Genomic DNA, 72089 nt, shown 5'->3' with positions numbered 1-72089 from the left:
TTGACAATCTTTACTCCACACAAGACTTGCAGTTGCCAAGGCTTGTTGGCTCCAATCCGGGTGCCGACACCATCGACAGCTGCAGACGTTGTATGAACCCTCCGAATCCAGCTGCTGGTCATCGTCAATCCCTCCTGGACCTCGTGAGCGAAGAGACAAAACACCATCATCGACCTGAAGAGACGCGACAGTTGTGGTCATCCATCTTGCTGGCCACCGGTCACTGGCAAGTGACTTTGAACTCTGTCCCCTCAATTTCTAGGTCTTCTGCAACTCCAATCCATCTTCGGATTCCAGCGGACACCTCTCCAGTCGTCACAAGCAGCAAGTCTTCAGTGATCTCCATTGAAAACAGCATCGCGACCCGACACCAAAGGACACCTATGCACCCGGCCTCCCTGGGTGAGGTAACGCGTGCACTCCGGTGCCCAAGTGTGTGTTGGCCCTCAAAATACTTACCCTGTAAGTTGCTTGCTTGTTGACTTTTGCGAAGTGCCCTAAAACTGTAAATTACAAACCGCGACATTTGCCATTGAAACGTATAGGAAACCCGCGTGTGTGTTTAGACACTGCATGCGTCTCCCGTGGGCTGATTACTTACCTGCTAACACTGCAGAAGTGAAGCCCCAGTGATTCCCAAGGCCCCTGGCCTCTTCATTTTGCAAATCGAGTTTGTTACACCATTTTTTTAGTATATGGTCTGGTACGCCCCTAGGGCTACAGCCATATTTGTGCTTAATTTATTGAGAACTGTTGATCTTTTGAATGTTTACCTGGCTCTAATCTCATAAAGAGATTAGTAGAGTACATTTAGAAATAAATACATATATATTTGATATATATACCTGTGTGGTGTCTTTTCATTTGGTAATTCAAGAGATTATAAGGTAAAACAAGCTGCTTTACATTCCTCAGAGACTTAGCCTAAAGGCTGCTCTCCACAGCTACCACTAGGATAGCTTTCTTTAAAAGGTTGTCTTAAACCTATCTACCAAGAGTCGAATTGGACTGGTGCAAGGTGGCCACTATAACTAGTGACCAGCATATGACAGGCCAACTTCTCACATATGTGAACACAATGTCAATCTGCATCTCCCCTTCACATTGCAGAGGGAGAATCAACACCTCCTGCAGGGCAAACCCAACAACACAGCACTGATGATGAAGAGGACCTCCCCAACATCTACACCGACGCACTCCAACAGCTACCCCTACGCTGGACTGGCGTACGCCGGCCCAGCCCACTCTGCTCACGCTTACAGAGGGGGACGACAAAGCTACATGTCAAAGGTCTTAGCCACTGCCTGAGGTGACATTGTTGCATCCACTGTCCACAGCACAGTGTAATGTGGTAGGGCCCGGGGCCATCATGCATATATAAAGACCGCACGGGCACACTTAGATAGATAGTGGAACTGGCTACGGGCACGTGCGCCGGGCCCCTTTTTATTACCAGGGTCACATGTCCAGTGACGCCTGTGCTGGATGGGTGTGGGGTGAGTGCAAGCCAGTCCTCAGGGAGTGGTTGGTGCTGGCAACAACTGGAACAGTGATCTTCGGATCACACACACAGAAGATTCAATCATAAAGGGTCCATGACTTGCAGTGCACTGAGGTAGGGAAAGCAGAACTGGAATCACACACAGAAGATTCAATAATATAAAGGGTCCATGACTTGCAGTGCACTGAGGTAGGGACAGCAGGACTGGAATCACACACAGAAGACTCCAACATAAAGGGTCCATGACTTGTGGTGCACTGAGTTTGGGGCACCAGAGATGTGCGTGCTCATGTGAAGTAATTGTTAATGTTCATGTCCCTTCGGGAGATTCTTGTGGCAGCTGCAGTGAGGTGTGGTACACCTGCCTCATCTTCATCATCATTGTCCCAGGTGTTCCCCACTGCCTGACGTGACATTGTTGCGTCAGCTGTCCACAGCACAAAACTCAATCATAAAGTCTTGTGGTGCACAGAGTCAGTGGCACCTGAAGAGCTCAGCATGTGCACATCCTGCGATGATGCATCGTCCGGGCGGGCCACACTGGAAGCACTGTCTGTTACCTACTGGCCTGCACCATAAATAAATCAAGACTGGATTCGAATTGTGAGCCCAGCTGACCGCAGTGTAGGCTAGAGGCAGTGGTCAGCAAGGGCCCACAGCCACGTGGCGTTGACTTGAGCTCCACAGAGTTAGTGGCACCTGATGAACTCAGCCTGTGTGCAGGCAGCGGTGATGTGTCGTCCGGGCGGGCCGCACTTGGAGCAATGTCTGTGGCCTACTTGACTCTGCCATAAAACAAATCAAGACTCAATTTGAATTGGGGGACCTGCTGACCACAGTGTAGGCCGAAGGCTGTAGTTGGAACACACATGACTCCACCGTGCTGTCCGGCTGAATGCGCTGGGGGCCTATGTCGCGGAGGCCAGCGATTGGCTGAGGATGCTGGTGGTCAAGGCGGAGGATTCGTGGCAGGGTGAGGTGCGCCGCCCAGACAGACGAGTTGGCCATACTGGAAGTGAACCACGCCCAGAGCCCCAGCCCATTTATTCATGCTCCTACGCAGGACTGACGTACGCCGGACCAGCCCACTCCGCTTAGGCTTACAGGGGGGGACGACAACGCTACATGACCGAGGTCTTCCCCACTGCCTGAGGTAACATGGTGGCGTCCACTGTCCGCAACACTACAAACACCAGCAGTATTTGTCCACATTTACATGTCTGTGCTCTGCATACGGAAGTCTGACCAGCACATTACCGCCACACTTGGCATTGTGTACATTGTTGTTCATGGGTGACTTGCCTCCTTGACACATACTTGGTTCCCACCTCTCCCCAAATTCTGCAATTGTGTGGCTGGTCAGCTGTCTGCACTGCCTGGGTGGTAATCCGGGGGTGGGGCCTGGGGGTGATGGAGGTGGGTGATGTGGCCCTCTTGGGTCTCCGAGCTGCATGATCAGTAGCTCCATGACATGTGTTGGTCTTCAGATGTGACTCTGGGCTGTGCTCCCTTTCATACTGCAGGTTGTCGTCTCGCTTAACACCAGTAAAAGGCAGGAGTTAGATCCCTGCTTATAACGCGCCTTATCGCCTGTTTTTGGTTCACATCGCAGATCTGGCTGATTGTTGTGAATGTCGCGCAGTGGTGTTTTCCTGTGTTTTTGCACGGGAACACCTACTCTGCATATCATTAGCGTTAGCTATCGCTCTCATCCGAGGCAATGTTTTTTGTGGCAGCTATTGCTGGAAATCTGGGGATATGGGCAGTTTGCACCAGCTTGGGAATAGTGCGACAAACCCATCGCCATCTTTGCGACGCTAAAGTGCAGATACATCAGCGATAAGTACTTGAGAATATGCCCCCATGTTTTTGCAGCTTTATGTCTAGTGCCTTTAGCAAGAGGTTAGCCACACTGCCTTCCCTGTAAGGTGGGCGAACCGTGTTGGGGAAATCAGGGGGAGGGAGGCATCCAAGACTGATGCTGCCACCACCTGTACGACCCACCCTCCTTTAAGCTTAGCTACTTCTATGATATATAAATGAGATTCTTGCAGTAAGACTATGTCTGACTTCTGGGAACTTTGGTAAGAAACTACCATTTTCCATCATATGTCGGTTGTAAAATCATTGACGACGAAAGATCAGCCTCTCGTTGAGTGCATCTTTGGTGAATTTTAGGGGGTTCGTTTTCACACTGTCTGTCTACATTCTGAAATTCTTGTTTGCCACAAGTGATGTGGCCGGATATCTCCAGCTGCGCTGGGTGTAACCCATGGGCAATGGTATATAGTTGGGAGGTCTTGCTATGCATACAAAGAGAAAGGGAAACGTGTTCAGGCGATCTAGCACAAGTCTGCGGGGAACTGCCTCGGTGTTTATATGGGTGAACAACCAACTGATCACACTGTGGGTCGCTCCCACTCCTAAATAGTAAATAATGAAGTGGGCAACTTGATTGTAGACTCTGGGCTTTGAGGGGGATCATGATTTATATCTGTTTCTTAAGAAGTGGCCTTCCTGTGATTTGCCTCTGAGGAGAGGATTCCTGGAGGACACAGAGGCTGGTGTACTAGATATTGCAGCGATAGAGTCTAACGTGTGGGACCATGATGATTCCTCACTTAGGAGAGGGGATGTTACCACTTCCATTTAAGTTTCCTCCAGTGTTTCCAATCGGTCTTCGGGTTCTTGTGGGTCATAGTATTCCCATGTTTTGACGAGTATCATAACTAGCATACTTACAGGATCAGGTATGCCATACTTGATTTTTATTTTTTGTTTTAGGTGCGCATCGTAGGAGAAGTCACCAGCAAAGTAGAATGTTCTCTGTTTATAGATATTGAGGCTGTGTTGCTCGACTTGTCTGAAGAGTCGTTTTGGCATGGTGTGGCATAATATATACATCATTACTGGGCAAGATCGGTCAGTAGAGATTAGTCACTTAATTCTCAATCAATTAGCTCTCTGGAGCTCTATGGCTAAGCCAAAGTCACTAGTCATAAGTTTAGGCAGGAAGGTGGTAGGTTGTCCCCCTCACAACTTCAGGCAAGCCATATAAGTGGTTGTTGTCCCTCCTACTTCTGTCCTCGGGGTTAGTGACCGTCTGTCATAACTTCCATATTTCAGACCCGAATAAGAAGCTTCTGAACCATTTTTTTTTAGTTCTGGTAGTCATGTTTAGGAGGTGTTTAATTGTAGCATGAAGCCAGAAATTTCAGATTGTATAACTTTCGATTCACATACAGTTTCAGCAGTGGCTTGCTACACTGAATGTATTGGGGTTTTAATTTCCTTAAGTTCATGCATTAGATTGTCTAAAATAATGGAGAAAATTATGTGATTTGAAGGCGTAGCGTGCGCATATTTTTATATCAAATATTAAAGTAAATTTATTTAATGTATTTACTATAAATGTAGAGAAAGACAGAAAAAATACTACATATCTATTAAATTAATATTCAGTTAAAACTTAATCAATTGAAATATATTAAATTAAATTACAATTACTTTTCCATAATTCAAATTGAAAAATCAATTCCCACCTGAAGAAGAAAATGTTTTTAATGTGCATTAATTATTATTAATATTGATGTGTAGAATTAATTACAATTAAAGCGTTGAAGAACCAGAACCTTTTGGGCCTGGCGGCGCAGGGTACGCCTTAATCTCCTGGGTTCTCCTGCTCAGCTACACAGAGACGCGGGACACTCTGTTAGGCGTTAGAAGATCAGATTTATTAGCTGCAGCTAGTACAGTTATCCCAGAAGTACACAAGGTAGGTTCTCAGGAGACTGCCACTTCACTCCGTGGCGCACAAACTTTTATACCATATAGGTAACATATACATTAACCAAATACACACCCAGAATATACAAGAAAAAGCCAATAAGAAACGTTGAAAAACAGGACAGAACCAATAGGAAAGGTTTGAAAACAAAGTGTCAGATGACTCGAAGAAACCTCTCCTCCAACTATGTTTGTCACCCCTCCCTCAAACTAATTCATTAACGGATTCGTAACTAACTTGCAGGTGGCGAGATACGTTTGTGTGTGTTGGAGGACAGTTGTGAAACGAGAGAATGCTAGCAGAGGACAGTGAAGGCCAGACGATAAGATAAAGTCAGAAAAGAATAGTGTGAACTAACAGATAGTTGAGACGGGGATTAGAAAAACCAGACAGGGATTAGTGTACTCGGCCAGTCCTAACACCAGTTTTGCAAATAGAGGCAGAAGGGTTATTCCAACACGAAGCTGCAGAAAAAGCAGAATAGACTTTTTTCGCCGTGCTGCCTGAGCGATGGCAACACAAAATGGCGGCGAAGCACAAAATGCCGGGTCGATACGATCATGATCAAAAATCGAAGTTCCTCAGACCCTCCTTTTGCCAGAACTCAGGCAAGATAGACTCATGTTAATCTGAGTCAATGTCGATAGCCATGAGGTCATCGAGCTGTTGCTGTAACATCATTCTTATGTTTTCTGTTCTTGGTGATTTGGGTTTAGGGATGCACATAGTAGCACAAAGGTCACAGATGGCGGGACCACAGTGCATACAAAGGCAACAAGAGAAAATAATGGTCAAAATTATTCCAAGGAATGTCAATGCTTTCCAACCCCATTTGGACAGTAGTCCCCAAAACCACCCTGAAAATGACCAATCTCCTTCGTCCTGATGAATCGACTCAGAGATTATATGCAACTTGGAGATAGCTTGGTATACTGTCGGAGCGTCATTAGGTATGAAAATACAGCAACTTGACCCGATCAATTTGCACACTCCACCACGATCTGCAAGAACAAAATCTAAGGCAACTCGATTTTGTAAGGTCATAAGACGGTCCGCCTGTAGTTCTGCCGTGATATTACTTAAGGCTCCTACAGTGATGTCTATTGTGGTCTCTACGACACGGACCAGTTGCCTTATATTTCTGCTGTTGGCCATTGGACCCCAAAAAGGAAGAAATCCTTTGAGGAAATCTCCTCCCTCTTGTCCTGCTGTGTCTTTCGAATCAATAATCCCTCTGCCATATCTGTTCCGATGATAGTTTGCAGAAGCGGTGTATGTAGGGGAAGAAGGAAAGCTATATAGCAGGTACCAGAAAAACCCGTTGGTAACCATGTGTAAGCTCTATTGTGGCAGATAAAATACGTGCCTTGAGATGGCACTAGAGGAGGCGAGTTCTGAGAGGAATAAACGTATGTGTGGGAACAGTTATTTCTTTGTATGGTGTCAGAAGAGCGATCATTTATCTGCAGACCGAAATTTCCCTGATGAGGAATCGTCCAAATTGATGGAGATTTTCTTTGTTTAACCTTATCACTAAGGCTAGTGACATAATGGGTGACGTTCCAGTTTATATACGCTTTCCTTTCATCAACGGAAATCTTACTATTTTCCATGATTTTAGCCATAGCTACCATTCCCTTTATCAATGAGCTATGACTAAAATCTGGACCACCAATATATGAACTAACGGATCGTTTGAACTTGCTTTGGTAGGCATTGGAGAAAATGACAAAATAAGCTTAAGCAGAACCCTCAGAAGAAAACGGGAGAACTAAATATGGCATTCCTTTCTCTGTGGTATGTGGCATAAGTCCACACACCCAACAATCAGTCGTATTGACCACTAGCTGGTGTTGATGTAATAACTGGACAAAGGAATTGTTATAATATTCAGTTCTTATAATGAGTTCATGTTGAGGAAGGGTATGAAATAGATGTGGAGAGACAGTAGAAGAAGACGAAGAGGAAGAAGGAGAGACAACTTTTTGCGGCAGAGCATAAATAATCCAACCTATAGACGCCAAAACAATACACAATAATATAATAACACATAAGGTTATATTAAAACGACTGTACATTAATTTACAGGATTCTTTCTTCATTTTATCCTTTCTCTCTCTTTTGCCTAGTGTAGTCTCCATCTTTCTAATGGATGCTCACGGCAATCTTCCTCGATCACTCAATTATGATTATCTGCCGTCCTATGACACTGCAAGTCCTGCAGGCCTATTGCCACTACTCAGGTCACAATCAAGACTCCTACCGTGACCCTGCAACCGGGACAGAATACTACACAAGAGAGAAAAAATCTTAAGTGTTCTTTGGTCTAGGTCTCAAATTATAATGTTCTTTGTTTGGTACAGTCTGGTCTTGGAACAATGTTCGTGGATTTGTTGTATCTAAGCGACGATGTGGTGTTATCGCTTCCTGCAGAATGTCGTCGCCCTCTTTCTCAGACAGTGTCCCATTCAGGCGTGCATCACTAAAAGGTACGAATCGTGGAACCTTCTCACTCTCAGAGTCACCAATACCCCTGCGCACCCATTGATCGTAGGGTAAAGGCAAAGGCACTTTCTTAAAATGCACGCCGTGAATCCAATTTTTCTTTCCTTCAACTTTGACTGCTGTTCTCGTGGTCAAAAGCACCAAACGAGGCTCCCTCCACCTGGGCTCCAAATTTCTCGTCCTTTGGAAATTCTTGGTGCAGACCCAGTCACCTGGTCGGATGGAATGACCTGGGTCTGAGGAAGCCTCTGGTAAAGCACTCTGAACCTGTTGATGGAGAACACGCAATTTAGTCGTAAGATCATGCAGGTAGTCAATCAACATTGGATATGGCTAGTCTGAGTATTTCTTAGGGCAAGGGACTCCCCATATATTAGCCGGGCGTCCAAAAACCACTTCGTAAGGGCTAAGTCCCAAATGAGAGTGTACTGCAGTTCTGGTGGACAGCAGAGCCAATGGTAAAGCATCGGGCCAATTGAGTCCTGTACTAGCCTGATCTTTTGCTAGTTTTAACTTTAATGTACCGTTGTAGCATTCTACTAAACCCGCTGACTGTGGATGATTTGCCGCATGGAACTTTTGCTTGATACCAAGACCCGCACAAACTTTTTGCATGACTTAGCCAACAAATTCGCTCCCATTGTCACTCCAGACAATATGCGGCGAACCAAACCTGGGGAAAAATTATTTTAGTAAAGCTTTAGCTGTGGATAAGGCTGTGTTTTCTTTTAAAGGGTATGCTTCTATCCATCTTGAAAAGGCGCATACTACCACCAGAACGTATTTAAGGTTGTTGCATCGCTCCATATGAATATAATCGATCTGCAACACCTCAAATGGATATGTTGGAGGAGCAAAGTGACCCGCTGGAGTTGGGGTTCCTTTTCCCGGATTGTACATTAAACAAACAATACAATGTTTCACTACATTGTCTGCACATTTTGGGAATCCTTCATTTTGCCACACTGGAGCCAGAAATTTGCATATACCTTTTGCACTTAAGTGGGCTGGATCATGCGCCATAGTAACCACTGGGAGTACATAGGCATCTGGTGACAGCCAACGTTGATGTTCAGATAATTCCACCCAACAACCCATTTCATCTAACATTCCCATGCTTTCTTTCCACCTACTTAATTCCTTCTCTGTAGCCTCTTCCTGAATTGATTTTACACTTTCTACTGTATTCTCATACATTCCTCTCTCTCTGACCCAATTCGCAGGACCCGCCACATACATTCGACTTGTAACATCTCTCGCTGTCTTTTTCGCTACTTCATCTGCAAATGCATTTCCTCGGCCAACATCATCTGTAATCTTTTTGTGTGCACTACACTTCACAATCGCTATTTGGGTGGGTAAGGCAAGTGATTCAAGAAGATCAGTCACTAACTGACCATGTTGTATTTTAGGGCCATGTGAAGTGAGGAATCCCCTTTCCTTCCAAAGACGCCCAAAGTTGAACGCTACACCAAAGGCATATTGGCTGTCGGTGTACACGTTCACTCTTTTCCCTTTTGACAATATACATGCTCTCGTTAAAGCTATCAGTTCTGCTGCTTGAGCTGAATTGTGTCTGATACGTGCTGTTTCCACAACTTTATGTAAAGTAGTTACAGCATAAGCTGAAACTGTATCTCCATTAGGCATTTTAAAGCAAGAACCATCTACCCATAGAGTTCCATCCGGATTCTCTACCGGTGTGTCTTTCAAATCAATTCTTCCTTTTGTCTCTTCCTCAGTACATAAGAAACAATCATGTTGCTCCTCAACACTTTTCTCATCTGGAATGGGCAACAGAGTAGCTGGATTTAGAGTATTACATTGTTTGATGTGTACGTGACTAGATAAAAGCGTCAGCTCGTATCCAGTTAGACGAGCACTCGTAAGATGCTGCGTTTTCGTTCTGTTTAGTAAGGTATCCACTGCATGAGGTACCATGACAATGAGAGTTTTATCCAACACCACTCCAGCAGATTGTCGAATAGAAATTGCTGCTGCTGCTGTCGCTTTGAGGCAACTGGGCAATGCTTTAGCTACTGGGTCTAACGTAGCCGAAAAATAGACACATGGCCGCTGTTTGTCCCCAAATTGCTGTGTTAAAACTGATAACGCACAACCTTCTCTCTCATGAACATAGAGCGTAAAAGGCTTACTGTAATCAGGAGTACCCAATACAGTAGCAGAACACAGAGCAGTACGTAAGTCAGAAAAACTCCTTTGGCACTCATCAGTCCAAGGAAGGGGCTGAGGCGTATCTTTCAAAGTGAGTGCCAACAAAGGCTTGGCCAACAGAGAGAAGTTAGGGATCCACTGCCTACAATAAGAGGTGATACCCAGAAAGGCACGTACCTCCCTTTGTGTGGATGGCACAGACATTTGCGTAATCGCCTGAATTTGTTCTGGTGTTAATCGTCGTCCCTCCTTTGATAGGAGATGACCCAAGTAGGTAACCTCTCGACGGACATATTGTAGTTTGGAAGGTGAAACCTTATGATTCAGATTAAACAAATGGCGTAACAATGCAACAGTGACATTTTTGCAAATATCTTCTGAATTAGCAGCGATCAACAAGTCATCCATATATTGGATAAGGGCAGCACCAGACGGCAAATGAAAAGTATCAAGATGACATTTTAAAGCTTGACTGTAAATGGAGGGACTTTCACAATAGCCCTGAGGTGCGCGCTTAAACCGGAAGCTTCGGCCTCCAGAAAGAAGCCAAAAATGTCCCTACTCTCTTCTGCAATGGGAATACTAAAGAAGGCATTCTTTAGATCGATAACAGAGAACCAAGTCGCTGTGGAAGGTATCATTGTCAACAGAGCAGTGATATCTGGAACAACAGGAAATTGTGGTACAACAATTTTGTTTACCTCCCGAAGATCAATTACGAAATGATATACAGGTGGCTGAGAAAGATCGGTGTGTTTTAGAACAGGAAGAATAGGACTATTGCATGTGTTACCTCTCATTTCTTCAACCACACCCTTCTGAATCAAATCATGAATGATTTCCAAAAGCGCTTTTTCACCTTCAGTGGAAATTCTATACTGCGGGATGCGCGGTAATTCAACATTGGGCTTGAGAGTGACAACATAAGGTGGAATTTCGAGACAGCCCACATCATTCGGACCCGTGGCCCAAAGCATTGCTGGAAGAGAAAGCAATTCAGGTGGAAACTGATCTTTGGACAAATACATTGGAGAAGTCAATTTCTGTCCTAAAGTAAGATGTACACCAGAAGGAGAACAATATATCGTAGCATGCATTCTTTTCAATAGGTCCAAACCCAACAGATTCTCACCGCAACCATTCGTCAAAAGAAGTGGAGCTTCCAAATCATAAGGGCCAATTGAAATAGGCAAAGGGCAAGAAACCGGATTGCGAACGGGGGCGCCAGAAAATCCTGCATATACATTCGTTAAGCCAGACAAAGGTGCCCCAGGGAGTTTAGAATGAATGATAGAACTTCTCATCGCCCCAGTATGTAGAAGAAATGGCTCTAAAACACCCATTGTAGTGACGTTAACATAAGGACCACTCTGGTCTACTGGAACCGACACAACTCCCTTACTTTGTCCACGGCTGTCCTAGTTGGCATGAAGACTTTCATTTCCGTTTTCATATAATGATCTTCATTGTAGTACTGAGCAGACTTAACATTTTGCTGATCAAAGTAGTTCATGGAATTGGGAGAAGGAAGGGCACGTTGTTCTTGAGTCAACACACCTCGACCTCTACCTCTGTTTGCTGACTGGAGGCCAGTACGACCTCGTGGAGCAGACAATGCTCCATTGCGCTGCAATAAAACCGGACAACTATTCTTAAAATGACATTCCTCTCTACAATAGGCACATTGATTAGGTCCTAACAAAGGTCGCGGAATGTATGGCTCAGGTTTTTGATACAACCTCTGAAACTGCGAAGGCTGTTGAAATTAAGGCTGAGCATGACGAGGAGGATAGGCTTGTTGCAAGAGAACCTTCGTTTTTAATTCTTTCGTCTTTTTCTCTTGCTTTTCTTTTTCTTCTTTATCTCTGTTTTCATAATATTGTGCAGTAGCCAATATTTGGGCAGAAGAAGAAACAGCCCATGAATTTTCAGAATCTTTCAATATGTGTGACAGCTCAGGAAGCAAATTAAATACGAATTTGTCCACAAATAATCGCTGTCCACCCTCTGTAGCCATATCTTGACCACTGTGATCGATAAATGTCTCCTCAAAACGAGTAAAGAAATCAGAGACACTCTCACCTTTCTTTTGTTTGCATGATGCTAGTTTATCCCAATTAACTCTCAATGCAAGCATCATCGTTTTCATTAATGTAATAATCCTACCAGGGAGTTCTGAAATCAAAGCATCAGGCTTTGCACCACCCACTTGGTCTCTATCTGTGGCAATTATAACATCCCAGTTAGCACCTAATTCCTGTGCGTGATTCTCCTTACGAATCTTAACCCATATTGTCTGTGGAACTACATTTCCCATCAACATATCGATATCGGCTAAATTCATGATGCAAGCTTCAACTATTTGTGATAATTCTTTATAATAACCCGCAGGGTTTTTACGAGGATCCGGTAGAGTCTGTTTAAGGGCCAAAACTTCAGATCTCTTCCAAGGGACATGTACCCATATACGCTGAAAATGAGCGGGAATAGCTGGATTAGCACCTGCTGCTGCAACCTCTTCCTTCCATACTGGAGGAACCTCTCTCATGGGATAATTTTTCAGTGTCAGTTTAACCGACGGATCAGAATCAAGGAAAGTCTGAGAGGATAATAAATTTCTAAAGGAAATAAGTGTCCTTACAGCATTTTCAACTTTAGGACCCACTACAAGTCCTTTACCAAAGTCAGCCTGAACATCTAACAGACCCTGAGGAACCGAATTTAAATTAACATCCTCCCAGTCTTTAATTAGAGTATCACACATTATATCAAAAATATATCTTTGTGTAGCTGCATTCCATTGTGAGAAGGTAGGCATAATATCGGGCACACTGTATTGGGGACGCTTTTTGATCCATCTATGTGCAAGAGATTCCAACCTCTCTCGTTCTTCCGAATCTGGGAACTGACTACGAGACTGTCTTCGAGCAAAAGCCGGAGACACATTTAAAGCTTCAAAGAAAGGAGATAGAATACTAGTGACAGTGTCCGTAAGTCGCTTACGCATGGACGGAGAATTGGATATGAGAATAGGAGACAAAGTATTAGGCGAACTGACAGGAGGAGAACCGATAATCGCAGGAGGAGCAGAAGGCAAAGGGGATCGAAGATCAGGAGATGAGGGTAAAGAAGTCGAAGTTAATGGTAAAACTTGCAAAGGCGGTAATGCTGGAGGAGGCACATGCGGAAAAGCCGGAACAGGCGGAGGTACCGCTGGCGGCTGAACAGGCTGTAACAATTGGGGTGCATTGGCATTTTGTGCATAGGGCGGAGGCAATCTCAATAAGTGAGACATTAGGGGATCTTCTTCTAAATCTTTCTTGTTTTCGGAAGGGGAAACTGGCAACACCGGATAGCATTTATCTATCGCCATACGATGCTGTCTCTCTGAAATCACAGTCGCATTATTAATTTCATCATCTTTAAATTGTTGGGCAGCCTGTATAATTGTCATACTCTGTGCTTTTCTATCTCGTTTTACTTGCTTAATTTCTTTCTGTTTGGCTTCCTTACGCCAAAGGCAGAAAGAGTCAAACATTGCCGGCCGGGCTTTTCTTTTGAAAAGAACTGCTTCTAAATTGTCTAGCACATCAGGCTCAAAGCTACCATTTTCTGGCCATTTTAGAACACCATCTTTCTTTGTGTATCGGGTCCATGCCTCGTTAAAGGCAATGGGGCCAATACCATGTTTCGAATAGAGCTCATATGTGGAAGTTCCAACCGAAGGAATCGGACAAGAGTCCTCAAGCCGGGAATCCCTATTACAACCAAAGCAACAAAATTTTCCAAACTTGGTCAGACCAGGCATCTCGTGATATCACCGGACTGTTCACAAACTTCAAGGGGGTAAAACTCAGTTAACGCAGCACAAATGCACTTACCCCTCGGCTTCGGCTATTGCAATAGTCGAATCTAAGGACCAAGAGGTACTAAGGAACAAAGGACAAAAATTGTGGGCACGACCCACAAAATACTTAACTAAGGACGTCTTCTTACCCCAACAGAGGCCCGTCTATCATCTCGCCTTACCATACATCACCAAAGGAAGGGCCAAGGTAGGGCGGCAGTCAGGGCAGCGGTCAACAGTAGCCGTCAGGAAGGAGTAACCGCGCTGCAAAAGACCTTCGGACCACTTTCGACATACAGGGGTCGCTTGACGTGGCTCTCGAATCCTCCGGAATTTTCTTGCGGGGTTCCTCACGACCTTCAGGCAGAACCGGTACCACTGAAACCGCCCCACGTTGGGCGCCAGTTGAAGAACCAGAACCTTTTGGGCCTGGCGTGTTAAGCTCCTCTTTGACTGCTCCAGTGCTGAAGCTATTGAATTATTGAGCCTGTTGCTTCGACGCTTTCAGATGTGCTTAGTCAATGGCATGGAGCAGATCAACGGCAAAGGCTGTGTTGTCAGTCCAAGTGTTGTGGATTGTAGCAAAGGAGGCTGGTCAAGGAGGAGTAAATGAATTCCTGGAAGTTACCATTATGAGGTGATGAGCTCCACAATAGGAAGTCTGGGGGGCTACAGTCTAAATGAGTTGTCCACTGTTTCGAAGGGATGTGGCCCGAGGCAGGGTGGGGTATGGCACGGACGAGACATGGTCAGCAGAGGTGAAACACCTGTCAGAGGGCGGAGCTAAGGCAGGAAGTTTCAAGGTGTCACTCGAGTTATATTGTTTCCCTGTTCAATTGCATCTGAACTTTGGAGGATGACTTTTGGCGAAATGCATCCACAGAAATGAAGACATATATTGGTGGGATTGTTAATTAGGGTGAGAAGAGTTTTATAGGGATTAATGGGTAAAAGGTTGGTACTGCATACACTAAAATTATTCTCATGTTCTTGTGTGACAAGGTCTGATTAGTAAATTCAACGTAAGTTTTATATGGAGAAATCAGAACAGAAGCATTCAGCGGAATATCGTGTGCAGATCATGTTTGCTGTATTTTGCATAAGTCAGTAAAAGTCTAACATATTACTATTTTTTGTTTTATATTGAGCTTCATCTTGCTTTTCTGCCAAACCTAGATACTGTACATAACATAACCAGCATTACTATTGCAATATTTTCTTGTCACACCTTAAACCACGTGTCCAAAGGCTGAGTGGTTTATAAATGTCGCCAGTACTCCGAGGTGGCAATACAGCAAATCTATATATGTCAGTAATGGAACATATTACAAGTCACCTGTTATGCATTCTTTAGTTTTGATGTTTTCTATGGGGTAATTAGCTGGCAAAAACCTGTTCTCTTAATGGGCACCGATTGGAATTAGAATGTTTAGGGTTTGTTTCCCTTTCATTAATAATACCTCTTATAAAATAATGGGCAACGGTGAAGGGTTTTGGATTTATGTGATTCTGTGGCTGCAGCGTTTACTCCGTAATTTATCACATTTAACACATATTTGCGGATTTCAACAGAACCTATTGTGTCTACCTCAAATGGATAAAAATAATATTTTCAGAGAATGTGCTACATAATTTGCCTTTTATTTCCGCTTAGTTTTGATAGCCATGACACATATTTTTGTTCTCCCTTGAGCCTAATTCTAGTAGCCCAGACAATGGTAAAGGTCTGATGCAGAGTGCTTTTTGAGTCTGTGATTATGATGATGAAACCCATATTTCAATGAAAACTATTAAATATTTCCCAAACTTCATGGTAAATATTGGCTTTATACCACTGAATTTTGCACAATTATTGCACACACACACTCACACATACATGACACCTTTCTTTCACAGCTGCATCACAGGAGGATTCATGGTAAAGTGTACCCCTGACAGCAAAGAGAAAAGACAATTTCTATTTAAGGGCAATTTTATTTCAATAAATACAAACTCCAATATATTAAATAAGTTAAATACTATGTGTAGGTCCCTAAAACTCAAAATCTTCTATCAGGGATCCTTGAAGCTCCTCTCGGTTGGGTGGCAGGCACCATCCAGTGAAGCCAATAGTTCTGGTTGCAACAATATGGGATGTCTGGATCTGACAGTATTCTGTCACACGAACCTGGTGAGAGGTCTGACAGGACCAGACATCCTAAGAGTAACAAAATAAATAGAATTTTTCAACAACATCGGTATCAGCTATAAATTAAAATTCCTTTAGGGCAGAGGGTAAAAAAATACATTTATGGTATAATGCGAGTATTTACCAGTGGATGTATTGTTATGTTATATTTTGCAGCTTAAATAGCTAAAACATGACGGACATCAAAGTATGATTGTGCGTCTATCATTTAAATAGATATGGAAATACACAGTTTTATAACTTCATTTACACGTAAAACACAAAATACATTTGGATAAATACAGATAGAATGTCCCAAAAATAAATACGGATAAATACAGATGGAAATGGTCAAAAAATAAATACCATAAAACCGGGAACCTTAAATATAATGTACAAGCAAAGAACACAAACAGAATGCAACAGTATATACATTAGATCTGTGCCCCTGCATCCTGAGGGGCGTGGAATCGAGGATCTGTCGCTGTACACATCACCAAGCGCTGACTTTCAGGTCCATGCCCTGTTGGAGTGTGAAGGGTAGAAAATATCTGCAAATCAATCAAACTGAAGCATCCTGACAAAAAAGTATTGTGAGCTGTCTGTAAGAATGTCCGACTCCACTGCCGTCTGTAAGTCTGTTCTGGCAATGTCTTCCCTTCAGCTCAGGCTCGACGCGGATATCCAGCCTCAGATTGTGATACTTCTATTTCTGGTTAATAAAGTGCAAATGGCAGCTGGCTCAGGTCTTGTGCGGATGCTTCTGTGGTCAGTAGACCAAGACTTGTCGTGGCAAATGGTAGCCTCACACCTGCAAGTTCTTCACCCTCTCGAATGTCTGCATGACGTGGCTGGTGGGGACGCAGCCCTCCCTCACGATGCTCAGGATCCCTGGAAAGGAAGAAGCACAACAGCATGAGATTGAGAGGGCTTAGAGAGTTCTGAGGTCTGTGAGCAGCAGAGGGAAGGGAAGAGACAAGCATAATGAGCACAGTAGGGATTGGCTCCTCAGCATCCAATGGGTGATGGAGTCCAGGAGGGAACCGCCCTCTCACATGGCATAAATTGACTGGAGAAAGGGTGGGGTCTGCGCCCTCAAGGAGACATTGAATGACTGGGGCAGGGTGGGATATCATGGAAACAACAAACTGCTAAAATACAGACTCAAAATCTTTCACTGCCAAAATATCTACCACAAACAACAATCCCCCTGAAAAAATGTCGACCCACAGTAAACTCACTATCAAGCACTTGGCCAATAAATTCAGACAGGAGATGGAATAGTAAGTTAACTCTGTATTTTAATAATTATGGAGTGAGTCTCACTGGAATTAGGAACTTTTATCTGGTCTAATGCTCTTTAAATAGACATTTGTGTATATTTGTGTATGGTCAATATTTTGTAAATTTGCATGTAAGAATCTGTGATTCTGAGGTCTCTATTTTCAGATGGGACTAGAGTAAGGACCTTCAGGCATTGGGTAACTTGGGCGGGTGGAATTGTCCCTGAGAAAAAACAATGGGTTTGGGAAAAAAATAAAAGATCCCGCCTTGGGGAATATTCTCTTACTGAAGGAGGTTCTGGGTCCATGTGCTAACTAAGTCTGAGTGAATTTGTAAGCACTATTACTAAATTTGATGAATTTGCAGTATGCAATTTGCAACATTTCTTCTTTATTAGAGATGGTTTTGAGCATAAAATGCCTCCGTAAGAGACATTTTTTGCTGATTAAGTCTTCTGCCAGTATCTAACATGACTTTTTAATGTGCGGTATATGCTACCATGAAAATTTCATGCAAGATAAAGGCGAACTGAATTTCACACCGTTCGCGTAATTTTAGCAAAATTTTGTGAAACAAATTATGCAAGATGGTACACCAATAGTGCAGACTAATGATAAAGAGAAATGCTTGTAAAGTTGAAAGTAGGGGTCAGGATTTGGCAGAGGTAAGAAACCTCTGGTGGCATCCCTGCAAACTGAACACGCGCTTGGAGTTTTCCTCAGGGGCTCAATAAAGTGCATCTCTTTGTTACGCATTCATCTTAGCCCCTTTAATGCTTCAGCTGTCCATTCATTCTGGGCTTTGTAAGTCTGTATGCCTTGGACACCAGGAATCCACTGGATCCGGACTGTTTTTTTCCCAAATCTCATGGCAGGTGGGAAGGGATGGGGGGTGCAGAGCCCCCTGTTCATATCCAAGGATGCAACTGATCTAGTTTGGGAATAGCAGGGGACAGAGATGAAACAGAAACAAGCATTGTTTAAGACCCACCTTCGTCTATTCTCAGACAGTTCACCACCGTTGAGCCCACCATCTCGTAGGAGTCCCCATCACACAGCACCCCCTCCAGCTTGTGCCGTAGACGCCTGAAACACAGAGCAGAAATACAAAATCACTCATTTAAAGAAATAATCGACAAAGGCTCAGGTGCTAGGGATTAAGGGAAAGCCGGAGGAAGGCAAACATCTACCTGACCTCAAGCTCAACTAGTCAAACACACCTGTGTTTAATGCACCCACATATAGGCTTATGCCAAGCATCTCAAATACCCTAAAACATATGCGTGAGATATCATCAACACCCTTTTCCCTTCTTTCACCTTTCAGTAGCACCATTCTAGTCATATGGTTAAAAAAGCCTAAACTCATTCAAAATAGCTCACCGTCCATCAATACTCCAACACTCTTCCATTCACCTTTCAGAATCTTCAGCTCACGCCCTTCCACAATCCTTGCCCCTGCCCTCAGCTCCTAGCAGCCATCTAGTAACTCTCAAACCCCAGGCACCATCTCTTATGCAGAAGGCCCAATCACAACCTTTTCCCGATTTCAGCCCCTGTTCTGAATGAGTACTCACGAGATGACCATGTCATGGTGGGTGCTGTCACACTCCCCACTGGGATTGGCAGAAGTGATGGCCAGAGGGCCGGTCATGTCGGTCAGGTGGGCAGAGATAGTGTGGTCCGGCACTCGGATCATGATGGAGTCTTTGGTGCCCACAATGTCATAAGCTGGTCCAACTCCTACAGAAGGAGAACATAAAAAAATGAATCAGCAACAAGTCAGGTGTGAGTGATTGAGCATTTGAGTTTGACTGTATTTATTTTCTCAGCATCATGAACAGAGTTGCTGTACAGTGGTGCCTTCATTTGGTTGTGCTTAATCTGAGCAGATGTTTGAATGGTCTAGCCTCAGAACATAAAGAGTTGATGAAGGTCCTTGAAGACGTGATTGCTCTAGTTGTGCAGTGGGCACACATACTCCATTTAGTATGACAGAAGCTCTTCTAAAGCATTTCAAACAGACACGGTCCGTGCAGGAAACAGTGGTGGGGCCACGCTGGGGGGGTTTCCAGGGACGATGCAGAGGGGAAATTAAATAAAAAAATAATTGTCCCTCTGCATGGTCCCTCGATATCCCCCCAACGCGGCCCCACCGCCCCACAGCTGTTACCTGCACGGACTGCGGCTGATTAAAAACTGTGAAAGGCATACACATTTGTTTGTTATATCTTGAGAGGCCATATATATGTAATATGTACATGCAATGGGTACATGAGATGCGGGGTCTGTGTGCTTTAGGGGTGAATGTGCATGTAATACCTGCATGAGATTGAGGTCGCTCAACATTAAAGGGGGGACTGCACCCTAATATGTATATGCAATAGCTGCATGTGATAGGGACCTCTACAGAGAATGGGGGTCACTGGACCCTGATATGCACATGCAATAGCTATATGAGATGGGGATCTGTAAACATCAGGAGGGTGAATGTACATGCAATGCCTGCATGAGATGGGGTTCTGTAGACATCAGGGGGTCCATGTGCATGTGATACCTCCATGAGATGGGGGTCTGTAGATATCAAGGGGTGAACGTGCAGGTAATATCTGCATGAACTGGGGTATGCATATATTAGGGGGGGCTAAATGAACTCTGATATGTACATACAATAGGACCTGAGATGGGGGGTCTGCAGACATTAAGGGGTGAATAGACCCTGATCTGTACATACATTAGCTACATGAGATGGTGGTCTATAGACATTGGGGGGGTGAAGTAATTCCTGCAAGAGATGGGGGTCGGTACACATGGGGGGGTGAATAAAGCATGATCTAGACAAGCAGCATATACATGAAGTGAGCACACCCCTGAATTTCCGCAGGCACAATTTCTGGCATTTGTAGCCCTCACCGCTCTAGCCTCCCCAGCCCACCTTTCTTTGACAAAGAAACAGCCCATGCAGAAGAGGTCACACGTACCCATCCTCTTCAGCCACTCCCCCTTCTGGACAATGCAACTGATACCCCCAGGGTAGACGCTCCCCATGAAGTCCCACAACAGGGGGCTGAACGGGGGTCTCACGGCCCGCAGCTGGTCCAGGTGGGAGATGCAGATACAGATGGGCTTCTCCAGGGGTCGGTCCTGCAGCGGATGGAAGAGAGGGAAGTAATGAATGGTTTAGAGAGAGATGGGGGAGGGCAGGGCCTTCAGACATTATGTGCAGGATGACGTGATACCTAAGTGACCTTAGACCCAATCACACCACCTCTGTAAATAAACTAAATGTCTCTAGTGCTAGCCAACAGATTGTACAAGTTAAAAGCCTGTATGGCCTTCTAATGACACTTACACCGTGACTCCTGATGTATGATGATTTATGTTGAACACGAGTTGTCTTTTGGCATTGTGACTGTTCTAAATATGTATCATTAATCTCAGATATTGATGCAAATTCCTGAGGTCTGGAAATCTGTTGATTTCCATACCCGTCACATTACCCACTGGACTGTCAATGTTATTGTTCCTTTTTACTGCATGTTTAAATAAATACAATCCTTTCCATTTGTAAGTACCACACAGCTCTAATTGTAGTTCTGTGTTTATATACTTATGTTGTTTGGTAGGGACCTATGTCTCGCAATACACTATTACCCTCGGTCCCTCTTGACACACAGGGTTGCCTTGTTCTTTGTTACTCTCTTTCTAATGTCCTATAGCAGACAGACACTGGCCACAGAGTTCAATGCAATGGAATCTGCACAGTCTGAGAATGCAGACTCACTGTGTAATCTGGGGCATTAGTATCTTTCTTGTGCATGTGATAGCATCTCGCTGGGATCTTCTGCCCCTAAAGCAGGGTTCTCTCCTGCGACTATGTGTGGACTGGAGCCCACACTTCCCTTATCACCCCCATCTCGCACTCTCCCCCAAAGTATGACAAGCTACCCTTTAACCTGGCTGCTTTTCTTTTTTTTTTTTTAAGTTTTGGAGTTGGAACTTTCGAGGCAGATATTACCATGAAAACCCTCACCTGCAGAATGGTTTTACCCTGTAATTTCCATGTCAATATATCCAACTGTACATACTCCAGGCTGGTATCACCACGGTAATCACACAGAATGGTTTTACCCTGACGTTTCCATGACAATGTCCCCGCCCACAGGGTGACTTCTAACTGTTCTAGTAAAAGCCATCCCTTATTCTTGAATGACAGAGCATCTGTCTCGGCCTCGGGTAAATTCCGCCGGAAGTTTACTCCTCGGTGCTCACCTTGATGGTGTAAATCTTCTGGATGGCCTCGGGGTGTTTGCAGGAGGCTGCCAGAGCGTAGACAGTGTCTGTGGGGACCCCGCACACCCCACCCTGGTCCAGCAGGGCAGCGATGGTCCTTAGACTGCTGGTGCGATAGGAATCGGGGCACACGCAGGAGTCCGACGCCTCAACTTTCTCCTCTGACTTCGTTTCCTAAAAGTGCAAAGAGCAGACAAGGGGTGAGACAGCGCCACCTACAGCTGTCCTTGAGCAGCACATGCACATCCCAAAGTTAGAGAACTAAGATGGACTGGTTATTTGAGAGACACATTTATCGAACTGAGTGTTAATTTAAGAATAGTTATCGTAACATATTGCATGTACTTATCACTGTACCTTGAAGAGAGGTGGTCCCATGGGAATAAGATCCTTGCTGAAAATGCAGTTTCCAAGAGATGCCGCCGCTCCGTAGATACAGACGACACTGAAGACGGACAATACTGTGACTGAAAAAACACACAAAGACGGGAAAATTAGACTTTAAGTTTAATATTATCAACAAAAAAAGAGGCGCGTGCTGATCACGTTGATGTTAAACCAAGACAGGGGTTCCTTCAGGAGGGATTTAAAAAAGGTAAATGCCACCCAAGACGATAAAATATAAACATAAAACATAGATTAATTTTTCACTCTACTTCGGTCTGTATGAAATTAAGTGTGGTAATGCATTTAAACTGGTACATGAACCCCTGTCTTGGTTTATACTTAATTGCCCTGGTTCCTAGGGTTATGGGGCTCACCCCAACTCTTCGTATTATAACAAGGAGATGTTAAGGCAAAAGTGGAGAGACAGATAAAAAACACTAAGAAATGTGGAGGTCTGGCAGAGAACCAGACACATGTCAGGGTTGTAACTGACTCCATTCGAGCCAGGCTTGTCAGGCACACTCCAGTCCTTTCTACAGACCACTTCCCTTTAGCTCCCAACACATTACAGGTGGACTCGGGATGGCACTTGATAGAAATTGCCTGTTTATCATGAATTAACCCTTTGGAGATCACTGACATGCATTAACACACAAGAGGAACCCACAGTGGAAGATGTCCACTTACTCTCGAGCGCGAGGGGCAGACATTCCAAGGTGAAGAGCAGGAAACAGACCATCACCGTCTCCATCAGCAGGGCGAGCAGCACCAGCACCACGTTGGCATAGGCGACTGTGGAACAAGCAGAACAGGATGGCGTCAGATGTCGGAAATGACATATTTCAGAGGTCAGTGGGGGTCACAGTTGCTCAAGTCTTTAGATGAGGACACTACGATGCCCCAGAACTATGGACCTATGGTGCATATGGACCATCGAGTGACAGACACCGGCCCGAGCCCACTACAGCCGGAAGCAGCTGCTGTCTGTCAGGGCACCTGGGCCTCAAGTATTCAACAGAGGAATGACTTGACATCGGTATCCGGAGAGACTTACCCAAGGACATCAGGAAGACATTGATGACCAGGAAGGTGACGGCACCAACAGTGAATGCACCATAACTGGCGACGTGGATATTCAGCAGGGGACCTGGAGAGGGAAGAGAAGGAGGAGCAGAGGGTTAGTCATGGATGAAACAGAACATAGGAAGGAGCTCTTCCTTCAAAGGCAGAAGATGGCTAGGAGTAGAGACAAGGGATGAAGGAGGACCATATACTGTCCAACACCTCACTTATCTAACAGCCAATCATGGTGCTAGATATTGGCTTCTGATGATGTGTAAAAGTGTATCTTCCACCTCATCCTAAACAGGTGCGCCCTGATTTGGTGAAACACACTTCTCGAAACACCTAATCCCAGTTTAAGTTGTTTTCTCGCATGTGTCAGAAAACAAGGGATAATTTAATTCTGGTAAATATGCCCCCGGGTACAAGAAATGAGCAGTTATTTGAACAAAAGTGATAATAACTATTGGTTCTTCCCACAACTGGATTATCAACAATAGTTTATCCAGATCCATTAATAGTTCCATAAGTCATTAGTCCGCTCCTAGTGACCACCAGCTGCACTCCTCTTCCACCCTTTGCCCTCCACCTGGCAGCCATCACATATGATCCCTACCAGGTACTTCTTCAGGTCACTGCTTAAAAGGACCCCCAGTCAGAAAAAGAACTGCATGTGACATCATCAAGAAACTACCTGCATGCATGGCTACTCCAAATAAAACTAATAACCAAAAATATACGTCACCCCCACTGCCCCTACTGGTATGCCTTAGAATCTAAACCACACAGAAGCTTCATGACACTGGATCCATAGGACTTTTCGGCAAACATTTTGCACATTGTAAAGAATAAGATTAAGAGATCACAAGTTACCTGCAAGTCGTAGCCACGCCCATGTGGCCCATACAGCAGCATAACAGAATGGTAGGACCGACCCAAATCTTCGACCTCTCTGGACCACGATCCTGCAGACGTACAACTGGAAGAGAGCGCCAGGGATCAGCACCCAAGGGATGGAGAGGTGGGCTCTGGTAGGGTCATCGAGGGACCCCTGGATGGCAGAGAGTGAGGCCAAGCCATTGCAGATGAAGAAGAGGGCATCAGGGAGCTGGCATCTGGTAGTGCTGACCTCCTGGCCCTCCTTAGACCTGCTGGTGACGCACTTCAGGCACAGCAGCAAGTCCTGGAGCATAGCCGATGACATCACTTGGGGTCCAGTAGAGATCAACGACTTGTCAGCGATGGAGTTAATGAGGCTGGCAAAAGTGGCGTAGAGGGAGGTGGCTGTGTAAATGCTGCAGACCACTCCGAAGAAGATATGGGATCCCTGGAGTGGAATCTGTTGGATGGTGGAGACAGTGAGGAGGAGGAAGCATGAATTCTGCAGCACCTCCAGGAGGTCTCTGTTGAGGGACATCAGGCAGAGGAGGCAAGCAGCGACCAGAAAGAACCAGCCCCCCACCATGCCCGCTCGGCTCTTGTCCACATTGTCCCCCGAGAGGAGCACCGTGAGGATGAACTCTTCCCAGGACATCAGCAACCAGAACAGGCTGTGGAGTCCAAGCTTGGTGGTGTGGTATACGTCTTCTCTCAAGTAACTGTAGTAGCTGGCGCAGAGCTGGGACAGCGCATTGATGCTGACCCAGATGGCACCAATGTAGAAGGTCTTCATGTACCCAAAGGAATAAAAGGCAAAGATGAGCGAGGCCACAGCGTCAGCGATGTGTCCCAAGGCCATGGGCTCAGCGTACTTGGAGTTCTTCTTGGTCTCCTCCCCGATGCCACTGGAAGAGGTGCTGTTGGCCGAGCCCAGAAGCAAGACGCTGAACATGGGGTTCCCGAAGCCTGGAAGGACATTCCTCTGGGTCAGGCCCTTCAGGAGCAGGGCAGTGGCACCATAGAACCCAAACAACACAATGAGCAGCTCCAGGGTCCCCGAGACTACCAGCGCCCACTGTCCGAAGAGCCCCACTGCCTCGAAGACCAGTGTGAGGGTGATGGCGCCAAACACGGAGGGCATGACGTAGTTAACGGTGGCCGAGCAGAAGGAGAGGATGAAGGCGACGGCGGTGTATGCCACCAGCCCTGCTACTGCGCTCTCGCTGACCGGAAGAGGGGAGGCAGCCATGATGGTCTGGCTATTAGAAATGTTCAGGGTTTGTGTGGTGTTGTGGATGGTGGGATACGCTCCCAGGACGACACGTGTAGCCCCATAGCTGCTCCAGAGGGCGGCGAATGCCACAAAGGCGGTGCTCCCCAGGTGATCGTACTTCCGGAAGCACAGGAAGCCAGCAATGAGTTGTGTCAGTCCTCCAATCAGGATGAGATGGACCCCTGCAAGAGATAACACAGGAATTGTCAACACGGGTGTGTGTTTCTGTGTGCGCGAGTGTGTACCCCCTCCCTCCAAGTGTCCTATACATGTTATCCCAGCGCCACCTGTAACCCTTTGTGTGATCTGTGGCTGCCACACTCACCTGCCAGGATGTTCTCCACCCCTTCAGCGTTCACTTTGGTGTGGAAGGAAAAGAAGTTCTGTAGGGCCACCAGGAAGGCGCTGATGACGTTGGCGAGGAAGCCCATGACCGATGGTTCACTGTAGTACACAGAGGCGAAGCCTTCCATGGTGAGTGGTAGACCTGGGGGAGGGGAGAGAGGTCAATAGATAAGAAATTAGCCACAGGTGAGAGTGGGACAGGAGGTGAGAGGGGCAGGAGGTAAGAATGAGATGGAAGACGGGTAGCTGGGAAAGACTCAGATTAGATTGGTGCACGAGGTTAGATGGGGAACAGGAGGTGAGACAGGAGCCAGAGGCCTAATATCAGACAGAGGTGAGAGGGGAAGAGGATGTGAGAGTGGGACAGTGAGTGAGATGGAAGTCGTGAGAGTGGGACAGTGAGTGAGATGGAAGTCGTGAGAGTGGGACAGTGAGTGAGATGGAAGTCGTGAGAGTGGGACAGTGGGTGAGATGAAAGACATGTGAGTGGGAAAGTAGGTGAGATGGAGGAGACATTTGAGAGTGGGACAGAGAGTGAGATGGAAGAGACATGCCAGAGTGGGACAGTGAGTGAGATGGAAGAGACGTGAGAGTGGGACAGTGGGTGAGATGGAAGACAAATGAGAGTGGGACAGTAGGTGAGATTGAAGGCATTTGAGAGAGGGACAGTGGGTGAGACGGAAGACAAGCGAGAGTGGGACAGTGAGTGAGATGGAAGGCGTGAGAGTGGGACAGTAGGTGAGATGGAAGGCACATGAGAGTGGGACAGTGAGTGAGATGGAAGGCAGGTTAGAAAGGGGCATTGGGTGAGATGGAAGACATGTGAGAGTGGGACAGTGAGTGTGATGGAAAACGTGAGAGTGGGACAGTGAGTAAGATGGAAGACGTGAGTGGGACAGAAGGTGAGATGAGAGAGACATGAGCGAGACAGTGTGTGTGATCAAAGACTCTTGGAGGAGTGGGACAGTGGGCAAAATTCGAGCCAGAATTCAGATAGGAACCGGGTGTGGGGGGGGGGGGGAGGGACAGGTAGTAAAATGAGAACAGACACTGAAGTCGGTGCAGGGGATGAGATGGGGCTGGGCAGTGAAACTAAGTCTAGGGCAGGAGATAAAACGGAGCTTAGAGGTGAGAACAGTAGCTGAAATTTTGTACATGTTTACGAGGTGAGACCAGTTAAAGTTAAATGTGAACCAGAGGTGAGATGCACAGAGAGCGGGCAGGTGGAGATCGGACAGGTGTAAAGTGAGAGCCAGGCAGCCTGTCGATCAGTGTAAGGTAGTGTAAAGGGCCACACTGTGCAGTGTGGAGAGACAAGGACAGGTTGCTCACACTAAACGGTGTAGGCGTGGACAGGTTGTTCACAAGAGGAAAGTATCACAGAGGGACGAAAGTTTGTACATAACGAGGGACGGGAGCTCTGTTTTCCGTCACGGGCCGCGCCTCCGTTTTCTTTGAGGGACCCTTGGGTGAGGGTCGTCTAGCTTCCTGTATCCGAGGGACTCTCCTTGAGGATATGGTCTGGAAAGACGCCCTGTGACGACCGGTCCTATTTCTGAGGTGTACTCTGTGAGGGACGGTCTTGTCCCTGAAGACTCGTTGTGAGGGTCGTTTTTGTTTGGGGTGCTGCGAGGGTCGTTCTTGTTTGGGGGTGCTTTGTGAGGGTCGTTCTTCTCTCTGAGGAGTGCTCTGTGAGGGTAATTCTTGTCGCCAAGGGGTGCGCTGTGAAGGCCGGTCTTGTCTCCGAAGAGTCCGCTGTGAGAGTCGTTCTTGTTTGGGGGTGCTGTGAGGGTCGTTCTTGTTTGGGGGTGCTCTGTGAGGTCCTGACCCCTCAGACAGCAGCTGCTCCTCTTCTGCTTGTTCTCCGCTCGGGCAGGTTTTATACAGTCTGAGGAGGGAGGGGCTCGTGGAGGTGGTGGGGGGGGGGGGGGGGGGGAGCCCTGGAAGGTGTGTGGAATTTTCCCCTCGTGTCTCTCCATCCTCCCCGTCACCTCACCCTGTCCCTCCTCCGAGCTCCTCCCACTCCAGGAGGCTCGAGAACGACCCGAAACTTTTATTTATCTTGAAACAAAGTTTAAAATACAGAGATTTCTCTTCCTAGGACAAAGGTCCCCGAAGACAGAGTGGAATGTAATAAAATAAAACTAGGGGTACATAAGGTAGAGCTCGAGAGATTAATTCATATTTAGTTTGAGAAATGTATATTTAGAAGTTATTTTTGTAATAAAGATGATGGTGGTTATTAATATTATTATATCCAAGGCAGGTCTGGGCGACGAGACGCAGTTCCCACAAGGACAAAGTCCGCGCGTGGATTGTCCCCCGCACGCGCTGCCGCGAGCAGGGGTTTCCTCGTGAATACTCGTGGCAGCGCCGTAAGGAAGTGAGTCTGATTGTGAGAGAGGGAGTGAAAGAGAAGCTGGCTCATCCTTTCACAAGAAGCTCCCAGTGGTGACTTCACGGCTCAAGCAGAGGACCCACGCCCAGAATCAGACTTGTGCAGTATCATGGTGGTGGCACCAGGGCTGGGTGTTGTACTGAGACCTTCGACCTGATCACTCATTCACAAGGGGGTAATTGTGGTGACTTAAGGGTGCAGGGAGTGAACCCTCCCCAGGAGGACACCTTCTGCAATCAGATCAGAGTGGCTGTACCAGGAGGGCAGGGAGTGGTACAGGGTCTGGTGCCTGGGTCACACATTCAGAAGGAGCTCACTGTGGTGACTTAGGGGGTGGACCCCCCCCCTCCAAGGAACAAACTTGTACAATGAGATCAGAGAGGTTACACCAGGAGGGCAGGGAGTGGTACAGGGACCAGTGCTTTTTTTTTTTACAGAGTTTTATTTAGCGCGAACTTGACGAGCACCAGTTGCGTTACATTTTTGTTAGGCGGGGGAGATTAAGTGATTTGCCCAGAATCACAGAAATTGAGCGTCCTTGCCAAGACTCGATTAGAGGTCGACAGCCCTTGCTGTTAGGCCAACTCCTCTCCTGCTTGGGTCACACGTTCACAAGGAGCTTCACTGGTGCCCTCAGGTGTGTGGGAAGTGGTGCCCAGGTATGTCCTTCACAAGAAGCTGAGTGTGGTGACATCACGAGTGGGGGAAGTAGTGCCCAGGTATGTTGTTAACGAAGTGCACTGTGTGTGAAACTCGCAGTGTAGAGAGAGAGGTGCAGGACCCAGCTATGCCTTTCACAAGGAGCTCAGCTCACTCTGGTGACATCAGGAGTGCAGAGAGAGGTGCAGGACCCAGCTATGCCTTTCACAAGGAGCTCAGCTCACTCTGGTGACATCAGGAGTGCAGAGAGAGGTGCAGGACCCAGCTATGCCTTTCACAAGGAGCTCAGCTCACTCTGGTGACATCAGCAGTGCAGAGAGAGGTGAAGGACCCAGCTATGCCTTTCACAAGGCGCTCAGCTTACTCTGGTGACATCAGGAGTGCAGAGAGTGGTGCAGGGCCTTGGTATGCCTATCAAAGGAGCTCATATGGTTCTACCGGGGTTGAGGCGGTGATACAGGTCCTAGACATGTCTTTCACAAAGAGGTCTGTGTGGTGACAGCATGGGACACAGGGAGTGGTGCAGGGCCCACGAATGTCTTTGACAAGCAGCTCCATATGGTGAGACCAAGGGTGCGGGGAGTGGTGCAGGCCCAGGTATGTCCACGATAAGCAGCTCCATATGGTGAGACCAAGGGTGCGGGGAGTGGTGCAGGGTAGGCCTGGGCAAAAATTTCGTTCCGTTCGCGGAAATTGCGATAATTTGACATTTTTGCGTTCCGCGGAGAGCGCGAAAATGTCAAAAATTCCGGTTTCCGCAGCTTGGCGATAATTTGTTTCTTGCTCGCGCTGTAAAATAATACATTCTCGCGCGCGCGCGATCGCCTTACCTGAATCCCTGCGTTCGCCGACAAGTTTTCTTGATCCGGTCGCGTTCTCCATGAGATGTTGTATTGTTTTTAGCCATTTGCGCTGTCTCGCGACAGTTCGCGCCCGCAGTGACGTCATGCGTCGCACGATCACGTCTTTCTTCTCGCGATCATGCACCGCGAGAACAACTCAAAACAAGATGGCCGCGCCCGCAAGCAACCACATGGGTAAGTTGGCGACCCGCAACCATGCAGAAAATCTCGCGAACATGCCGGAAAAAAACTTCCGCATCTTCGCGATATTTCTGCTTGTTTGCGATAATTTTAAACATTCTCGCGATAATTTGCGAAGGTTAATTCCGCAAATTCCGCCCACCCCTAGTGCAGGGCCACGAATGCCTTTCACAATAGTGAGACCAAGAGTGCAGGGAGTGGTGCAGGGCCTTGGTACGCCTATCTAAGGAGCTCATATGGTTCCACCGAGGATGAGGAGGTGATACAGGTCCTGGGCATAACTTTACAAAGAGGTCTGTGTGGTGACAGCAAGGGACACAGGGAGTGGTGCAGGGCGCATGAATGTCTTTCACAAGCAGCTCCATGTGGTGAAACAAGGGGTTCGGGGAGTGGTGGAGGCCTGGGTATGTCCTTGCTAAAGACCTCCATGTGCTGTGAAAAAAAGGGAAGCCGGAGTGGTGCTGGAGTAGGTTACGTCTTTCACAAGGAACTCCATGTGGTGAACAAAGGGGTGCAAGGAGTAGGGCAAGACCTTGTCATGCCTTTCACAAAGAGCTGCATGAGGTAACATCAGGAGTCAAAGCACTGGTGAAGTCCCACATGTGTGTTTCACAAGGAGCTCCATGTGGTGACATTCAATTTGAGGGAAGTACTGGAGGTACAAAGAACTCTGTATGATGAAACTAAGGGGCACGGGACTTGTGCACTGCCCAGCAATGTCTTTCACAAGGAGCTCCATGTGTCACACCAGAGCTAGAAACAGTGACATCAGGAGTGCAGGGGCTGGCCACGACCAGGCATGTGTTTCACAAAGAGCTCCATGTGTCACACCAGAGCTAGATACGGTGACATCAGGAGTGCAGGGACTGGGCCACGTCCAGGTATGTGTTAGACAAAGAGCTCCATGTGTCGCACCAGAGCTAGAAGTGGTGACACCAGGAGTGCAAGGAGTGGGCCACATCCAGGTACGTGTTTCACAAAGAGCCCCATGTGTTACACCAGAGCTAGGCATAGTGACATCAGGAGTGCAGGGACTGGGCCACGGTCAGGTATGTGTTGCACAAGGACCTCCATATGTCACACAAGAGCAAGATACGGGGACATCTGGAGTGCAGGGACCGGGCCACAGCCAGGTATGTGTTTCACAAGGAGCTCCATGTGTCACACCAGAGCTAGATACGGGGACATCTGGAGTGCAGGGACTGGGCCACAGCCAGGTATGTGTTTCACAAGGAGCTCCACGTGTCGCACCAGAGCTAGATACGGGGACATCTGGAGTGCAGTGACTGGGCCACGGGCAGGTGTGTGTTTCACAAGGAGCTCCATGTGTCACACCAGAGCTAGATACGGGGACATCAGGAGTGCAGGGACTGGGCCACGGGCAGGTATGTGTTGCACAAGGACCCCATGTGTCACACCAGAGCTTGATACGGGGACATCTGCAGTGCAGGGACCGGGCCACAGCCAGGTGTGTGTTTCACAAGGAGCTCCATGTGTCACACCGGAGCTAGATATGGTGACACCAGGAGTGCAGGGACGGGCCACGGCCAGGTGTGTTTCACTCATAGAGCTCCATACTGTGACCTCTGGAGTGTAGGGGGGCATGGCCTCGTACAGTTCCCTCAACAAGATCACTCTGGGTGTCCCTCCTTTCCATTCTAAATCTCCTGATTTTATCACAAATATGCAATAGATTTTTACTGTAAAAAAATTCGCCCCTTTCTTAGGGTTCATGTGAGGTGAGATCTCCGAAGCAGAGGGGCGCAGACGGGAAGATGGGGCTCACTCCGGGAATTCCCCATAACTTTCAGCTCCCTTTGGGAAGTTCCATCTCTTCTGGGGGCGGAGGGGTGTTGAAGTAGCACGGGACTGACATCTCGGCTCCTCAGGGGACCCTACTCAAGGCCTTTGTTTCGGGACAGAAAAGACTCCGTCAATTAACATAAGACCTCTTCATTTAATTATTTGAAAAGAGGGGGCACGTCATTGCCGACGTCAGTGCGCTTAAATATCTGGTAGCGTATAATAATTACAAGCAAGATAGACTGCCGAAAGATAAGAAAAGACAAAGCGATATTTGTAAGTAGCTCCTTACGAGAGTTATTGTTATAGCGGGGCAGCCCCTCTCTCCACCCCCCTTAGACACAGCTCATACCCTTCTGACCCCCCTCTCCTCCTACCACCGGTCTGCAGAATACAACAGGTTCAGAGGGGGCTTTCAGTCAAAACTAGTAGCACGTCTGTTAGAGACAGTCTCAAGGATAGAAGAGACTTTTTATTTATTTTTTGCGATGAGGTGGCACTCACAGATGATGAAGATTTGAATGAGGAATACGACGACCTGATACACTCACCTAAACAAACAAAGAGATTACTGGATCAACAAGGTACAATTCGGCGAAATCCCGAAACTGAAGGAGCTTCACAGGAGAAGACTCCTCTTATACAACCTACCTGGCAATCGGGGGGAGCGGAGTCCCAATTACAGGATCCAGATCAAGGCGCTAAGGATGTTACTTTGGACCTAATATACAAGAGCATCATGGCCCATCGGGCTGAGACTAAGGCTGAAAGTAGCCGCACTCAAAGTGCAGTTCGAAAACTACAGAACACTATGCGACGGATGGTCAAGTCAGTGAATGAACTTACTAATCGGGTGACTGAGACAGAGGAACGAATATCGAGTACTGAAGATATCATTACCAAGCAGCAAACCGCGATAGAGACTTTACAGGCCACTCGAGAGGATATCGAATGGAAGATGACGGATCTGGAAAATCGCGCGCGACGCAATAACCTGCGCGTCCTTGGAATTCCAGAGATGAAAGAAGGGAAAGATGCCCGAAAGTTCATCATCGAGACTTTCACCGAAGCATTCCCAGAATTAGCCGAATGGCAGTGGGAGAAGGAGATCAACAGGGCGCACAGATATCCATTTGTTCTTCGTAAGACCCGCGGGGAATTAACACCCTTGGCAGGTTCTAAAGTGTTTCCACGAGCAATTCTAATTTGTGTAAATAATTTTGTTTTGAGAGAAGCACTATACGATTTGGCTCGCCCTGATAAACGACGCAAGGGGTCAGGGTGTGATTTTTTTGTTAGGCCGGACTACTGTTCAGCTACCGTGACCTTAAGATGGCAATTTCGACAATTATTTCAGCCATTCCAAGCTAAGGGTGCGCAGGTATTCCTTTTGAATCCTGCCAAACGCAAGGTGATTTATAAAAGTCAGGTTAAATATTTCACTTCTGAGGTACAAGCCCAAGCATATTTGAAGACCATCGCTTAATGTAGGGTGGATAACAGGCTTAGTAATATGCTACTTAAGTAGAAATAGACAACATATAATGTAATGTAATGAGAGGGTAGCAGTCTGACAGATTCTCTGCCGAGGTGGATCCTGCACACTCACATCACTAAGGACTATGTCCTTTTGCTCACAATGGGGTGTTGATCTAGGGAGGGGGTGGGAGGGGGAGGAAGGGAGGGAGACCTCGGGTTGGGGTCAGTGGGGGGTCAGGGTGGGATGGTTAAAAAAGGGAAAACAGGGACCACGGGTATAATTTTGATTGACTGTGTGAAAATAATGCAGGATAGGTGGCAGACTATTTTTTCTAGAACTAGAGTAGATGGTAGTTAGAAAGTTAGGAATAGGTACACTAAATGTGAGAGGCTTGAATGCTTTAAATAAAAGGCAACGTGTTGCCCGGGAATTGCAGTGGCTTAATTGTGATATCATTGCATTGCAAGAGACACACCTTGCATGGTCTAAGCGAAAGTACTTAAGCGAGCTTGGGTATAATGTGCTGGTGTGTACTAAACAGTCGATTACATTGCGGGGGGTTGCTATTTTGGCTAAGAGAAATCTAATTGAAGGCGGACGAGCTTTAGAGGATAATGCTGGAAGGTGGGCAATCACTGAATGTAAAGTAGGAGCTTTCAAATGTACTGTCTGCTCCATCTATGGATCTAATTTCGATGAGGCAGCAGTCTTAGAATATTTGAATGTTGAATTAGCAACCTGGACCGCTCCTGTTATTCTTTGTGGTGATTTGAATATTAATCTCCACTCTGGTACAATAGGCAGTGATCAATATAGGTATGTAGGTAGGAAACCAAAGGTGTATAGGGCGTTAAGCTCATTGGTGAAAGCACATGGACTAACTGATGCTTGGGCCTATCTTAGAAAAACTGAGCCCGGTTATACTTTTTATTCGGCTCCCCACCAAAAATTATTTCGCCTAGATTATTTTTTAGTTACACATAACCTGCTTCATGACGCACAAATTCAGGTCTATCCCCGAGCAACATCTGATCATGGGCCAGTTGTGCTGTCCATCCGGGCTTTATTTCCACCCTGCAAACCCCGGGATTTTTCTTTTGACCGCAAGCTGTTGTTGGACGTTAAATTTCAAGAACATATGAATGAGTGGATTTGTGAGTTTTTTAATTTAAACAGGGGAAGCACAGGTGTTGGGATAGTTTGGGATACGTTTAAAGCAGCCTTCAGGGGGGAGGTGTTCAGCTATGGTTTGTATGCTCAAAAACAGATGCGAAAAATGCTAGAGGAGCTTTACCAGGATTTAGGTACCGCTGAAGAGCTTTTGACACAAGACATTGCACATAACAGGGATACTTATAATACATCAGCCGCAGTGACGCGAGGTAAGGCCAAGGTTAACAACTATTGGAGAAAGGAAGCAGCAAAGACTTTTGAGGTCAAGAGACAGGTGTTGTATGAATACGGGGAGGCTAGTGGGAGGTGTCTAGCCCAGAGAATGAGGAACAGGGAAACTGCTCAGCGAATTAAAAGTATGAAAAATGACGCTGGGCATTATGTAGAAACCGAGAGTGGTATTTTAGAAGTCTTTAGAGGATTCTATGCTAGCTTATATGCTGCAGAAGAATATGATAGTAATAGTGCTTTGTCCTTTCTCGGACAAAACCTTGGGCCGAAACTGGATCAAGGACTGGCAGATATACTGGAGACCCCCATAGAGATGTTTGAACTAGAAGCGGCTCTTAAAGCGTTGCCAGTGGGCAAGGCTTCGGGTCCTGATAAACTTCCGCTTGAAGTATATAAATCTTTTTTCCAAGTTTTAAAACAGGATATGTTAGTTACATTCCGAAAGGCTCAGCAAGGGGAGTATCCTATAACATGGGGGGAGGCGAGTATAGCAGTGTTTAGGAAAAAGGAAAAACCGGCAGACTTACCAGGCTCATACCGACCAATTTCATTATTAAATACAGACGGGAAACTATATTCTAAGATCTTAGCTACCAGATTATCAGAAGTGATCACCCCTCTGGTTTCTATTTATCAGCACGGGTTTATCCCAAAGCGTGGTACAACCGATCATGTTAATCGGGTGATCACTATAATTGATCATGCAAAGGTGTCGGGGGACCCACTTAGTCTTATATTATTGGACGCAGAGAAGGCCTTCGACCAAGTATCGTGGGCCTTCTTATGGGACTTGCTGAAATTACAGGGATTCGGGCCAAACTTTATTAAATCAATACAGGTACTTTATCAACAACCTAGTGCACGGATTAATGTAATGGGTCATCAATCCGCTCCGGTATTAATACAACGAGGAACTAGGCAGGGATGTCCATGCTCTCCACTACTGTTTGCTTTGTATATAGATCCTTTTTTAAGAATGATTGAGCTGAGCAGTAGGGTACCTCCAGTTAGGATACAAACACAGCAGTACCGTGTATTGGCGTATGCTGATGATGTCGCTGTGCTCTCACCAAGACCGTCTATGGCTATGAATGAAATCGAAAAGCTTGCAAAGAGATATGGATCGGTATCGGGATATAAATTAAATGCTGCCAAGACTCAAATACTGTGTATAAATATCAAGTCTTTTGCCGATCCACGAGTCTTAGAAGAGGTTTCTTATTTGGGAGTACAGATTTGTGCTGGGGCTTTGGCTACGGTTGAGGCCAACTGGCAGAAGCTGATGCAGGGGGTTCGTAAACAATTGGACCAGTTTGAATGTTTACATTTGACTCTTGTCGGCAGATGTAATATTTTGAAAATGATGGTATTACCTAAGGTGTTGTATCTTTATAGATGTCTACCATTAGAGATTAGTTCTGTACGTATTTCACAATTGCAAGCAATATGTATGAGATTTATGTGGTCTCAGGGGAAAGAGCGACGGGCTAAGAAATATATGATGCTGCCTAGAGCAGTGGGTGGTTGGGCAGTCCCTGATTTCCTTTTGTATTATTATGTTTGTATGTTGCAGCGAATGAATATTTTATGAATTGGCCAGGGACCGGTGGAGTATGCACTACAACCTTCTATATACTCTTTGCTTCTAGGGACTGATGCTAAGAACTGTCTTTTTATTAACATAGACTGGAACTACTACAAACGTACAAGGTTTAAGGTGATAGCTGCCGCATATAAGGTTTGGAAAGTAATAAGGAAGCTATATAATATTCAAAATGTGTCTTTCTATACCCCTTTAATTGCATCGGTATTGCATCCCAATATATGTTGGGATTATATAGTAGTTAACTGGCGTTTAAGAGGCTTAACAAAAGTGGGGGATGTTTATACACCAGATGGGCTAAAATCTTTCTCCCAATTGAAGAAACAATACCTGTTACCCACTGCGCATTTTTTTAAGTATTTACAGTTGCGTGAGTATCTTGCTAAATTGAAAACTGTGATTGTGTCTAACCCCCTTATTGAGGCAAATAAAAAGTGTTCCCGTATAGGAGTATTATATAATATAATTATCGAGACAATGCCTAACGACCTGGAAACTCATCGTATGAGGTGGGAAGAAAGACTGGAGTGCTCTGAAATACCGTTGGAACTATCGATTGAACTGGCGTGCCGTCTATTTATGTCGGCTAATCTTAAGGCACAACACTATAAGACTCTGTTCTATCTTTATCGAACGCCCGATAAAATCGCAAAGTGGGGAGGAGATCCTGATGGAAAGTGTTTTAGGTGTAATACTTTACACGCTGATGTAGTACATATCTTTGCCACTTGTGTTAAACTATCGGAAGTGCTCAGATATATAAATGGGTTCTTATCCGAGATTCTAGGTGTCACTATACAAGTGTCAATCAGTGAGATCTTACTGGGTATAGATGTAGATGGAGTACGTACAGACTCTGGTAAGGAAGTCAGGTACCTGATATTTATGGCAGCCGCAGTGTTAAGGATTTGTATTGCCTCAGTGTGGTTACAAAGTGAAGCCCCCCCATTTGAGATGTGGAGAACTCGCTTCTTGTTTACGTATAATATTGAATATAACCTATATAGTGTTAAGGGGAAGCGGAAAATGGCTTTGGGACAGTTAATTTGGGGTGCTGTATGTACATATATGGACAAGTAGGATGGTCTTGAGTTATTTGGTGTCTTTTATTAACTAACTGTTTTCTTTTTCTCTGCAATGGACGATATAATGGAATTACTTCCTTTTCTTTTGGATATTAGATATATCAGCCGTCTCACAACTGTAATCTGCCGAATATTATTGTAATTCAAATTTACTGAATTGAACCTGCATTGTATAACTAATGGAATGTTGGGTTATGTTTTCTTTTTCTTTTTATTTCTTCATTTTTTTTTTTTCCCTTTTGTACCCGTGATCTCTATCTAATAAAGAAATTAAAAAAAAAAATAAAAAATATCTGGTAGCGTATAATAATTACAAGCAAGATAGACTGCCGAAAGATAAGAAAAGACAAAGCGATATTTGTAAGTAGCTCCTTACGAGAGTTATCGTGGGACAGCCCCTCCTTCCCCCACCCTCTTAGACACAGCTCATACCCTTCTAACCCCCTCTCCTACCTTACATTATATACGGTCAGTTTTGTTTTATTCTTTTGTTTTTCTGGGAACGGGAAGATCAAGTGATTTGCCTAGAATCACAGGATGGTGAACAGACGCTGAGATCCAAACCTGGTTCCCCAGGCTCATAGTCGACGGCTGTGTTCGGCCACATCTTCTCGGAACTCCAGCAGCTGTAGGACACACGGCTAACTCTAGCATGGGTTACAGCGGGGAAGTGTTTCACATTTTACACACACTGCCCTGCTGAGCCGGGTGTCATGTGTGCCCCGTATATATTGACATGTGTGTCGTTTGTCGTGCTCACAGTCAGAGCCAGGGCTGCGATGGGCACAATGAATAATAGCTAATGTCTTAGATCTGCACTTTCTTCTGATAGTGACTTGGGCCCCTGCCATTATTTGCTGAGTCTGAGCGCATGCGCTGCCGCATGTTTGCAGAAAGAGGAAAACACCTGAGTCCTGTCCATCTTCGAACCCCTGACGTCACTCTCCGTGTCTGAAGCCTGTAGCGGAAGCAGGCCCGGCTCCAGGAATTTTTATTTGGGTGGGCCAAGGGTGCATTTGGGTGGGCCACTGTGGGCTCGATTTATCGCATATATGTCTGGGCAGGCCTGCTTCAGGGCCCTCCTTTATCTCTTCTTAGTCTTACAAGGCCCAGTAAAACGCACTCTTTTCCAAATCTCTTTCTAAATATTATCACTCTCAAAAAGTGTTTTTTCCATGTAATGTCCCTTTGATGGGAAGAGGAGGTTTCTGAGGTGGGAGTATCAGGCAAGTGACACTTCTCAGGCTCCCTCTGTGCGAGTCTTCAGGGAGAATCCCTTTTCATTACCACCTCCACCTGACCCCGGACTCTCCAACGCACTCCCTTACAGGCTCCCTCTGTGCAGGCCTTCAGGGAGAATCCCTCTTCATGACTACCTCCACCTGACCCCGGACTCTGCAACGCACTCCCTTACAGACTCCCTCTGTGCGGGCCTTCAGGGAGAATCCCTCTTCATTACTACCTCCACCTGACCCCGGACTCTGCAACGCACTCCCTTACAGGCTCCCTCTGTGCGAGTCTTCAGAGAGAATCCCTCTTCATTACCACCTCCACCTGACCCCGGACTCTGCAACGCACCCCCTTACAGGCTCCCTCTGTGCGAGCCTTCAGGGAGAATCCCTTTTCATTACTACCTCCACCTGACCCCGGACTCTCCAACGCACTCCCTTACAGGCTCCCTCTGTGCGAGTCTTCAGAGAGAATCCCTCTTCATTACCACCTCCACCTGACCCCGGACTCTGCAACGCACTCCCTTACAGGCTCCCTCTGTGCGAGCCTTCAGGGAGAATCCCTTTTCATTACTACCTCCACCTGACCCCGGACTCTGCAACGCACTCCCTTACAGGCTCCCTCTGTGCGAGCCTTCAGGGAGAATCCCTCTTCATTACTACCTCCACCTGACCCCGGACTCTGCAGCGCACTCCCTTACAGGCTCCCTCTGTGCGAGCCTTCAGGGAGAATCCCTCTTCATTACTACCTCCACCTGACCCCGGACTCTGCAGCGCACTCCCTTACAGGCTTGATTATCCACTACTCCTCTCCAGTGCACCTTATCTCACAGCTGACCTTGGGCCCCAGCCCCATATCAGGCACCATCAGGCTCCACTTTCATTTTTCCCGGTAAAAACATTAGTAAAATCCACTTCAAACTTAAAACATTGAATATAGCAGTAAATATAATTAGCACACACTTTAAAGTATGTTCCACAGTGGCCCCTATGACCCAACTGCTAATTAAATAAACAAAAACAGAAAGGCCATGACAGGGCCGGCTTTAGCGCTGATCCGAAAGTCTTTTTTGGTGCTGCACCAATAACCTCTTTCTCCGTAAATAATCTTTACAACCACTTCCCAACAGTGCCCCCTCATCCCTCCATGGTCCCCCTATTGACCACCTCCTCGGATTCCCTCACTGCCACCCTCCACTAGTGCCCCTCATCTCTCCGTAGCCCCTCCCCCTCATGACCTACTCCCGAGACTCCCTCACTACCACCCTACACCAGTGCCCCTCATCTCTCCCTATCTCCCCCCTCCACCCCTCCACCCCATGGCCTCTTCCTGGGATTCCCTCACTGCCACCCTCCAGCAGTGCCCCTCATCTCTCCCTAGCTCCCCCCTCCACCTCATGATCTCTTCCTCGGATTCCCTCAGTGCCACCCTCCAGCAGTGCCCCTCATCGCTCCATAGCCCCTCCCCCTATAGACCTCCTCCTCGGATTCCCTCACTGCCACCCTCCAACAGTGCCCCTCATCTTTACGTAGCCCCTCTCTCATATGCATTTCATTTGTTGTACAGCGCTACTCATATCAGTGTAGTGTGTGTCAGTACTTTACACCACGCACACATTATACAGAGACAACGAATCATACAAGTATGTAAATCAGTCTACAGGGAATGTCACATAAGCCAATGAGGATTACAAGGTGTATGAATCACATGTCATCCATACTGGTGAGCAGTATATTTTAAGAGGGTTTGGTCTGGAGAAGCACAAATTCGGGATTTAGAGAGTACTCCAGTGGTTGGGGGTTGGCTTTACTGATAAAAATGTATACCTGCCCAAACATACTCATTTTAGAAACTTTAGAATAATAAAAGACTGAGGAAGTTCTAACTATATCACAAAAGAAAAAAAGCGAAATTCTAACTATACCATTCAGGATTGTATGCAGCTCTTTGATGACAGTTCATTGGTCACTGTCCTATGTTAGGATTATAACTTCTGAACTGCAAGTAACACAATGATATCTGTGACAAAGGCAGTAACCCACTGAGCTCTCCACATAAAATACTGTTCATCTGCATTTAAAAACTACTAACAGACAAATGATTGCCCCCAGCAGGATTATTAATCACCAGAGTTATCTGGGCATTTTTTATTGTCTTATTGTTGTCCTGCATCGGCCATGATAATCATAAAAACTGTTTATATGAAGCACACACGAAGTATGTGTCTTGCTGGGCCTGTGCAGATTTTAAAAAGAAAAACAAATAGTAACACATTCTCTTACCTACTCCATTAGTCAAACTTTGTGTCACAGCCTGATGTGATAAGCATCTGCAGGGGTCAGGAAAGGTGAATAGGAATAAACAAACTTATTTTCTCCTGCACTGCATAGAAAAAGAAATATCCACGCAGCAGGACAGTAGGCAAAGGTTACCCTTGTCAAACAAAGGATTTGTCCCTTTCGCCATGTGGAGATGAAGGGGTGAAAAAATAAACAAAGCCTCGATAACATGTAAATGGTCTTTTAAAGACCTGTGAAGTACTCGGGTGCGGCTGCGATAATCTCAAAAACTGTCTGTGTGTGTGCGCGCGCCCCGAAGCTGTCTCAGCCGGGCTGACACGCACGACGGGGCGGGGGTTGAAGCCCTTTGAGTGCTATGGCGTTGCGCGCCTGCAAGCCCTCGCTGCGAGGGCCAAGGCTCAAGTTTGGGTGGGCCAGGCTCATGTTTGGGTGGGACTGGCCCACCCGGCCCACCCCTAGAACCGGGCCTGATCGGAAGTCTCATGCGGAGACTGTAAATGTCCCGACCAATACATTCTGGGCCTCATTTACAATATTTTGTTGTAGGGCAGCGCTGCAAGCCTTCCTGCTGCACTGCCCTACAGCAAAAGGAAAGGACAGGAATGCGCCGTATCTGTCACATACAGCACATTCCTGTCCTCTTTCCCCACCCTGGAGCTCCATTGGCTGCCATGCGCCAACACAGGCCCCCTTGCACCAACCATGGTCACAGGCACCCTTGCACCAACCATGGTCACTGGCACCCTTGCACCAACCATGGTCACAGGCCCCAATGCACCAACCATGGTCACAGGCATCCTTGCACCAACCATGGTCACAGACACCCTTGCATCAACCATGGTCACAGGCCCCCTTGAACCAACCATGGTCACAGGCATCCTTGCACCAACCATGGTCACAGGCACCCTTGCATCAACCATAGTCACATGCACCCTTGCACCAACCATAGTCACAGGCACCCTTGCACCAACCATGTTCAAAGGCACCCTTGCATCAACCATGGTCACAGCACCCTTGCACCAACCATGGTCACAGGCACCCTTGCACCAACCATGGTCACAGACACTCTTGCACCAACCATGGTCACAGGCACCCTTGCATCAACCATGGTCACAGCACCCTTGCACCAATCATGGTCACAGACACTCTTGCACCAACCATGGTCACAGACACTCTTGCACCAACCATGGTCACAGGCACCCTTGCATCAACCATGGTCACAGCACCCTTGCACCAACCATGGTCACAGGCACCCTTGCACCAACCATGGTCACAGACACTCTTGCACCAACCATGGTCACAGACACTCTTGCATCAACCATGGTCACAGGCATCCTTGCACCAACCACGGTCACAGGCACCCTTGCACCAACCATGGTCACAGGCACTCTTGCACCAACCATGGTCACAGGCACCCTTGCACCAACCATGGTCACAGACACTCTTGCACCAACCATGGTCACACACACTCTTGCATCAACCATGGTCACAGGCACCCTTGCACCAACCATGGTCATTGACACTCTTGCACCAACCATGGTCACAGACACTCTTGCATCAACCATGGTCACAGGCATCCTTGCACCAACCATGGTGCAAGGGTGTCCGTGTTTTGCAGGTTGTTTTTTTTTTCTGAAAAAGTATTGTCAGCTAGAGAACTCAGTCACGGCACCACCTAAGGTAATCACAAATGCAAGACTGCATTGACATTGCCCAACCTCAAACGTTCAGCTTCCAGATGGTCATACATGAAGCATTTAGAAACACACAAAATGAGAGGCAAATGAAAAACCCAAAGTCTCATCTAAATTTGTTGCTGAAGTATGCAATTTTGAAACTTGATTCCCAGTCCTGAGGCGGAAGCCGGGAGCTGGCGGTACGCTAAGATTGTTTTTTAAAAATGTGTGTGTTTCACTAGCTGTATTCTGTTCACTTTTAAAACCACAAAGCCCACCTGAACTTTTTTAGGGCGGAAATCCACTGCCCACATACCACTCAGCCGATTGATCGCTGCAGCGGTAATTGTTTGTTTAGCGCCGGCGTGCTCGCTGACCACGCCCCCTCGAGGCCACGCCCCGCGCCCTGTTAAAAGGCGCTGAAATTACTAGCGTCTACAGAAACTTGATTCCCAGTCCTGAGGCGGAAGCCGGGAGCTGGCGGTACGCTAAGATTGTTTTTTTAAAATTGTGTGTGTTTCACTAGCTGTATTCTGTTCACTTTTAAAACCACAAAGCCTACCTGAACTCTTTTAGGCCTATATCCCTCCTGCCAGCCCTTGCTAAAGTTTGCGAGAAGGCTGCATTCCGGCAACTTGAGAGATTCGTGGAATCTTCTGAGGCTCTACATCCGGCCCAATCAGGCTTCCGCACCTCTTTCAGTACTGAAACTGCATTGGTGGAGATGGCAGAGGCCATCAAGGAATGCCTTTACGGAGGCAGCAGAGCGGCCCTTATTCTTTTGGACCTCTCTGCCGCGTTCGACACGGTGACCCACCTCCAGCTTCTATCTAGGCTGGAGGACATTGGCATCTCGGGCACGGCATTGGAATGGATCAGGTCTTTCCTATCTGACCGGACCCAACAGATTTGGTTACCTCCCTATCACACCTCTAATCGAAGGGTAGAAACTGGAGTACCCCAAGGGTCGACCTTAAGTCTCCTTTTATTTAACATTTATTTAACTCCTCTGATCCGGCTGGCAGAGAACTGGGGTGCTAAGATTATGGCTTACGCCGACGACACCCAGCTTCTCTTCACCTGGAAAAAGGAGAACTTGTGCACCTCTGGAGTACGCCAATGCCTATCCTCTGTATTTGCCTGGCTAGCTAGAGCCTGCCTCAAATGCAACGAGGATAAAACAGAAATTCTGCTCTACGGCCAATTTCCCACTGACTTTAAGGAGTCTATTTGGCCCAGTGAATCAACATGCCCAACGGGAGAGAGTGGGATAGCCAAGAACCTGGGTATCTGGTTTGGAGCAGACTTATGTTTTCGCGACCAGATCTCGCGACTGGCGGGGACGTGTTTTGGAACCCTGACCACTCTTCGTAAATTCTTTCCCCTTCTTCCTCAAATGGCCAAAGAAACGGTTGCCAGAGCTCTGGTGCTCTCCCGTCTGGACTACTCGAACGCCCTTTATATAGGGGCACCTGACTAACTGATCAGAAAGCTACAGGTAGTCCAGAATTTTATTTCTTGTGACTTGTATAGCGCACTATAACCCAGGGGTCTCTAAGCGCTTTGTTAGGATCAGCTACACAATAAAAAGATGCATCAAATTAAAAATTTAGCGGCCACCCCACGCTTGCTGGAAAAGCACAGTTTTTAATTGCTTGCGGAAGGGCATTAGTTTCTTTTCATTGCGGAGTTTCAGTGGTAGTTTATTCCACATAGCTGGCAAAGTATGTGAAAAAGCACGCCCACCCACAGTGGTCAGTCTACAGCGTGGCTGAACCAAATATATGGAATCAGCAGATCTAAGCACCCTCCCTGGTTTGTAAAGGGACAGGCGAGATTTCAGATAGGTGGGTGCTCTGCCATGAAGCGCTTTGTGTACAATGCAGAGCCCCTTGAACATTAGCCTCTGCCTGACTGGCAACCAATGGAGTTCCCGCAGGAGGGGGGATGCCTGGGTACTCCTCGACTTCTTAAAAATGAGCCTGGCAGCATCGTTCATGACCGTCTGCATTCTGTTTAAAAGGCCCTGTGGGAGGCCTATATACAATGAATTGCCATAGTCCAACCTAGCCAAAATCATTGCAGAGACCGCGCTCCTTAGGGTGGAAAAAGAGAGCAGCGGGGAAACTTTCCTGAGTTGGCGAAGGAGGCCGACGCAACAGCCCACCACAGCTGTGACTTGCTTTTTCATGGACAGCTTGCTGTCCACCTGGATGCCCAGGCTCTTAACCACCTCAGCCGGTTCTGGAGGCGTGCCCAACTCCCCAGGCCAGAAACGGTCACACCAAGGGTTGCCAACGATGGTAATCGGCAACACCTCGGTTTTGTCCGGATTGATTTTTAGGGAGTTGCCGGACATCCAGTTAGCTGTACTTCTCAGGATATTTTGCAATCTGGTAAAAGCATTCTGGCTATCCTCCAGCTGGATGATAATCTGGGTGTCGTCTGCGTAGTTATATACCTGACAGTCCATTTGATTAAGCATTCGAATCAAAGGCTGTAGGTATATGTTGAACAATAGGGGTGACAGAGCGGACCCTTGTGGGACTCCGCAAGTGATCGAGGTTGCGGTAGAGAGCATGTCACCTAATTGCACTTTCTGCACCCTCCCTTGAAGGAAGGATGTGAACCATGCCAGTGCTATGCCCTGAATGCCGAAGTCCCTCATCCGCGACAGTAGTTGTTCATGACACACGGTATCAAATGCCGCGGAGAGGTCCAACAGCACCAGGGCCCCCGGGATTTTCTTGTCCGCTCTGTTCCTAAGTTCGTCTACGATTGACAACATAACCAGCTCCGTGCTGTGATTCGCACGGAAGCCTGCTTGATTCGGCTCTAGCAGCGTGTTGCTTTCCAGATGTTCTGAAAGGGTGATAAGGACATGCTGCTCCAGGACCTTCGCCAGGAATGGTAACTGGGAAATTGGTCTGAAGTTCTTCAGGCATTTTGCGTCTGCCCCCGGTTTTTTTAGCAAGGGAATCAGACGGGCTTCCTTGAAGGCAGATGGCACTTGACCAGTTTGTAGAGAGAGGTTCAGGAGACTCAGCACGTCGTCCTCAATGCCCGGGAGTGCGAGTTTGAAGACTTCAGGTGGACATGGATCCGCCCTAGAGCCGGACTTGACCCGTCCCGAGAGGGAAACTAAGCTCTCCTTTGTAATCAAGGATAGATTAGAGAGCGGAATTGTAATTGGTGGTATGGCTGGGATATCCACCGGTGGACAGTCAATTTGCGGGGTTGCCGTAATTTCAGTGACCAAATCAATAACTTTGTTGGTGAAGAAATCCTGGAACTTCTGACAGTCCTCCTGACTAAAGTCCGGGGGCTGTTCCTTGTTCTTCCTGAGCTCCGTGAGGACTCGGAAGACTTCTTTCTGAGGTGAGACTCATTTTTAACATCTCAAGGAGACTCAGCGTTTGCAAACAGTTGAAGGAGCTTCACTGGCTTCCTGTGGCCCAAAGAGTGCGCTTTAAAACTTTGGTCCTCGTTTATAAAGCCCTCAATGGACCGTGCCCTTCCTATCTAGCCAAAAGATTCACTCTCTACCTCTCGACCCATCAGCTGCGATCTACCTCCAGAAAGCAGGTGGTCGTCCCCAGATTTAAAAGAGTTCGCCTGGGTGGACAATCTCTGACGGTAAAGGGAGCTCAAATGTGGAACGCCCTGCCAGACGCTCTCAGACACTCTCCCACTCTGATCAATTTTAAAAAACTGCTTAAAACTCACCTCTTTCAAATCCATGATCAGCTGACTCCTTTTACCACTCTGATTCAGTTTCGTCCCCGCGCCAGGACAGTCTTGACTATCGGAGCGCGTTATAAATCCACATATAACATAACATAACACAACAATGAGTCGGTTTATGCTTGATTTTCCTTTTATTTCTTTTCTTTCTTCTCAAAGACAGAAATACATACGCAGCCAACGTGTTTCTCTCAACACATGGGCTTCTTCAGGGCAGTGTGATTCTAGCAAGAGTAGTGCAGTGGATGATTGACAGCCTCCTATCGGAGATTTACATCATACGTTACATGCTAATTGCTCGGCCATGGAAGCTAGAAAAAGTCAGCAAATCTTGGCTGTCCAGAAAATCACGATTCCTTCTGAGTGGATCTTGTTTCTAGTGCAGGTAATATTTAAAGATATATACCATGTTGGCAAGGCACTCCGACCTTCCGTGTCTATTTCCACGCGCAGGAAAAAAAGAAATATTAAATATATAGCGTGAACCCGACCCAAAGGTATTCGAGAGGCTACATGAGCACCAGTTATATTACAGAAGGCACATTATTTTATTTTGTAGGTATGGGGAGATTAAGTAATTTGTCCAGAATCACGGGATGCTGAGCCGACAACGAGACTCTAACCTGGTTGTCAGCTCTATCCGTTAGGCCACATCTTCTTCGCTGTAGATATGATTGTTTTTGTGCAGGAAGGATCACATTCCTGCACAAAAACAATCAATGGAGGCAATTTTCTCCTTCTACGTGTGCTGCTGAAAGCACCACACATAGAAAGAGGAAAAAATGAGGAGAAATAATGTTATTTCTCCTTGTTCCGCTTCCCCTACGTAGCCTTTTGATGCATTCCCAGGTTTACCGAAAATTATAAATCTTGGAATGTGTCAAATGCCACGGGTGTTACGTGGGAACACCCACCGTAATGCCCATGGCACGCCTCCCCATCACAGTGTGAGGTAACGCAGCAACTTTTAATTTATTTTGTGAGTTTTATATAGAGCGAACTAGACCTGAAGGTATCAGGGTGCATTACATGAGCATCACTCGCGTTACAAACGAACACATTAATTTTTGTTAGGCACGGGTAGATGAAGTGATTTGCCCAGAATCACAGGAAGTTGAGTGTCCCTGCCGAGACTCACTACATTTACTTTTACATACCCACTGTCTCTGGAACATGTATAATTCATAATGCAGATCACATACCTTTCCCCATTACACTGATTCCTAGTAAGACTGCATGTCATCACACAGGTTCCAGGTGGTTTGACACTCTATGGGGCTTTGGTACGTCTGTGCTTCCAACTACGCCCAGGGTGCTCGCTCACCTTCCTCAGTGAGTAGACTTGAAGTCATCGAGGGAATGACTGGTGAGCTGGTGGGAGGGCTCACCCTCCGTAGGCTCTTACGATCCACCAAGATTTGGGAAAGGCTGAACTCCCTGTGTAAGGGCTAGGGCATGTTCCTACTTGTGAACACGTTCTCGGATGTACTGTCTCTGTATAATGAAGGGGGGCGTACCTATAGCAAGGGTGTTTAAGACAAGAGTTACTCCACTTTTCACTTTTTTGCTTCTTCCACTTCTGTGTATTATTTCAGCTTCTTGTCAACAGCGCTTTGTGTTACATCATCTGTAGCTGACACATGTTTCGGCGCTCCTACATATAGTTTCCTCAGGGCTCATGCATACAATTCTGTCAAATATCATATTTAAGTTCCTCAGGCCATAACTTAGCTTTTGATAACCGTTCTATTGTGTCTCACATATATTTCACATTGCTTTCACTTTCTTTAGCCTTAGGTGCCTCAGAATAAACTGAACTTGTTTATGAAGAGCATCTTTAAGAGATTGATTGGTGCATTGATCTGAAGGGCACCTTATTTATAGAGCTGATTTCTCCTTCTGGGCTAAAAACAAAATTTATGCTGAGTCCTAACCATACCTAGTGCTGATTGAAAGTTTTGTTTTTAGTGCGCAGTAACAAGTTATAAAAAAATCTTAAAATGCGCATAAAATGGATGGAAAAACATTCCAAGAACTAAAAGCTGACCAGTTCGAGTAGTTTTGGTTGGTTTGGGGGGCTCTCATGAGGGAAATGTGGCCCAAGGAGGACTGCCTCACACACAAGATACCCCTGTTTCGTGATTCATTTGGGCAGGTCTTGGGGTTCTCAATAGATCTCATTTTGCCAGGGAGTACTGCACGCCACGCAGTCACCCACCAAGCAAACTTGGATGTATCTTTCTAGAACAAGTTTGCTTCACAAGGAAATTTATAAAATATGTGGATTCCTCACAGATCAAATCTGATTTTTTTGCAGAACAGTTTTGAGCCACAGATAAATAAAAACAAACATTGGCAAAACCTATAGCTCTGGTGCTGGGCACCAGCCTTTTGGCTTTGTCAATGCTTGTTTTTTTATGGATTTTGCACACCTTCATAGTTGGAGAATCTGCTTGCCATCATCCATGTGCTCAGAAAACAGTCAGTACTACCATATTAGTTCCTGGCACTTAAGGGAACTGCTTGGTGTGTAGATGAGCTTCTTGTTGAAGATTGAATACTCTCCCTCATAGTGAAGTTAGCCAGTGCCAAAATTGGCCTGAACCATCGCCCATGCTCTATGTTGTAGTGGGCAGAAGACAAACAGGACTGACACAACAGACCATTGAATGAAGAGGGATAGCTGAGAGCTCATATAAGTAATTAGAACATTGGCTTGTTCAGCCCTCTTGTATTGTAAATACTGTATAGTAATACAATCAGTTATAGTAATGTAAACACTCATTGTAATGACGTTTTCCATTGTTCCTGTGTTCCCTCTGCACTAGCGGTCAGATTGGTTCCTCCTAGAACGTTATGCTCTGAAGGATTTCAAGCTGAGAGCCTTTTCATTGTGAGTGATGCTGACCAGCGAGAGGAAGTAAATAAAGTGTCCTCTCAGCAGACGTTTGCTGTTTATTTAATTGCCTGCATTACAACAACTTTTTGGCGACAAGTGAAGGGATCCTGAACCTCCGCTTTCAACATCCGTCAGGCTGCTGTCATTGTTGCTGGTTGGGTACGCAGTTGCCGAGAACTGTTTGCAGAATCTGGTTGCAGCGAGGCGAGTATGATCACAGTGATGCAAATTGTGTGTTTAGGCGATGCTGCAACTGCTGACTTTGGCCTTCCCCTGCTTGAAGGAGGAGCCAGGGACCATGAGGTGAGAGGCAGGCTTGTCAGAAAGGATTTTGAAAAGGCCACCTCCTACGCCCTCATTTTCCAGATGCTCCATGATCAGTTCAGCGGTTCAAACTTAGTTATTGCATGGAGGCCGCCATTTTAATTTGCATTGCTTGACCATTGATCCATGCATTCCAGCCACAATGCAGCCATTTTGAATTATATAATTTACCTCGACAATGCCGGTTTGGCTAGAGACTGTTGCTAATGGACCTGCCTCATTTCAGGAGGCAGTGGAGATAGTTACATTGGGAGAAAACATTGACATTTCTAAAATATGCTGCATCAAACAAGAATGGTTGCCACTTTTTACCATGAGTTACCATACCTGCTTCAGATTTTCAGCAGAAGAGATATGTTTTGATATTACTGGTGCACAACTGGTGCAAGACTGAACAGTTTATTGAGCAAAGTACATTTACCTGTCAACGTTTGCATGCTACAGCTTTCTGCTGCATCTCTAGTTACATTCATAATCACAGGTGAAGAGCAAACCTTGAGTTCTTGCTGTTAACAAAGCCAGTTAACACGAAACTCTTTACCTATTGCATCAGCATGACAACATCATGCAATTTGATCTACCTCTCAAATTATTACTGACGAAGGGAGATCCACCAGTTGAGTGTAAAAGGTTGAAGGAAGAGTTTACTACCTCTCTTACAGCCATAGATGCCTACAAGATGCCTGCTGAAAGGAAAAAGTGCATCTTACTCTACCTACTTGGCTCAGAAGGTCAAGAAATCTTTAGATCGCTACCCAAAGTACAATCGCCGAATGAGGATTCAGATGAATTCGAGAAGGCTATGCTGAGACTAGAAATAAGGTTCAAGCCTACTAGAAGTACCACTTCTCCACCAGGAGGTAAAGAGAAAATGAGTGTTTCGATGAATTCTTGACAGTTTTGAGAAGCCTTTCCACCACCTGCAAATTTGGTACGAAGACCGCTGAAATGATCAGGGTGCAACTGATAGTGAATACCAATATAAGGAAGATTCAAGAACATTCGTGGGTTATGGGTGAACCGTCGCCAGAAGAAGTGGTTAAATTACCAAAAGCCACTTAGCAATCTATGTCCTGGGTTAAGGAAGTTAATGAAGTCAAAGAACAGAAGAAGGATGTAGAAGCATGTTTTATTAAGGAGAAGAAATTTGGCATCCAAAGCCACTTACACAAAGAGAATAGGGCAGGATCCAAAATGGAATGTTACAGATGTGGAAGCCTATCTCATATCGGTAACTTCAAAGGATGCCCTGCCATGAACAAGGAGTGAAGTGCCTGTCATCGACGGGGCCACTTTGCAAAGGTATGCAGAGAAGCAAAACAGGGCAATACTAAAGTTGCCCAAATATCTGAAGAAGAAATCTGTGCAATTAATGCAAGAAGGGAGAAAGAAAACACTAATCTAGTATTGATGATTAGACCAGATGAAAACAATGACAATGAGAATTTAAAACCTCCCAGATGCGTACTCTAACTGATGGAGGCAGAGTTGACATTCCTAGCTGAATCAAGATCACCAGTATAATAGCTAGAGACATTATGGAGGCAACTTGATCAACAGATCACACCGGCCCCAACAGCGCTAAGGATGCCTGGCTTTCCCCTGTGGGTGCCCGGGAGTGGACACTTCACAGGGAAAGCCAGGAGGGGTTCCACAGCGGTATGAGTATCAGCGCCAGGAAACCGCAAAGGCGACACCGCAAGGTGGCCGTCTGGTGACAGTGCGCTCTATATGTACCTTGACATTTACATTTACATTTACATATCATTGCTCCCAGCTGATATCCAAGCAGTGACGTTCGATGGACACAGGATAAGTCTGATTGGACATTTCTGCACCAAAGTGTCCTTCAAGAGTAGATCAGCAGAAGCAAAACTATACTTCGCCCATACAGGAGTCTGTGTGTTGGGTTGGAGAGACCAAAGTCTCTTGAAGATAATATTGAATCCTTCTGCTGCTGAACTAGTCATGGTCATCAATGAAGATGATCCAGGAATGCAATTTCATCCATTGTTTCCAGAAGTTATCTGTGATAGGATTGGAAAACATAAGGATGATATCAACGAAGAAATAGAATTCTAGATTAGAAATACTAAGTAGTCCTTGTAATTCACCTATTATGGGGATTAATAAACCAAGTGGAAAATAAAGAATAGTACAAGATCTGAGGAAAATTATTAAGATTGTAGTACCCTGTTGTCCAATAGTGCCAAACCCAGCAGTGATTCTTTATCAAATTCCTTGTGATGAAGAATGGTACACAGTGATTGATCTTGGTCAAGCATTTTTCCCGATACCTTTACATCCGGATAGCCAATATTTATTTGCTTTCCGGTTCGGAGATCGTGTCTTGGCATGCAGTATACAGAGAGCCCTTTGATTTTTAATCAGATCTTGAAAAAGTGTTTGGAGTCATTGATCATGCCAGAAAATTCAGTGTTAGTGCAGTACATTGATGACCTACTGGTGGCATCAAAAACAAGAGAGGCCTGTGTGACAGATACTATTGCCTTACTGAATCATTTGGCAGAAGGTGGGCATAAAGTGTCAGCAGCAAAGTTACAGTTTTGTCAAAAAGAAGTACAATATTTGGGACTCAAAATTGAGAACCAACACCCCTGGGATAATTATAGATCGCTTGCCCATGGACTTGAAGGGCGATACAGTTGGTCACTCGGAGTCTTTGATGGTGTTGGGTATGTTACCCCCAGTCACTGAGTTGGAACGGATCCCGTTTGATATTGATCAAATTATTCATACTCCAGGGTACACGGATAACCCCTCTGGGACAACCGTAGATTGTACGCCTATGGGCAGGGAGGGCACCCTTTTTGGCCGGCCGGAGTTATCATCGAATACTTTAAATGTTGCTATTTCCCAGCAAGGTAGTAATTGTTTGCCTAAGGGGCCTGGTACCCATGGTCTCTCCAGATGTTATATTGCCAGTTGGAATATTGCGGGCCTCAGGTCCAAATCAGATTGCTTAGGCTGGACCGAATTTTTAGCTCTCTTGATATCATTTGTTTACAGGAAACATGGTGTAGGGACTTTGAAGGATATAATGGTTTTGTCTCTTACCAGTTACCTGCCACTGGCTCCTTATCAGGTAGAGCTAAGGGGGGCCTTTTAATTTTAATCTCTGTCCAAACCCCCTTGCTGGTTAAAAAATATATACAAGTTGGGGCCCATTCTCAGATTTTGTGGCTGTACAAAACCGGAGGCAGGAACATTCTTTTAATACATTTTTATAATAATGTTTTTGATGATACCAGGGTTCAGGTGGTTAGTGCACTATCAAGTGCGTTGGATGATATTCTTAAGGAATCCAACGTAATGTTTGATTTGTTAATGGCAGGAGATTTTAATGCTACTACCTGTCCATTTTCAAATGTCAATGTTTGTGGGGTGGTGGACTGTTATGGAGACGGAATTCCCCACTTTCAACATAATCGTTATGGAGATGCCCTAAATAGTCTCCTTGATTCACATAATATGTCCATTATGGTGAATGAGAAAAATGAGCAGGAGGAGATCTGTCCAACTTTCACAGGCCGGGCTGTGAATTCTGTTATTGATTTTATCTGTATTTCCTCGAGTCTCGAGGTCTGGACCATGGCACCTAAAGTCATAGATATCCAGCTTAGTGATCATAATTGCTTGTCAGTCGAGGCTATGCTATGGGAAAATAATGGGAACTACATTTCGGGCAGTATTAATAACATAGAAGTTGTACGCCCTAATGGTTTTAGACTCAGATGGAGGGGGGACAAAGCTGAAATCTTGTCTGACTCAATTATCACTAGCTGCCTGGCTGGTATCACAGGTATTTTAGAAGATAATTTTGGTACTATTGGCTCTATTGAGCTTTTTACTGGTATTAATGCGGTCATTGACTCCAAGCTTACTAGTACATCTAAATTTAAGGAAGAACGTCTGCGGGGGTGGTTTAATACAGCTTGTACTCAGGCTTTAAAAGAATTAAAGTTAGCCCTATCAGCCTCGCCTAGAGATAAGGGCTTGGTTGTAGATCTCAGAACCAGATACAAGGATACGCTCAAACAGAGGAAACTGGAACTCCAACAGGAAGCGTGGGATAATTTGTCCCTGGCTGCCAAATCTAATAACAGCACCCTATTTTGGAAAACAGTTAATTCCCATTTTCTCAAAAATGATAAAATCCCTGAATTAACCTCTAATGTTATGAAGGAAGAGTGGGTTTCCCATTTCTCTAAAATCTTTGAGTCTGATACTGTATCTAGGGATTCTGGGGATAGGTGGCCGTATATGCCATTGAATATCACCATCCAAGAGGTTTTAGATAGCATAAGGGCAAGTAAAGGAGGAAAAGCACAGGGTCCTGATGGCGTCCCAATCGATGTTTACAAACTGGTCCCTGAAGTCTGGGGGCCTTTGCTAACTAATATCTTTAATGCAGCAGCCCGTAATGAGGTGCCCCCTACTTGGGAAGAATCCATCCTAATACCAATATTTAAGAAAGGAAATCGAGGGGACGTTAAGAACTATCGTCCAATCTCTTTGTTGGATTCTTCCGTAAAAGTAATGAGTAGAGTGCTTCTAGTAAGGCTGGAAGAATGGGCGGAGGAAAATGGCATTCTTGCAGAGAGCCAGTTTGGATTCAGGAAGGGCCGTGGTACGATTGAGCAGTGTCTAAATTTAGACCTGCTCATCGGTTAATATACCCTGGCTAAGACCGGCACTATTTATCTCTGCTTTGCGGATTTGAGTAGTGCCTTTGACCTGGTGGACCATGGCATTCTCTGTGCAAAGCTTATTGAAATGGGGGCACCCGAGGGCATTGTGTTCTTCTTAGCACGTCTTTATGCCAAACTACGTGCTTGTGTCCGTTATGGTTCCAACGGGGAATGTACCACTAACTTTGAGATCGGACGTGGAATTAGGCAGGGATGTGTGTTGGCACCACTGCTATTTACACTTTTTATTAATGAGATTGACCCTTTTCTTAAATCCTTGGCAGTGGACGCCCCTAAAATCAATAAGGACCCAGTCCCTGTGTTATTATACGCGGATGACGCGGTCCTAATTTCACGTACCCCAAATGGCCTCCAGCGATTGATGGACGGCTTTTCTCAATTTATCACAAGTAGAAAGTTAGTGATAAACAAATCCAAAACCTATGTTATGGTATGTGGGCGTAGGAGCAGAAAGACACAGGTTTCCTTCTTTATAGAGGGACAGAAGGTTCAGGCTGTTGATAATTTTTCATACTTGGGGGTCACTTTTTCAAATAAAAATATTTTGGTTAATGAACATAAGAATGTCAGGGCCAAGATGGCGAGGAGTGCTCATGGAATTTTTTCCATGGCCACGAAACTCGGAGACAGGCGGGTTCAGGATATGCTTAAAATCTTTCAGTCCCGCTGTGTTTCGATTGCCTTATACGGAGCTGGCATTTGGGGCTATGCCCCGGCGGGATCTCTTCAGGTCGAGGAGAATCTTTTTCTGAAGAGACTATTGTGTTTGCCAAGCTCTGTCTCCAACGTTTTAGTGCATAATGAACTGGGTATTCACCATCTTGCCGACCTGATTCTCCTTAGGCCTCTGTTGCTATGGCGTTCCATCTGGATAAAAGAAGAGACCTCATTATGTAGAGCTATCATTTCTGACTGCCTCTCTTTGGACCATCATCTGAGGATCCCATGGTTAAAGTATATTGTGCATAGTTTTCATGAGATCTTTAATATCAATATCATGGTGGATCATTGTGGGGCTAATGAGTTGTCTAAAGCAGAACTTAAGCACTACTTTTTGCAACAGCTCTCCACTAGGAGGCTACAAAACAGTTTGGAACTTTCATCCTGTGTTCTTTATTACGATCTAAACGAATTTGTAGGTCTCCAACCGTATCTGTCACAAGTGAGCTGGAAGTCACATCGGTTTGTGTTGGCCAGACTTAGAACCGGAATAGTCCACAACCTTGTTGCCTTCCCCTCTCAGTACCTACATCCCGTTGGCCCCTGTCCATGCGACTATACTACCCCCCAAAGTTCTTTTGCTTTGTCAGCTGTACAAACATCTGCGGATTGCCTATCTGAAACCCTTATTTGTAAAATTTGGAGTTAGATCAATACATGACTGTATGAGCTTGCTTTTCAATTTACATCATCCTGATGTTTGTTTTTATACAGCTACCTTTCTTCTTATATCAATTAATGCAAGGAAAAGTATGCTTTTTTAACTTTTTAATATTGTTGTATATTCTGCCCATGACTCTGTTTTATATTTTATGCTGTGCTTTTATGGTCTTGTCAAATGTACCGAATAAAGCCTTATGAAATGGAATGAATGAGAAACGAGTTAGAAAAGTAACGCAAGACTGAATAAATGTGATTTTGTAAATGAGTCCTCCTAGAACTCAAAAGGAAGTTTGAATGTTTTTGGGAATGGTTGGATACTGCAGACAATGGATCAGTGGGTTTTCACTGATGGCAAAACCTTTACAGAGGTTGACACATAAGGATGTGGTTGATCCTATTGAGTTGGATGAGGAGAGTATGAAAGCTTTTATTGAATTACGCAATAGTCTTTGTCAAGCACCTGCATTGGGAATGCCAGATTACACAAAATATTTGGCATTATTATGCTGTGAGAGAGATAGATGTGCACTTTCGGTCCTAACACAAAAACATGGAATGGCACGTCTTCCAGTAGCATATTTTTCTACTTTGGATTCAGTGGCTGCAGCATTACCAGACTGTTTGAAAGCAGTGGCTGCTACTTGTGTGAGCCTTGAGCAGAGTGAAGCAATTGTTATGGGACATTCAGTGAAGGTATATGTGCCACACTCTGTTGAGATTCTTTTAACAAGATCACAAACTCAACATATGACGTATAGTCGTCTGACTAGATATGAGAGAGTGATTTTGGGTGCTGAAAATGTGATGGTGACAAGGTGTACAACATTAATTCCAGCAACATTGTTGCCAAGTTCAAATTGTGAAGAAGTGAAGGATGAAGCAGATCATTATTGTTTGGGTGAGACAGAATTATGCACAAAATCAAGGCCTGACATAAAAGATACACCACTAGAAGAATCAGATAGTGTGATGTTTGTGGATGGATCCTGTCTGAGAGATGAAAAAGGTGTATTGAGTGCTGCTTATGCAGTATGTACAGTGTCTATAGTTCTTGAAGCATCCTGTCTAAAAGGGGTAAATTCTGCTCACATTTCTGAACTAATTGCTTTGACAAAAGTATGTAAAATTGGCAAAAATCTGAGAGTAACCAAATTCACTGATAGTCAATAAGGTTTTTCGATGTTGCGTGATTTTGGTCAGTTGTGGATGTAACAAGGATAATTGACTTCTTCAGGATCTCCAATCCGGAATAGTAAAAATGTGAAGGATTTATTGAATGCATTACAAATGCCCAAAAAGATTGCTGTGGTTAAATGTTCAGCACACAAGTAAGGAAATGGTGAATTATCGCATCAATTATAATATGCTATTTCTTAAGCGCACGTTCACTAAGGCTTCGCAGCACTGACTTAAACAGTAAAATTGTTGCAAAACGTCTCTTCGGGTCCTGTCATGTCTTAGCACAGATGAAGGTGGGGGGAGCAGACTGGGAGGTGGAGGGTGTGGACTTGTGGGAATTCATCCCAACCTGCATAGCCAAATAGGAGGTTCTCTCTCGTCTGGGGACTTGGGAGACATTGGGTGAATCCTACAGGCAGCACCCGTCCCGAGCCCTGCAGGGGGCTCCACTCATCACGTTTGTTTCAGAATTCAGGACATCCTACAAGTTACTGAAAGTAAACACCTCTAGGGGTGAGCGTCTGTTTGGGACAGTTCATAATGACCTCGGCCCTCCACCTCCCCGGTCCTACAGAGCAGCATCCTTGGGTCCATAAAGGGCATGCACCCAGAAGGGAGAACACCTTGGTTTATACAGAGACTCCAGTAATTAACATTGTGTGTCACCATGTGCAAAAACATGGCACAGTTTACCTAGCATGGACAATGCAATTATTTGAGAGGATGTGGCATTACCACCAGAGCTGCCGACTCTGGGTATGGCAAACCAGGTTCCAGTCTTGGCATTGGCTCAATAACCTGCGATCCTTGGTCAATCAGTTAGGTCCGGATTGTGAGTCTGCTGGTCTGAGGACCGCCAGACTCATGGTGGCGCAGCGGTCCATCCACCGGCGGTCCGACCGTCATATTACGACTTCGGCATGTGGACCTCCATTGCACCGCCGCAGCCGCCAGGGAAGCGCGGTTCCCTGGCAGTGGCACGGCAGTTAGGGCTATGTAATATGCAGGTGGTGCCACTGCGGCACCACCATGCATATTACTAGTTTCAGGAGCAATGGTGGTCTTTACTCCATGAAAAGGCTAGTGGTCCTGAAAAAAGAAGGCCCTACAGGGACCCCTGTTCCCCATGTGCATGGGGATTCAAGCAGTGGGGCACAACATGTGTTCCCCAGTGTGCATGCACCCCAGTTCCTGCACGGCATGGACTTTTCAGTTCATGCCATGCAGGATTTGTTTGTGAAGTTCCCATTGCGGTGCCCATGTTTAGAGGCACCACTTCTGGGAACTTTAAAAAACAGCCCGCCAAACAGGAGGAAACTCATAATCTGGCGGGTGGTCAACCATGGCAATGGCACAGCAGGAGCATGTCTGTGGCATACCGCCCACTCCCGCTGCACCAAAAGTCGTAGTCGGGCCCTCTATCACCTCGTGCCTAAAAACGAACCTGCCTTTGTGTAATGTAACCGGAGCTCATGTAAAGCAGATGCCTCAAAGGCTATGAGATAAAATGTACAAGGTGAGGCGTTCAGCCTGGAAAAGGCACAAGTCTCCTGGTGATTGGTGAGCCAACGGTTTAGAACACTTGTGAGTGAGAGAAGCCTTGAGTGAGGCACCCAGGTCTTAGGCTATGACTAGCAAGTAGGCGAATAATGAAGTTGTAATGATGAGAAAAAGTGTGACTCAGTTCTTCAGTGGTGCAGATGTGGTGTCAGGAATCCATAAATGACAACAGGAATCTCATGGAATGGACAATCATGTTTATTCCTTACTAGATCACCAACAATTAGCTCTCAATTTACAAGTCTCTTGTGACAAAAAGCAGCATTCTAAGAATAGAACCAGGGCAGGGGGAATTGAAGGGAGATACCAAAGGGGACCTTAAGGAAGGTGAAAGGATATAAAGGACAATAAATCAGATTTTTGAAACAAGAAAACATTACTTCTCAAGAGTACAACAAACATTTTCCCTTAGGGATGAATGACCTCATTATATAATCTCTATGCCATAATGTTTTTTGCACTCCTCACATCTGGAAGTGGTCCTGAAACCATCCCAACACAGGTTCTGCCTAGGAAAGGAACTGTTAGTGGCATTATTGCTGATAGATATATATGAAGACACATTAGCAATTCTATCCATGCTCCATGTTTGACCAATCTCTAGTTCTACAACACTTTGCTTAACCTTGGAATAGAAATTGTAAGTCCCACTTTGTTTGTCGGGTTTTTTTATTACCTGCTATGTTATGTTAAATTAATTTTATAATGCGCACAGCTACCCAACAAGGGTTTCCCAAGGATACCTGAACCGTATTCCCTCCATGTATCTTTTGAAATGTAACTTCATCTAAATAATCATATCTCATTTTGTATTGTTCTTGGTGTGATTTGACCCTGCCCATGGCTTCCTTTCTGACAACATTAGAATACCCTCCACCGTTTAACCATCAGGGTGATAACTTAGTTCTTGGAAGCCTACCCTAGAGAGAAAAAAAATGGAGCTAGACCTGTGATACAATTAGGAGTCATATATTATAACCACAAACTATATTCTAGAGCCTTTTCAATCAGAGTATGATTAGCACAAACCACTTGGATATATTCTTTATGCATGCATTTGATTCTTTCAACCTATCCATTCGCTTTGGGACCATATAACGTTGTTCTGAAATGATGTACTGACATTTCTTGTATAATGTAACTCCTTCATGGGAACTGAATTCAGTTGCACACCATTATCTGTGACAATGCTGTCAGGAATACCTTCACTGAGGAAAACATCCCTTGGAAACTTTGTAAGAATGTGTGTGGTAAAGTCCTGTACAACCCTGGAGACTGTCCAGCTGGTGTGATAACCCACCAATTCAAGAATGCATTTTCCTTGACACCACATTTTTTTGTAGTGCCTATAATGTCCAGAGCCAGATTGGCCTAAGGCTTTTCAGCGACTTCTACCAGAGATAAGGGAACCTTCCTTACCACCTTTGATTTATCAATATTGGCACAAAAAGAACAAGTTTTAACTTTGGATCACACCATAGAGTTCAACTCTGGCCACCAGTAATGTAATCTGAATTTACCTTTGTTTAAAGATCATGCAAGATCAATAATTATTTCCCTCGATTGTACAGGAGAGACTAATTTGTCACCCAGATAAATCTTGTGATTAAAAATAAAAAGTTCATCCTAACTTCATAGAAACTTTGCAAGTCCTCCAAAAGTTCTCCATATTTTCTGGGCCAACCATTGAGAATTCTTTTCTGAAGTACACTCAAAACACCATCCTGTTCCAATGCCATATTCCACTCATCTTCTCCGAACCCACAAAGGCTCACAATCATCACCAATTCCTCACTCAACTCCTCACCCTGATCTGTTAGCAGCATTCTGGAGAGACAGTCCTGCAGCTTTACGGAGTCTGGCAGTAGGTCTGTACCATAACTTGGGGTTTTTGCACTTCTATTTTTGGCCTTGATGTTCTTTGTGATTGGTAGGATCCTAGTTTTTGGGTTCCTGGAGGTGCATATTGTGCTGTTTGGGTTCTACAATGCCACAGCTCTGCCCCTGAAAGGCCTGACATAGAGAAATGTTCTCCCAGGTTTTGGTAATTCCATGTTCAGCCTCTTGCTTTTCGGCTTAGCAACATCTCGTCTTCAAGCAGCAATGAGGAGGAAAAGAAGAATTATTCCAAACAATCTGAGTCCATGGTCTTGGGGCAAATCAACAGTGCTTTGGACTTGTCCATCTTTGGCTGTTATGACTTCAGCTACATGAAAACTATCAACAAAGAACCATTTGGGTCAGGATCAATGACATGTCCTACCTCCAAAATAGTACTACAATTACTTTAGTAACTTTATCTTCTAATATAATCCTTATATATTTCTCATTAAGATAACCCTCCTTTTGTATTATATATGTTCATATATTCAGCTGCACATTTTAAAATACAAATGCAAAATTGCTAATTTTGTTAACGAATTTGTCTCATTACAATGTGATAAATCAGCTTATTTGAGTATATTATTACACATTTTTCCTCTCTTTTTATCAACATATAAATATACAAAATGCACAAAATTAATCCATTGATTAATTTAATAAAAGTACATATTTCCTATTATGCCACATTATTCCTTTGTATAAAATCAAAGTTTAAATTCGTTTTATATCCCATTCTACCCCCCAAGCTTATATATACTATTCAACCACATGCTTTCATCTCCAATCATGGCAATACATATTCCTTTAATAAAAACAAAACCAATGAGACACCAAGTGATGCATTGATGTAAATCCCCCTCTGTTTGACACACATACTATGCCCACTGCTGTTCTTTATTCTGCAGGCCCATTCAGAGTGTCTGTCGAAACGCATTTTGGTGGCGGGCACTATAAGAAGCAAACACTTTCATCAGTCCACACAAACATTACGGATTCTGACAAAGACTGAGGGAGGGGCAGTGGAGGGAGGGCTACAATATAATTCAAAAAGAGAAAATATAAATGAATACCTACCCTAGGTAATAATTCAGGAACTTATGTTTTCATTATGTGATATTGATATATCCCTTGAGTGTAGCAATGTGCAAATCACTATTCCTATGTTATTGATAAATGCAACTTCCTACACATAAAGCAGAATACAGAGGCCATCAATTTGTGTACATGCTTAACCCTTTATACATGGGCCTAAATTTCAAACCTTTTTAACCTTAGGGCCTCATTTATGAGAAGTGGCACATCCCTGCATGAAAGCAGCGATGCGCCACTATTCAGTGCGCCCTCCTTGCGACACCAATGATGCTTCATATTTACAGTATGATGCATCATGTCGCAAGGAATGACAGATACGTCAGTATTACTGATGTATCTGTCAGCGCAAAAGTGGTGCACTGCTGGAGTTGTGTCGGAAGAGTGACGCAACTCCAGCAATGTTCCTTTCACATGGGGCAAGCCCCATGTGAAAGGGCCTGCGTCATGCTTACACCTGCCATGAGGCAGGCGTAAGGTTTTGATGCATTGGCGTCCTAGAAGTGGCACAGCGAAATCTCATAGTTTTCACTGTGCCACTCCTACGACCCTTTCTTGCGGGGGAAGTGACGCATCTGACTAGATGCGTCACTTTTTTAAATATGGCGCAACATAGCGCATTATTTACGCAGCCTCTGCGTCACTAAAAGTGACGCAACGGCAGCGCAAAAGTGACGCAGGCCTTCATAAATAAGGCCCTCAGTACGTGAGGGAAAGGAGACAATGCAATTACCAAATAAAGCCATGAAGGAGTGCCACCAGAAACCATCACCAGTGCATCATATAGTGCTATAACCCGTGTCATGCCTTTTTGGCTATCACCCTATTACCTATAGTGAACTAAATACCTTCAAAGTAGGCAGCAGATTATTACCAATATTTTCCACTAACCTGATCCAGGAATTTTCTAAAAAGCTAGAACCGTATTCTTCCAACTTGTCTAAAGAAAAAACAGCCACATTTTGCAACAAACCTAATCTGCTTATATGAGTTAATGGCTCACAGATACTATTGACTGTCATGCTAGAAATACCTCTTTATATGGGAATTATGATCAGCACTGTGCACCCACTTCAAATTTGTACCTGCCCTGCACTCAAAAGAATTCTATTACAGCTTCATGAGAAGCAGGGATTACACAGACAGTCGACCCATAACCCAAACATCACTTCCTCACGTACTAGAAGCAAAGATTCAATGTAAATAAATGAATGAAGCGACCCACCTGCTGAAGCAAGGAGGCCCAGAAGTATTCCCTCAGTTCTCTGAACCCAATGGTGCCTTCATACACCACAAATCTTGATGTAAATACTTATTTATATATTGGGTATTAATACATCAGGTTTAGCACGGACGCCTTGTCATGATTCCACTGCCCCCAAGTAGCAGTGGCTCTACATACTGTCAACTCAGCCTCAACCAGAAAGCATTTTTACCCTAAAAAGAAGACTCAACTATACAAAAGCGTTAACATGAGACCCTCAAATTCATTATAGCCAAACATATTAAATATGAAGGCTTACCAGGTAAATGAAACCTGTCACCATACAACCTCCCTGAGTCCGTTGATGGCATACTCATGCTAACAGCCCACTTACCATTACACTTACTTCTCTCTTGTGTGTCAGCTTGCACATACTCACCAAATAATAACCGTAGTGTCATCAAATCGGTTAGTTAAATACTCCACAGTGATTGTAGGTGTTAAACAGGTGTAGGCCTACTCACAGATAACATGACCATCACAGGTGAAATGGTCAGCATCTTAGAACTATGTTTGTCTACTGTATACCAATCCATGACCTACTGGTCTACCATCAGAGGCCCAAACTGTGAATGCATAGTCACCTAATGTCTCAACACTTATTTCCCTCTAATGAAGTGGCCATCATAGCCTCAGCTTCAATTCCTCCAAACTAAAGTGGACACGTGCACTGCCCAGGTGACACCACACCAGCTTACATACTTTATGGTTGCCATATTGTAATAGTGTTTTATTGGTGTATACCTGTACATAAACTGCATTAAGGCATTGTTGGTTAGAGAGGAACTTCAGCTCTAGCTGTAAACACCTTTCCTTGTTGAAGAATGCGAAGAAGGCTAATCAAGTCCTTCGACAGGCCTATCTGCCTGAGGACAATACGGCCACTGTGGCAAAGACACTGTTCAACAGCTGTCTCGTTATTGTGGTTGTAGTTATTTCAGTTGTTCTGAAAATGTATGTAGGTGTGAGCAAAACCAAATAAATGGCTTCCGAAAGGGCTGTTTTGGTTCTAAGATTAGTTTATTTAGCCAAAGAGAAGGGAGGGTTTCTCAAACCAATGCAGAAAAATCTTACATTACTGTTAGAATGCTATAATAATTGCTATTGTTCTGTCTATTTAGAAATATAATTGCCACTATCTTATTTTCATAATAACTAATATTCCTATTGGTTGCAATGGGACATGTTTTTGACTTTAATGAAACATTAAAACATATTGCTAGAGTGGATTCTTTAGTTTGTCTGTTGATGAAAAAAGAGGGCTTGGAGTCCACAAAGACTACTCCTGTAAGTTTCACGGGACTGAGATGTTACCTGATACGAACCTTTCTCAAGTAATGCTCAGTGGGTTGTGGGCCGGGTTCGCTGTCTTATGTTGGTGCACTAAGGTTTTAGTATCAGAAGGTCCAGAGAATCCTTTCTCAGGCCATGTTCTGCAGCAGAAATCCCCAGGACATATCATTGGTGCTCATACAGAGGGCCCTACGTTTAAGCAATGACGTTTTTGCCAATTCTTACTAATAGCGGCGACATCTCTCGTAATATTGGTCTCTTCCATCAGTTCACGCTGGTGCTCCCTCTCTCCTGTGGGTTTGTCAGGCACTTGAGTAGTTAAAGGTAACTGCATATTAATTTCAGTGTTCAATGTTATGTTTTGAATCTGGCAGTGGTGCAGAAATGTATCCCAACAGGAGTAAATTTCACCCCACCTCTTACTCGACACCTCTTGGCTAAGGGTTTTCCTAACACAGGAGTTGGGATAAATGGCACTGTAAATACTCATGCTGCATGCCCTTTCAAATGTTTCACTCATCAGTGGAGTTTGATGCTGTGGATCCCTATACGGAGAGCTTTCATTCATAGAGAGCTGCTGCATTATTTGCTAAGTATAATCCCTACCATGACGTGGAAGTCTCACTGGAATATCAAAAGCACCAACCGTGGTTTGGTGGATATCTACCGCATCTAGTTCAGAGTATCAGAGCTGGTCCTTTGAGTAATGAAGGGGCTACCTGGCCCACATTAACCGTGTATACACCATACCCAAGTCCAGATTTACGACATTTACTAACCCAGATAGTAGCCATGTATAGGTAAAGCTGATAGTTTGTTTTACAATCAACTGTGATCGGGTATTTATTCCCGTCCCTGCACAACAAGTGCATCCGCAAGTGCAGGCAATTATTAAACAGACTATTAATGCTTTCATGAGCAAAGAGTCCACAAAAAAAAGACAAGTTTCCATGTTGGATTGCTCGTAAAACTATCCAGCTAGAAGCACTCTATCCTAATGCAACACCCCAGGATAAGTATATGATGTAACCATGTGTATTCTGCTTGGTATGGTACCACACATACAAGTATGTACTACATGGGGTACATTATTTGTGAGTATTTATACTACTACATATGGTACACACTCATTGACAGTGTTACCAGAGGTGTTAAATCAAATACAGAATGAGCTGCATTAGCTCTTGATTTAGGAATTCAATTAATAAGTCAATTTAGAATGGCTTTCTCAATAGTTCTGAGTAATATTTGTGGAGAAGCCGTGGTTGTGGCATTGCGTCATCACTTGACAGCAGTTCATGAAACTCTAGGTTCTCAAATTATAACAAGCATTGGCATAGCCAATAGGTCTCGCTTTTGGGACCTTTTAAGTATTTAGTTATGCAGCACAATATCCTTGGTGCAACCACATCAACTGTTGCATGGCTAAACACTTATAAGGTCCCAAAGGCGAGACCTATTGGCTATGCCAATGCTTGTTCTTTCTTATGATCGTCTATATAGGTTTCAATTTAAAACATGTCTTGCATACCTCCAATGTACATTATCTGTCCTCACTGTACCATCATCTCTGAGAAGCAAACTCCACAGAAAGATATGAGGAAATTATTGACCGGCTTAAAGATCCAGAATGTTGCATCTGAATTACAGTGTACAATCTATCCTTGACTGCTGTATGTGGCTCCTCTTACAGTGCAACTAAAACAATGGCAAGCATGCAGTGTCTTACCCAGTAGTGTGCGTCCTGTGAAATGTCCTACTCAGAAGAGTATGACACAAGCTCTCTATCTGTTCTGCTTAATGAGGAAAAGGGGGGGGCGGATTGGCGCGGCCCTGAAAGTGACGCGGGAAAGCGAAAGTGTTCTGCTTCTGCTTAATGAGGAAGAGAGGCGGGGGTGGGTTGCCGCGGCCCTGAAAGTGACGGCGCGCGCGCACACAACAGCAAAATTGAAAGCAGGCTGGCGAGTGGCAAATGGCAGCTGTGCACGTTGCACATGTTTGTGTGCGTAACAGCAAGCTGGTGGCTGGCAAAAGCATGTTGGTAGCACTTTGAAAACCCGCTTACTAAATGTCTCGCCAGTGTAGCGCATGCGCTGGCTCAGGCGAGACCTAATGAGTATTACACTGAGGCAGCATGTGGTACTCTTCACAGAGCAGAGCTTAATTACTGTCACTAAAATGGAAGCAAACCTGGGTTCTTCAAACATGCAGTCTATAATGTAATAAAATAAAGAAATAGCACAATCTCACCCACACTGATTAACAAAGTATGGTGGACAATCAGCTACATCAGTTCTCTTGGAGTATCTCCTTTAAGTACTGTACATGACAGTGGGGGATGGCAAAACTAACATTTTGGAAAGAGAACCTGTCTTCTCGTTGTCTTGTCCAGGAGGGGGTGAGGAGCCCTACCCCACCCTGGAAGAGACCAAGATGATACTAGAATACTGCATGCCCACCCCTTTGCCTACCATGGGTGGTTCCTGTGCCCGACATGTGGTGGATCCTGACATCCCCTGTGATGGCTCCTGCACCTCCCCGTGATGGCTCATGTCCCCCCATGTGGTGGCTCCTGTCCCCCTGCCTGTGATGGCTCCTGCACCCCCCCCCGTGGTGGATTCTGTCTCCACCCTGGGTGGCTCCTCTCCCAGTCATGGGATGGCTCCAACAGCAAGGGGGAAGTTCTTGATGGGCCTCTTCTGCAACTCTGCAGACAAAGGCTCAGCTCAAAATTAATATGAAAAGGTGGGTGAGTGAGTAAGTGAAGGGATGGCTGGATGGATTAGTAAAAGGGTGAATGAATGAATAGAAGATTGAATAGATGGATAATGAGAGAGGATGGGTGTGTGAGTGGAAGGATGGACGAGAGAAAAGGTAAGTAGCTGGATGTATGGGTGGAAGGGTAGCTGGATGGGTAAAAGGGTGGATGGATGAGTGAAAGGATGGATTGATGAGTGAAAAGATGGATGAGTGAAAAGCTGGATGATGAGCGAGTGGGTGGATGGATGGATGAGTGAAATGATGGATGGATTGATGAATTGATAAGTGCAAGGGTGAATGGATGGACGGATGATTGAAAGAGTGGATGTACGGATGGATGCGTGAGTGAAAGGGAGGGTAGATGGACAAAAGGATGAATAGATGAGTGAAGGAGTGAAAGGATAGATAGATGAGAGAAAGGATGGATGAGTGACAGGGTCAATGGATGGATTCATGAGTGGATGAGTAGATGGATGGGTGGGTGGATGAATGGAAGGAAGGATGGCTAACTGAAAGGGTCGATGGAGAGAGAAAGGGAGAATGGATGACTGAAAGAGTGAATGGGTGGAAGGATGAGTGACTGGGTGGATGGATGAGTAAGTGAAAGGAAGGCTGGATGGGTGAAAGGGTAAATGGCTGGATGGATGAGTGAATGGATGGATGGGTAGAAGAGTGGATGGATAAGTGTACAGATGGATAGGGTGAAAGGGTGGATGGATGGATAATGGATGGATGAGTGAAAGTGTGGATGGAGGGATGGATGAGTGAAATGATAGATGGAAGGATACATGATGGATAGGTTTACAAATGGTTGAATATGTTTGGATATGGATGGGCTTACTTATATACTATTGCGCGACCTCCTCTGATGTATCTGTAAAACTTACCTTTTGTCCTGAAGTTTTGTCCTGAATTTTGACCTTCTGTCCAGAATTTGTGTCCTGAATTTTGACCCTATGTCCTGAATTTTTACACTCACCGTCCTGAATTTACACCAATGCCAGTTGGTCACACTAGTGTGAGGGGGGCCTGAAGCTGTCTCGAGAGGCCGCAACTTTAAACAAAACGCGCGTCACGCAACAGACGTCCCTCCCGCAGGGGGTGTGCTCGTCGCACTTCACCCAGCTCCCTGACTGAACACCACAAGCCCCTCCCTAGTACCTCTTAAGTAAGGGCCGATGGTGACGCAATGTCCGTTACGAGAGCTGTGATGTCACAGAGCAACATTTGATCTCACGCAGAGGCTCTGCACTCGATAACTCCTTGACCCTCCGGTCACTTCTGCCCCAAGAACAAAAAAACGTGAAAATAAAGGAATAATGGGTGAATGTCGTTCTAGTCAACATACCTATGTGTCACCTGCAGGCCAGAGGATTGGATTCCTTCCGGTTCACTCTTTCTCTTTTCTGAGGTCGATAAAGTAATAACGATAACATTAATAATATTAATAATGATAATAATAATAGATAATTATTATAATAATGATGACAATAATAATACATATTGTATTAGTATTACTTCACCTACTGCCACTACTGAAGCTAGCATGAATAACTAATACTAGTAATGTTCCCATTATTATTGCTATTAATTTCCATTGTAGTAATAATACTAAGAGCACAAACATGTATACGAAATTGTAATATTATTAAGAGGAGTTACTAGTATGCGCTATTTCATATTATATATATTTACTGATAAATATTACTGAAGTTATTATCGTTTCTAATTGCATTTGTATTACAAACCTACCTACAGAAGGTGCAGCCGCTTAACACGACTTGCAGGTTTTCGTCTCCTTTACTTTGAAACCTGCCAACATATTCGAGTACTCTACAAAGCACAATAGACACGTTGGAGTGTGCTGGTGGTTAATTTCAAGGAACAAGTAACTGTTCTTAGAAGGCGGCCGGTCCCGCGCAGGCCTGTTAATAAGGAGGGGGAGGGGCACATGGAACAGAGCCAGAGAAGGAAGGAAGGAGGGCTGCACGCCCCCCCCACGCGCTCTCCACTTCCTATTTGCTCAGTAATCTCCGCCATCCTCGCTAAGTCTGGGAGCGTTCGTGCGCTTGGAGTTGTTGTTGACTCAACGTCAAAATTCAATCACTGGGGGTTTTGCATCAGCCGGGCCACTTATTTGTCTAATAAATCCATCATTTTGTAAGAAAAATATTTGAGGAGCCGCTCTTGACCCCTCGCAGCCGGCGAGTCCCGTTCACCCGGCCGGCTCTCAAAGAAAGAGAGGAGCTTCCAGCGCCCGACTAGGAATGTCTGCTTCAAAGCCCCCATCCGCCTACAACCAGGCAAAGGCGGACGCGTCTCCCTTCAAAACGCCCATCTTAAGTGGACAACTTATCAAGACCACCTTCTAAACCTGTCTAATAAAAAAAAGAAAAAAAGAAAGAAAAAAATACAAAAAACAGCTGCTGCCTGTGTGGTGTGCGCCGATATTCTGTTTATAGATAATAGTAGTTATTTTACTGGCATATTGGATTTTTATTTGTCAATACAACACTTACCGAAATAGAGAAAAATAGCACGCCTTAATAATAAGCATCATTGACCTCTACGACGTCTTCCGGTCAGATTATGTCTTCCGGCCCCTCTGACACAAACCCGCAGCCGGGGCTGCCAAAATATAGATGTTTAATAGCTGTGTTTTTCTGCTGGAACGCGGGCAGTTTGTGCACGGGATAAATAAGAATCATACATAGCCGCGTTTTCCCTCACACTAGTTCTAACAAGCGCTCGCCATGACGTTTTCGTTTGCCTTTTACTGCCGTCCCACTTGGACGGCCTCGCCTGCTAAAAGGTTTCTTATCTTTATGGGGCCATGTGTTTGGCACCAAAAAGATAAGAAACCTTTTGCGACGCAAGGAAGGCAGACGAGCCCGTCCAAATGGGACGGCTCAGAAAGACGAGCAGAAGGTCACAAACACCTCTTTTCCAATGGCTGGCCACCGTGTAGCATAAACGGTGACGCCGGGCAATTGAAAAGAGGGGCGGGGCTTAATGCCCCTTACAGAAAATAACCAAAGTCATTAAATCTCGCCAGCGAGACTGCGCATGTTCGCAGCCTACGCTAGCGAGACCTAAAAACGAGAATGAGGGCATCTAGCAATGGAGATTATAAAAAAGCATAAAGCTAAACAGAAAAACAGAACTGAACATTGCAGGAATTTAGCATGGTTGAATATAATTTGAGGTACTGTAATAAATCGGAATGCCATATTGGTTTCAGTATTATTTACATTCTTTGCAGGTCTCGGGGGTTCGGCGCTAAAAGTACAGTAAGAATAAACGGACTGAGTATCGCAGAAAGGACAAATATGTCTGACAGAAAAGTGAGCCAGCATGTGAGGTTGAAGTTAGTGTGAAGAATTAAAAAAATGGTTCAGACTCACTAATTTAAGAAAAAGAAAGTGTTTGTTTTAGCCAAAAAAGCATGCCTCAGTAAACACTTCTGCCGAACAGGAGCGTTTCTAAACAGTAGCACTTCTGGACAGCATAGCAGAAGTGACATTAGATCTCCAGACTCTCAAAAGCATCTGGGGTAAATCCAATGAAAAAATATGTACCGGTTGAGACATCAATTAGACACATATACTCTGCAGAGACAGTTTATGAGGTAGAGATACAATTTGAGGGGGACATATTGGGCACATTTAAAAAAAAAAAAATTAAAACAGTTTTTATTAGAAACAAAACTGCAGCAATAATGACATTACATAAACATCTCAGTTGGGGAAACAAGCATTTTAGCATTACAATGTGACTTGCAATCCACCGGGAGCACTCAAAATAACGCAGAGGAAAAGGCAGAACAGTAAAATGAGGGTTACAATTACGCCTTCGGGTCTGGGAACACCACTTACACACATTGTTCTTGGTGGCTTGGAGTCTCATGACATCTTGTCTGCACTTGCCTCCTCCAGTATTGCGAGTCTCTCCCGTCTAAGTTTCACCGTGGGCGAAATACAAATGTCCCCCCTGCATATTGGGCAAAATTAAAACAATTTTCTGGTCTCATTTAGTAGATGCTCATGACATCATTCTTACAGAAGGTGATTGGCCTCCATCATTTACTAGGGATGCACGTCGAGGTGAGGAGGTTATAACGCAAGCCTTTTCCTCATTAGTACTTAAATAACTCAGGGAAAAATATGTACGGAAGTGGGCTTTAAGACAAGCTCTCAAGTTGTATAGAAACCAAGCAGGGTGGATAAAGAATCTGTCCGCATGTGATTACCTTCAGGCTTTAAATCCTTTAACATCAGAAGCTAAACATGATATGAAAACTATAGTAGATCAATTACAATATCAAGGTGTGATTTTGCCTAGTCATTCAATGATAAATACTCATCTTTTTCAGTGTTAAAAACATGATACATCACATACAATAGTTTTAGATTATAGGAATTATGTAATTATAGTTTCTATCTACAGTAGAAGCAGCAACAAAGTTCGTATTCACAATAAACATACTCTATATCTTCAAGGGTGAAGTTGGCTACTTCTCTAAATGCAACCGACGTAAAATTTGAATATGAGCCAACACTTAGGACTAGATTTAGCTGCAAAGACAGTAGATCAAACTGTTAAGGTAGCTGCTGCAACTTGATCTCAAATTAAGATTGATGCCAATATTTTAGTGGCAATACAAGCAACATTGAAAGTGAAAAAGCCTCCTGATTGTTTCCACTCCAAGTCTTCTCACCGTCACACAAAATATAACATTCCTATGGCTGTTGTACTTGGGATCGGGATAGACACATTCCTAATGAGCGAGCTAAATTGGATTTAGCCAGGGCAGCTCAGGAAGGGATAGGCTTGGCTCACGCTGGCATCAGTGCAAGTGTATCAATGCTACAGCAACAATACTGTTGGCCATATTTACCAAAACCTACATAAAATATGTACAGCAGTCTGACATTTGTCAACAAATATAGAATTCAACTTTTGTAAGCTGAGAGCCTATTCACCTTACCATCACTGACAAACGGTTCGGAATAATTTTCATCAACCATATTGGTTCATTACAGAGTGTCAATCAATATAAGTAAATATTGGCTGCAAACAATTCATTCTAGATTCCTTTGTGTTTAGCCATAAAAACTGCGACTGTTCGAGCCATCATAAAAGAGTTGCAGTGCCTAGTAGCAATGGGAGCCATTCATACCTTTCATTCAGACAATGACCCTGCATTCACCACTAGGAATTCATGGATGCCTTGTCTGCTGTAGGAGTACAACCTCTATATTCGCACCCGTTCTGTCCAGAATCAAACAGTATTTGTAGGAAGGTAGGGTCCTTCTAGTATGGTTACCCACACTTTTTGTCTGGTGTCAGTGTGTTTTTGACTTAGTTTTTGACTTAGCCTGCTGGATCCTGCTAATCAGTACCCCCGTAACTGTGCTTTGCCCCCTAAATTGACATGGTAAGTACTTTTGGTACCTTCACAATTGGCTACTGGTGTACCCTTGTACGTCCCTAGTGTATGGTACTAAGGCACTCAGGGGTCTCCCATGGGCTGCAGCATGTACTGTGCCACTCATGGGAGTCCACACAAACTGTGACTACAGGCCTGCCTTTGCAGCCTGTGTGAGTTAGTGCTAGCTCCTCTCACAACAGATATACGTTTGCTTATATCTGAGGTCACTGCCGTTAAAACCTATAAGTCACCGCTATGGCAGACTCTTCAGTCCTGAGGGCAGGGTGCCTGGTTATAAGTGTGAGGGTGCCCGTGCATGAGCAGGACACCCCTACAAACCCCAGAGTCAATTCTCTAGGCT

The 72089-nt window shown here is 45.2% G+C and overlaps 1 protein-coding gene across 1 annotated transcript; it reads right to left on the bottom strand.

The window, feature by feature from the left end:
* Positions 1–16787: 16787 nt before the first annotated feature.
* Positions 16788–25631, bottom strand: LOC146789079 (uncharacterized). The gene is made up of 10 exons (XM_085629982.1): positions 25484–25631; positions 23880–25340; positions 22999–23091; positions 22632–22736; positions 21915–22024; positions 21537–21731; positions 20246–20408; positions 18842–19007; positions 18257–18351; positions 16788–16873 (listed from the first exon to the last, which is right to left on the bottom strand). Exons 1-10 carry the CDS (start codon positions 25629–25631, stop codon positions 16788–16790), a joined length of 2622 nt encoding a protein of 873 aa, XP_085486108.1.
* Between the last annotated feature and the right edge of the window lie 46458 nt (positions 25632–72089).

Source organism: Triturus cristatus, chromosome 10, assembly GCF_964204655.1.
Source record: "Triturus cristatus chromosome 10, aTriCri1.1, whole genome shotgun sequence".
NCBI lineage: Eukaryota > Metazoa > Chordata > Amphibia > Caudata > Salamandridae > Triturus > Triturus cristatus.
This window is presented reverse-complemented; position numbering and strand designations above follow the sequence as displayed.

Excerpts from the sequence above, each read along its gene's own strand:
- LOC146789079 (XM_085629982.1), bottom strand. The coding sequence starts at position 25,631 with ATGGAAGGCTTCGCCTCTGTGTACTACAGTGAACCATCGGTCATGGGC. Across the intron at positions 23,092-23,879 it reads GGCGTGGCTACGACTTGCAG|GTCCCCTGCTGAATATCCAC; the intron begins GTAACTTGTGAT and ends TTCCCTCTCCAG. Across the intron at positions 22,025-22,631 it reads TCTGCCCCTCGCGCTCGAGA|TCACAGTATTGTCCGTCTTC; the intron begins GTAAGTGGACAT and ends GTGTTTTTTCAG.